Source organism: Xenopus tropicalis, chromosome 6, assembly GCF_000004195.4.
Source record: "Xenopus tropicalis strain Nigerian chromosome 6, UCB_Xtro_10.0, whole genome shotgun sequence".
Taxonomy (NCBI): domain Eukaryota; kingdom Metazoa; phylum Chordata; class Amphibia; order Anura; family Pipidae; genus Xenopus; species Xenopus tropicalis.
In genome coordinates, this window is record NC_030682.2 from 79,993,097 (window position 1) to 80,065,185 (window position 72,089).

A 72,089-nucleotide genomic window follows, 5' to 3' on the forward strand; every position below is an offset into this window, starting at 1 on the left:
AAATTTTCCAGTTTTGGGCACGTGAGCCAGATGTGAGTGAGTGTACCCTCTAATTTGTTGCATCTCCAACAAAGTGGGGAACTATTGGGATAAATTCTATGTAATTTAGCTGGCGTGTAGTGCCATCTAGTTACTAACTTGTAAATTGCTTCATTGGTTCTCATGGCTCTTGATGCTTTGTAGGTTAATTTAAAGATCTTGCCCCATGAGTTTGGTGAAATTTCTATGTTCAGTTCTTTTTCCCATGCTTTGCAGTGGGGTAGCTGGTTTGTTATTGGGATATCGGTTAGAATTTTGTAGGCCCTAGATAGTGGTTTATCTACTCTGGTGTTTAAATTAATAGATTCTAGGATTTTTTCCCAGGGAGTTAGTGCTCTGTTCCAATGTTTGTTTTTATGTGTGTGTATAAATGTGTGTAACTGATTGTAATTCCAGGCATCTCTGGGGTGTGTGCCCCATCTTTTTTGTATTTCTGCTAAAGAAATTACCTTATTTTCTTTTACAAAATCGCTGATTCTAGTGATCCTCTCTCCCCAGTTGCTCCATCTGGAAAAGGATCCTGGTTCCATACTGGGTTTGAAGTCTGCGTTGTACATCAGTGGCTGTAGTACATGAGGGTAAGTTGATAAGTTATAGACTTCTTTACTTTTATGCCAAACCTTCAGTGTTGCCTCAATCATTAGTTATATTTTAATTTGTTTTCCACTTTGTATTTATATTTACAAACAAATTGCCTTGGCTGTTTTGATCATCCCCATCTTTAAAGCACTCTTTTGAAAGCATCATTATATCACATTGTTTGCTATGGCAAGGCAAGGGCTAATTTATGGTTTAAGGAGCCTGATGATATGATCAGGCTCACATATGAAGCAGAGATAGCCATTAACAGGGTGTTTGGGACATAAGCCACTGTTCATAATGATTCGTAAACATTAATTTGGAAGCTAATTAAGTGTTCTCTCTTTTCTTTTTTTATATCAGCCTTTACTGTTGAAACTGTAAAGATTAACTACCAAAATATAAAAAAAACATTTTTTAACTTATCCTAAGAAACTAAATTTCAAAATATTTAAACATATATCCATCTAGGCAAGCATTTTATAAATCATATCTATAGAATCAGCAATTTAGGATGCCTCCCTTCTATGCACCATAACTTACAGTACATTAGTCACTTTGAATGACATAATATAACATAAATTAGAAATGTTTACGGTAAAATATGGTATCTCTAGGTTTTGGAAAACGTAAGGAAAAAAACACAAAAACGTATTTTGTAATTATTCTGATGCTACTCCGATCTTTCATAGGAATGTTTTGGCATTACCTTAATTGACAATACTTATATAAGGGCTGTGTATACCACAAAGTTAGTGCACACAAGCACCCTGTAGATGCAACACTGGTGGAAGACAGAAAAAGACTGCACAGAAGACAGGCACAGGCACTGTTCCAAGAGGTTTTATTATACAACAAATAAGGTCTAAAAATAATTTGCAAAGATCCTCACTAGCGATGAGTGAATTTTTTCTATAGGCATGGATTTGCTATGAAAATCCGCATTTCGTTATTGGCAAATTTATTTCCAGAAGCTGCCAGAAAAATTCGTTGAGACAAAAGAATAAGGAAAAATTTGTCGCCGCGGTAAGAAAAGTCGCGATCACATCATATAACTCACATTCACATAAAAAAAGTTCAGTCAGGTCAGGTCAAAAAAGTTTGTGGATTTTTTGCGAAGCAAAATGGGACAGATTAGCTCATCACTAATCCTCACATTACTACAGTGAGTATAACTGGAATAATTTGGACCAATTAGAATTGTTCTTTGTAGCCCTCGCCTAAAGGTTGAGGTCACCAAATGATATGCTCACTTAATGCACAGGCACTGCTGGACTGAGGACTGACTGGAAAATCAACCGAGATTAATCGAGATCTGACCAATTTTAGGCCAAATGTTGGTCATGTAGGCCTGTTGGGGGTGCCCATATAAGGGCACATAAGCTGTTGAATCAGTTTGAAGAGCCAAACCAGCAGCTGAAATCTGCCTGTGTATGTCCACCTTTACACACAACAGGGTCAGAATTATTTCAAAGAGAAAAACTTATCTTCTACCTCAATTCCAAATTTTCCCACATACTTTTATTGAGTTTTCATGATATAAATCATCTGAAGTTTTTTTCATGGAACTGAATCTGGCCCATAGTTACATAGTTAATTTTAACTTTTAACTAACGAAAAGACAACAGTCCATCATGTTCAATCATTCAAATTTTATCACACATACACACAATTGGGACCGATACGTAATGTTGGCTGTATGTTCCTACTAAATACACATTTGGTTTTTCACTAAAAAATCACGGTGTTGCTGGTCTTTTTGTGGATTCTATATTTTTTTTACCGTGCACCTGGGTACGGTTGAAGCAGAGTGCTACCTTATGGATATATATATAGATAGAAAGATAGAGGGAGATAGAGGCGTATCACTTGATACATAAAATTCTATGAACATATACATATATAAAACTAACTGGAGATCTTAGGATTACTGTTGTCCTGTTTGTCAAAAAAGTCAAACCACCCTTAAAGGTATTAATGGAGTCGGCAATAACAACATTGTCTGGCAGAGTATTCTAAAACCTCGCTTTCCTCACAATGAACCCTTTCCATTGCTTTAGGTATAAATTCAGTTCCTGAAGTCTACAGTGTCCTCTTGTCCTTTGTTATTTTCTTTGTGAAAAAAGTTCCCACCTGGCTATATAGTCTTCTAATATACTGTACACATAAAAGTAATAATGCCTCTCAATCATGCCCCCTATTCCTACAAAATCACTGATTAAAGGAATGCATTCTACTTCAGAATCCTGCATTTAAGCCTGTTTTTTAAAAAGGCAAACAGATATAATCAATTCAATATTTAATTGTGAAATTTCACATGGGGCCATATTCTTCATTTCCCAGGGTACCACAGCCATGGGACATGTGCTCTGATAAACTTCAGTAAAACTTCTGCTGAGCTGCAAGTTGGAATGATATCAACACCACCACCCCCCCCCCCCCCCCAGCAGTCGATCAGCAGAACAATGGGAAGGTAGCAAGATAGCAGCTCCCAGAATAGCACCCAATAGTAAGAAATACAAGACCAGCTTGGGACTCCTCCAGTTACATGGGAGTATGAAAAGCAGTTCCATTGTGCAGCATTGGCTACTTCTGAATGTTCAGACACAAGCACAATGCACTGAGATGGCTGCCCACACACCACTATTAAAACTTAAAAAAATACATTTGTTGGTTTAAGAATAATATTTTAAATGGTAGAGTGAATTATTTGCTATGTAAACAGTGTAATTTAAAAATGAAAGGTACACCATAAAAATCATGACAGAGTCCCTTTACAAAGCCTAGTGGATTTATACTAAACCTACCCCCAAAGTGTTTAAATTAAGTGTTTTTCCCCTATTACAGGCATTTTCCTCACTACTTATAAAGTTTGTAGTTTTCTTTCCTTGAAATCTAACAAACAATAGAGTGCTGAAAATGCTTTAGTATGATATTATGTATTTACTTCTTTACATTTACAACAACATTGAATAATGGCAAGGAACTCAAAAGGACAAAGAAATAGTTTGTCTGCAGTAAAGTACAATACATAAATAGCAACACTAATAAAAGCTATTGCTGTTTTTTCTTCAGCCTTAGTAGTATTGTGTGTCACCATGAACAATACCATGTGTCATGTTTCAGCAGAAAAACTAATTTAGAGCAGCATCTCTTTTTTAGCATATGAAGTATTTACAATAGAATAATTAAGTGGCTCTTACTAATATCAGATCAGAGGCAACGAGTGTTCTTCTGCACAAAAGCTATTGCTCTGGCACTTATCACTGTCCTGAATAGGCTCTAGAATCCATTTAAGGTTAACAGCTCATCTGCTTATGCTTACATATCATCAATAGGAAACAACATCCAGGGTTTCTGAATCAGATTTGCATTAACTATATTTTCACTCTGTATACTGGTAGAGTACAAAATGTTTGTAAGTCTTGCATTCAGTTGAAATGCTTTTATGGCACTGAAAAATAAAACAGGTAATTACATTTTGCTACTTCATAGACTTTCATAGACTTTGTCACTGCATGACAGTATCATTTTTATTTACTCTGCCCTTCAAACATGCTGTATAAAAAAACAATTTACCCACTATAGGGTTGATTCACTAAAGTGCGATAAAACAAGCGCTATTTATAACATGTGTAAAGAATTTTTTCGTTTCTTATTTTTCACGACTTAACACACTTGAGTTAATTTAGGCGCGATGTTGTTTGCGTTATTTAATTCGCGATGAGTGGTTTAGTCACGATAATATCGTATTGGCGATCCAAAAATCACAAAATTTTCGTATTTAGCAATCGTTAACGGCTGGATCCTGGATTCCGACTTTGATCCTTCTGTGCATGATTTTGGAAGCCTCCCATAGGACTAAATGGCACTCTGCAGCTCCAACCTGGCCCAAGGAAAGTCACGATACCAAAACTTGAATGAATCTGAAACATTCGTACTGGGCGCAACAATACGATTTTTTTGAACAAACTTTGTCGCAAAGTACAAAATTTTCACAAAAAGTACGAAAAATCGCAGAAAATACGCTAGGAGCGTTCATATATTAATAATTGTCCCCCATACTTGAAAAAATCTCACTGCCAAGTCCATGTTGTGTTGCCAAAAGCTCACAAACCATAATTTTCTATAATTACCGCCTTCCCCAAGTAGGTGTTAATTTTTGCACAGACTAATGTGATATTTAGCAGGTCTATGTGTTTGTGTTTTTTCCCAGAATTCATGTGTCATTGTGTGCACAATGTGGGCACTGAATCTGACCCAGTTGCGATAGGTCAGACGCATGCATGCTGCGTCGAGCAAACTGTGTCTGATTCATTAAAATATCAGATGCAGTTGCACCAGTCTGCCTGGCATCAGTTCCAATGTATGTTTGCCTCAGTTCCGGGGTTATTTATAAATTTTGGAGTTTGTGAATTCAAGAGTTTTTTCTTATTCAAATAAACTCACATTTTTAAAAATTCAAATTGTTGATTGTTTATAAATATAGAAAACTCAAATTTATATGGAAAGTTCTAATAAATACTCAAAAAGAAGTAAAATCTCAAATTGAAAATATGACTTAAAGAGGACCTGTCACCCAGACATAAAAAGCTGTATAGTAAAAGTCCTTTTCAAATTAATCATGAAACCCAAATTCATTTTTATATTAACACATCCATACCCATTATAAAGACATTTAAAAATCCTAGCTGTCAATCATATATTGCTTGCCCCGCCTTTATGCCTTAGGCATAGAGGCGGGGCAGACAATAACTTAAGCGTTCCATTCAGCACTACCTAGATATCACTGCACATCTCACTTCTCCCTTCCCTCCTGCTCATCTAACTGTGTAGCCAGTGCATGGGCATGGGCATCAGGTCCCCCATTCTGGCACATTCGCAAAAACTTACAAGCTTTAAGATGTCAAAGTTTTACATGTGAGCTTTGCACTTAAAACATATCATTCAAGTTTTAAACCATAATTCAAATTTTGTGTGTTGTAGTGCAAACAAAATTCAAATTCAAACCTTTAAGGGTAAAACGAGTGCCTGGTGATGGCCTTTAATTTCTGATTTTTAAATGTAAGTCAGCTCTCTTTGTCATTCTTCCATTCTCTTCATTAAACTCACCAATTCTTGTTTCCAGTACTCTTCTCTGTACTCCTCTGCTCTCATATTCTGTAGCTTCTTCTTTGTAGCAACCTCACTCACTGATAAATGTCATACATGAAATATGGACCTTTTCAGTTTCTACTGCCCTTTTGTGCCTGAAACCATACAAGTGTGAATTTCTGGTGTGTGAAAACTGCATTAAAATGTCAGCAGTTTCACATGATAACTTATGACTTGAATTAGAAGCTATGGTAAGAAAGTTGTTGTGTCTTGAAGCCACACTTTAACGAGTTAAACATGCAGCCAAAAAACTTGTACTACAATTAGAACCACAATTACGCACATAATTAATACATACAAAAGTATGTACAAAAGTACAGCCCAGACACTTCATATACTCTTTCAACTCTATGCAAATATTATTAATTCTTTCATGTTCCCTCTGTGTACCATGTGTGAGAAGTACAGTCTTCAACATGCAAGATAGCATACTGATCCAGATGAGCTTGGGCGATATTTACTACTAAAAATTCATGCATCAAACTAATTCAACTATAGTATATATGACTTTAGAGAAAATAAAATATGTAAAATACCTGTACAAAACAATTTTTCTCTGTACAAATCATTTTCATTTTTCATTTCATTTTGCTTTCAGCAAAAACAAAGGCAATTTTGCATTATATTGTTTGTGCCAGTGTTCAGATAATTTAATTAAAAAGTCTTACTGAAATTACAGGAATTTTGTGCAAAATTATTAAGCAATAGTGATGGGCGAATCTGTCCCGTTTCGCTTCAGTGAAAAATTAGCGAAACTACAGGAAAATTAGTGAAATGGTGAAAAATCTGTGAAACACATTTGTCGCATGTGTCTTTTTTTTATGCGCCCGCACTTTTTTTGACGTGCAGTGTAAAAGAAAAAACATCATGAGGTATATTATGTTAAAACGGCAAAAAACATTAACAAAAATCATTAACAGAATCCCTGCTAAACAATCCAGCACATATGAAGCCATAAGAGATAAAGTAGAACTAAACCTTGCATTGAAGCTTGGCATGATAACCCTAGGGGATATCTCTGGTGAGCTCATAAACCAGCATTAAGTGGAAAACTAATTAGCTTAGCAGCAAAAATGGGGAGTCTGCACAGCGATCTCAGTCATATAGATCCACAGGAATATTGAAACGCCACATTAGTAACTATTATTAAGAAAATTCAGTAGAAATCATATTGCAACAGCAATACCTAAGAAATATTTAAGCCCAGTAAAATCTAAAAGTGGGTAATAAGGTGTGAACAGTTTTTAATATTTTCTTTCTTTTCTTTTTCTGTATTTTAACATTTCTTTTAAATATACTAATAATAAAGGATATATTTTATGGTTTATAACAGTCTATTATTTCTATACTATTTTCCATACCAAACTTCAAAGTCATAAATGCATTTCATCTCCTGCTTCTTCATTGTCTAGCTTTCACCTCCTTGGCATTTTACTGCCAATAGATTCGCCACATTAGGGCCACCTAGAACGCTATATTTATTCTACAAAAAGCTTTACCATACCTGAATAAACAGCCTTAGAAACTCCCTCTGATAGCAGCTGCTATTTTAGCTTCCTGTAGCTTCCTGCTGCAGTTATAGTTGTTGGAAGCTCAGATCACACATTCCTAAGGGGAGGGAGTGAGTTCTTATGCATTCTTATGGGAGGGGGGAGCAAGAGAAAGGAGGGGGAGAGGAAGAGAGGCGAGAATTAAGCAGACTCAAGCCCCAAACCTGATGGAGCCCTAAAAGAAAGGAAGTCTGATACCGAAGAACATGTTCCCATAAAAGGAGTCAAGAAATTTTGTGGGTTTTTTTGTGAGTTCTTATGGCTGTATTTACATAGACCTTTCTGATAAAGCTTACTTAGTTTTTACCTTTCCTTCTCCTTTAAACTTTTACAGAAAATTTTATAGCCTGGACAATTCTGGTTTTGTTTTTACAAAACATATCAGAATAACTGATATGTTATCTCAAGCTCTGCCAGTATATGTTGAATTTCTTGGCATCTTGCTTCTTGTTTGTTATTAACCACTCACTTATTAACCACTCACTATCAGCTCTAAAGATGGATGTTTATCCAGTAATCAAAACTATTGCATTTACCATATCGTACAGTTGGTTCCATCATTTCACTCCTTTTCTTTAAATAAAATCATCTATATTCTAATTTTACAGAACATTCCAATATTCATTAATTAAAAATGTGATTTTAAAGTTAGGTGTATATGCATTTTCTTTTGAAAGCATCAACTTCATTGCTTGCTTTACTAAACAAATGTAGCAGGAACCAGCTGTCCTTTAGTTAGCAATCAATAATCAACAATGGCTTGCTCACTTCTGTGTTTTTTCTCCTTTTCAGGGGTTATACATATACAATTGATCTAAGGACATTTCACCCTTCACAGTCCACATGACTGACATAGTCTGTGAGTCATAACTGTGAATTGTGTTATATACATACCTATCTATAGTTACTTACTGTATATTGTTTAAAAGAGATATTATGTTATTATTGCTCCCTTTTCTAAATCATAAATTCTGCCCTATGTCTTTAATATCTGTGGATTGAGAATATAAAATATTCCAAACAATATATCATTGAATTATTGGACATACAAATACAAATTATTTAATAAATGTAATCAATAACTATGTAACTAAAGAACTATATTGATCACCATATTGGGTATGCAATGTAAATATTAAATCACCAGAAAACATAGAACAATACTGCCCTAAGTGAAAATGAATAAAAAAATTCTTAACAAGAGAAGGACAAACACACAAAAGCGAAAGAGATATTGTCCAATTAATAAAAGCAAAGATATTTATAAATTATATTATAATCCTACGATGCTTGATATAAAGCAATAAAAGAAACAAAATAGCTGGCATGTGTTTATTTATGTAACAATTACACTGTATTTCTCTGTATATACAATACTCATGAGTCATAAAACATTACTGCTACAACTACAATCAGTTATTTTGTTGAAATTCTTACCACTGGGATATATGTTATTGTGGGATTTCATTCACATTATTTCAGTTTAATGTAGTTTTACTATGATTTGTGATATAATTTTTTTATTATATTCTACATTTCCTCTGTCTAGCTCCAATATCTGTCTGGCATTATTGGGTTGCATGATTACTACTGCTAATATTTCTGTCATTATTATTACTGAGCTATATGTAAGGTTATATAATAATTATTTGTTTTTTAATATTATTCTAGAATAAAGGAATTTGATTTGTTTGTAGGGTTTGGATTTTGTGATTATTGTTATATTTGTCTGGGAATCTTGTTCTACAGTGTTCTTTACTTAATATGTATGGTGCTTTTCAAATAAATTATTTGGTAGGCAGCTGGTAAGATTTAGCTTTGATTGTTTTTAATTTATATGAAATGTAAGCAATAAGCTATTGCCTGCTGTCAGTTAGAGACATAGACATTTTTATTCGCTATAGTATAGTATAGTTAACATCTAAATTTATTTTCAGGTTTCTTGTAAAATCAATTAAACATTGAAACCCTTATGGCACATTATTTTTATAATATAACAATGGATTATTTGGAACAATATTGAGTCATTCATAAATATAATTTTATTGTAACCTAAAATAATTAATTTTATTTTAGCTTATGAATGGTTAAGAAATATCTGTATAGTAATTTCTTATTTTTTATATTTTAATTAGAGCTCTGTTTTATATTTATTAGGAATAAGCAGACTTTTTTGCCTTACCATTTTACTTCAAAATTCACACCATTTTGCCAGCTGCAAAAAAATATTGAGAACATTTTCCAGAATTAATGCTACATTTTTGCCATGTGTTTTGTGTTTGCCATGTGTTTTGCTATACGTTACTGCTACTGGTCAAACTTAGTGCCTTTTATTATATATGGGGGTAAAAATCTTAATAACTTCTGGAACAAAATGTCACCAGCCCTGCTTGGTTTGTCCAAAACATGTAGAGCTTAAATTCCTGCAATAAAACACTATGGTAAAGTTATGAGCTACTTTGTGTGCTGTGATATCTCTCATCTATTTGTTAGTAGTGATGAGCAAATCTATCCCGTTTCGCCTCACTGAAAAATTTGCAAAACTGGAAAAAATTCTCCAAACAATGGAAAATTATTAAAACATGAAAAATGAGGTGTGTAAAAAAAATGAGAATTTTTTTTTTGATGTGCGTCATTTTGTTAATGCACAAATCATTTTTTGAAGCTTGCAATTTTTTTTGCTTGCATGGCAAATTTTTGTGCCCATTCCACCAAAAAATCCACCAATGGCGAAACGTGGAATTTCACAGCGAATCTATGCCTGCCAAAAAATTTCACTCATCACTATTTGTTAGACATTTCAGCCAGCATCACAACAGGGTTTGATGCCTATTCAGAAGCCTGCTCTCAAAGTAAATGGGCCATCTTGTGATCTGCAATAGTTTCTGGCTGCTGAGGTCAGAGACCCCCATTTGAAAGCTGGAAAGAGGCAGAAGAGAAAGGCAAATAATTAAAATACTATAAAAAATAAATAATGAAAACAAAATGCAAAGTTGCTAGGAATAGGTCATTCTATAATATACTAAAAGTTAATTTTAAGGTGAACCACCCCTTTAAAAATATTTTGCTTTGAAGAACCATATGGTGAGTTTTTACATTTGCCTACTAAAAAAATTTGAATAACAGGGGTATTGCAATAATTAAACAAACTTTTTACAAAATAAAAATAGGAAAGGAGAGACCAGCTCAAAAGGTCTTACAATTTAAATCATACATTTGCATGTTCATTCCTTGTACATAAGATGTTTCTAAATGCTGTTTAGTTGTATAGTTAGACCCTAAAATAATTTCATGAAAGAAATCCTCATCCAGTATTCAGAAGACTGACAGGGCCTACCAAGCTTACATATGTCATTAGCTACTGGTAAAGCTATAACTGCAGTAACAAGAGCAACAATTTATAATGTGAGCTTTTATTCATTTACAAGGCAAGGCATCAACAAATATGTTTATAAAATCATAAAATTATACTCTTTTTTGGATCTGTAGGGAACATTTACATCTCTTTTTATGCATTACATACTACTGAAACTAAAAAGATTTACATTAGTTGCTACACCACCTTCCTGCATTAACTTAATAGTAATCAGTCAGTATTTGGGGTTTTTTTGCCAACCCTAATTTTTTCTTTAGAACTTTGCTTAAAGCATCAGTCAGGTCAGTAAGCCTACCTTTTAGAAGTCAAAATATTCACACACAGCCAAATGGTAAAAGTATAACTGGATATGGCAAATTATTAGAAGGAAGGTTAGGTAGTGTTATGATACTACTGCCCTTATACAGTTCTGTGTCTCTGTGTATCAACTGGAGTTATCTTGCTCATTCGTTTACTTCAAACAAATGTGAAAATAATCAAGGTACAAGCTTTATTTGACCGATTGACTAACTTTACACAGGCCAGTAAGTGTGATTGCAAGGAAGTGATGACAACAGGTTTTGTGCAAAACTTAAATGACAAAGTACATGTATTGGAATGACGGAGCATTCCTATGTTGTGTTGATATAGTATACTTTATATTAAAGGGCACTTTATATAAGTGATGTGAGTTGTTTTATTTGTTTAACACAAACAACAAATATATGTATGTATAAAAATACATTAGGGGGCTCCCTAATGCAGTTCTTGATCTACAAAAGTTAATAGCAGGCAGCATCCAAGATGGGCTTTGATTTATGACAATATGCATAAGCGATACAAGCTAGTTAAGGTGTGGACAATGTGGGCAATTATTGTTTCAATCAATTTGCTGGGTACAAATCAATCAGTAACAGATCATACTGTAGTCAGATTGACAATACCAAAAGCACATAGTATAACCTATGATGGTGTTACCAAGCAGTATTTGTTATGCCTGAAATTTTTCATAAACAATCCTAACACTTTAGTTTGGCCAGGGCATAGTATTTTATTTACAGGTTAGACTTATTGATACTTATTATAGTGCCCCTTTATTTATAGCAACACAATTTTAGTCCCAGAGTGCCAGGAGTAAGTACTTTAAAGTCTAGTAGCCCAATGACCCGTAGTGAAATGTAGGGAAGCAGGGGCATGACAGATACGTTGGACAGACTTAGCCACTCCCAGTTGCAGGTGATTCGCTGATTCATAAGGGGTATAAATGCTGGGGAACCGTTCCCGCTTCTCAATCCATTTTAGTCAGCATAGTAAAATGCCCACCCTCCCTCCCTATAGAGATGGAGATAGCGGAGTGTTGTGGGCGGGGTGATTGAGTTGGGGGAAAAACAATGGTTGGGTTAGGAGGGGAGTTTTATAGTTAATTGGGGCTGGCATGCTTGGAACCTCAGGGGTAAGAAAGTGGATTAGGAGGTGAGTTTGTTGGGTAGTTGGTTCCGGGCTAGAAGGGCAGCTGGCAGCGCCAGTTGCGCTGCGCAGTTATTGGATTGTTACAGTGTTTGGTTATTTAAAAGTTGCTTTGTTTGTTATACAAACATTTGTATAAGGGCACCTAAATCATATCACCTAAATGTTATACAAACATTTGTATAAGGGCACCTAAATCAAAGTTGGTTTGTTTGTTATACAAACATTTGTATAAGGGCACCTAAATCATATCACCTAAATGTTATACAAACATTCGTATAAGGGCACCTTAAGTCACAAGGGCACCTAAATCATGAACTGCAAAGCTTGATTTGCATAAGTAATATGTTCTATATTTATAATATATATATATATATATATATATATATATATATTTATTTATTATAACAGGGACTTATGAAACATATTCCCATAGTTACATAGTTAAAAAGGGTTGAAAAAAGACCAGAATCCATCAAATTCCACCCTTCCAAGTAAACCCAGCACACACAAACCTATAATGACCTATATAAACACTCACATACATAAACCATATATACCAACTAACTGTAGATTTTAGTATAGCAATAGCCTAGGATAATATGCTTGTTCATTAAACCATCCAAGCCCCAAAATAGGCATGGTCACGTTAAAAAAAAAAGCCACATATGACACCAGCATTTTGCAAATTTTTCTGTTGTTTTGCTAATTTATACACTAACAATACAATAACACTGCCTGGAATTAGACAACTTATCTTCAAAAATCCTCAGACCCTTTTCAAGTAAGGATACCCCAACACCATTTAGTGTATAACTTGCGCGTATATTATTTCTGCCATGTTCATAACTTTGCACTTGTCAACATTGAACACTATTTTCCCTTTTGCTGCCCAGTTTTCCAATTTTGTTAAATCGCTCTGCACAGTGGCAGCATCCTGCATGGAACTTATAGTTTTTCACAATTTAGTATTGCTAGCAAAAATAGAAACAGAACTTTCTATAATCAACAAATTAAAAAGCAAAGGACCCTGCGGTACTCCACTAACACTGGCCCATTTAAAAAAATGTTCTATGTACCACCACTCTGTAATCTATCCTTCAGCCAGTTTCCAATCGAATTACAAATATTATGTTTTAGCCCAATATTCCTCAAATTTTATCATTAACTTTTTGTAAGGTACTGTATCAAATGCCTCAGCAAAGTCTAATTGGCAATTCGCCAGTCTCTTGGCACCATGACAGAACTCAATGAATCCTAAAAAATTAAGTGAAGAGGTTTGGCGATCACAGCACTAAGGTCATACTCTGGGATGAATAGCATCTGGTCCTGGACCTTTGTTTACCTTTACATGTTCAAGTCTCTTTTGAACTTCCTCCTAAATGACCCAAGCAGCTGTACTTATATTACTAAAATTAGGTCCATTAAAATGGAAGCCTTGATTAGTTGGCTCCTTAGTTATATAGACGGATGAAAAATAAGAGTTCTTCTTTTTCCCTGTTCTCATCAACCAACTGCCCCCCCCTGTGATAATAAGGGTCCAACCCCAAGGGGAATATACTAACCTGAATACTTGCTAAGCAATATTTTAAAGATATTTGATTTTCCTTCTGTGTTCAAGCCTTTCCCAGTTGATACACTGCAGACATGCCCTTATACTGGCAATGTCTGCATGTCTAAAATGTTACTCCCCTATAGAGCTGTCTCTGCAGCATTATCTCAAAGGAGACCATGTTATGATCACTGTTCCCTAAATGCTCACCCACTCAAATGTTAGAAATGAGTTCAGTATTATTAGATATCACCAGGTCCAAAGGAGAATCATTCTTAGTAGGTTCTTGCACTGCCTGAAATAAAAAGTTGTCATTTAGCATATTTACCAACCTACTAGCTTTTTCTAACTTAGCCACCCCATTACTCCAGTCAATATCCAAATAATTAAAGTTCCCCATAATAACAACTTCATCTAGTTGTGAAGCCTTCTCTATTTGCTATAGTAGCTGGACCTTATCCTCCTCACTTATACAAGGTTGTTTATAGCATACACCAATGATAATTTTATTTGTAACCTTTAGCGGTGCTTAAATCTCTGCCCAAAGGGATTCCACACTGTCCCTGGTAATTTCTTTAGCACATGGCTTTAAATCTGACTTTACCTAAATACAAACCCATCCACCCTTTTTAATCCCTCTGTCATAGTAACATAGTAACATAGTAAGTTGGGTTAAAAAAAGACATACGTCCATCACGTTCAAACATAATGCCTATATATAACCTGCCTAACTACTAGTTGATCCAGAGGAAGGCAAAAAACCCCATCTGAAGCTTCTCTAATTTGCTGCAGAGGGGAAAAAATTCCTTCCTGACTCCAAGATGGCAATCGGACCAGTCCCTGGATCAACTTGTACTAAGAGCTATCTCCCATAACCCTGTATTCCCTCACTTGCTAAGAATCCATCCAGCCCCTTCTTAAAGTTATATAATGTATCAGCCAGTATGACTGATTCAGGGAGGGAATTCCACCACTTCACAGCTCTCACAGTAAAAAAAACCTTTCCGAATAATTAAATGGAACCTCCCTTCTTCTAAATGGAGTGGGTGCCCTCGTGTCCATTGGAAGAACCTACTGGTAAATAAAACATTAAAAAGGTTATTATATGATCCACTTATATATTTATACATAGTTATCATGTCACCTCTTAAGCGCCTCTTCAAAAATGTGTAAATAAACCCAACTTAGTTAGTCTTTCTTCATAACTGAGACTTTCCATACCCTTTACCAGATTAGTTGCCCTTCTCTGGACCCTCTCTAACTCAATAATTTCCCATTTGAGCACTGGAGACCAAAACTGAACAGCATATTCTAGATGGGGCCTTACCAGTGCTCTGTAAAGAGGAAGAATAACCCCCTCCTCCTGTGAATCTATACCCCTTTAATACAGCTCAAAACCTTGTTTGCCCTTGCAGCTGCTGCCTGGCATTGCTTGCTACAACCAAGTTTATTATCTACAAGGACTCCAAGGTCCTTCTCCATTATGGATTTTCCTAGTGCAGTTCCATTAAGGGTATAAGTGGCTTGCATATTTTTACATCCCAGGTGCATGACTTTACATTTACCCACATTAAATCTCATCTGCCACTTAACCACCCAGATTGCCAGTTGGTCAAGATCCTTCTGCAAGGATGCCACATCCTGGATAGAATTGACTGGTCTGCAGAGTTTTGTGTCATCTACAAACACTGATACATTGCTTGTAATATCCACCCCTAAGTCATTTATGAACAAGTTAAACAAAAGTGGACCCAGTACAGAACCCTGAAGGACCCCACTGAGAACCTTATTCCAAGTAGAGAATGTACCATTAACAACCACCCTCTGTACCCGATCCTGTAGCCAGTTTTCTATCCATGTGCAAACGACTTCACTAAGACCATTAGACCTTAGTTTAGAAAGTAGTCGTTTGTGGGGAACGGTATCAAATGCTTTGGCAAAATCCAAATAGATTAAATCTACTGCATCCCCACTGTCCAGCTTCTTTTTTATCTCATCATAAAAAGCAATTAAATTGGTCTGACATGTCCTTCATAAAGCCATGCTGATTACTGCTCATAATGCCATTCTCCAGTACATAATTTTGTATGTGATACCTTAACAAGCCTTCAAATAGCTTGCCCACCACCCTGTCCCTCCTAATAAGGGAGCAACCATTTTAATTCACAGCCCAGTCACATGTTTCATCCCACCAGGTCTCAGTGATACCAATTAAAGTCAGCCCAGTGCTCTAGGATTCCAAACCCTTCCCTCTACACCAAGACTTTAGCCACGCATTTAGCTCCCTAAGCTCCTGTCTCCCTAAACTTGCATGTGGCACACACAAAACTTCTGGAAAAATGAAATTGGAGGGCCTTTCCTTAATGAGAACGTTGATAAATAAGCCTCCCTGAGAGGAAAGATTAAAAAGCAATTTCTAATTTTGTTCATAACATTGGGAGGCCAGCTTATCAACATTCTGATTTTACTGGTCTTTTAAAACCACAAAAAAATCATTTTCACTAAAACCACAAATGACAAGTATTTTATTAAAACAGCCTAATACAAAAAGCACAAAAAAATTCAGAATATGCAACAACCTCAAAATCCTAATTTTCATAAGACTTTGTATGCACTTTTAGATGGTGTAATTTTATATTTTTTTGTATTTTTACTCTTAATAAATTACAATTTTGTGTTAGTATAATCCATGATATTTAGCACTAAAAAAATATGATTTGTGAAAAGGAACGTAAACGTTAGTAAATGGGCCCTTGGTTTGTAAATCAGCATAATCAATGTAAATAGCCTACCTTAATATTTTAATATATTACAGTGCTTTACACTTTTAATAAAATATACAGTGATCATTTTAAAAATTCCAGTAACTGACTACAATACTATTTAATCAAAAGATAGTGATAGGCTATAGATTTGCCAAATAATATCTACTACATCCATTGAAAAATGTTTTACAACCTACTGTTGTCTGTAGACATTTCTCGTGTTTTATATGAAAATCAGTTGAACAGCTTTAGCAAGCGCTGATGAAGCCATTCCCTCAGATGGGTGTAAAGCACATGTATCTCAAATTATTTCGATCTTGCATGAAAACCTTAATGGAAAGCTCTTTACCAAAGGTGATGCACTCTTTCTTGTTTTGCTACAAAAAAGCAGATGTTTTCTCTTTTTTGGTATCAGATGCACATAAAGATATAACAAATTGTTCGGTGTAGTTATCTCAACACAGCTGACTCCTTGGAGATATTGATCTCATATTGCCTCGAGGAACATGCCTCTTAATTGACTGCTGCAATAAATGTTTCAGGGAAAGTAATTTTTTTGTAGATCTTGTGAAATCGACACATAAAATAATGATCGGCTAAGAGCCATTACTCATTTCAAAACAAACGGAATAAAAATGTGCTTCTTTAACAGAAGTCGAGTGGTCATAAAATGAATTAGTTTGTTGTGCTGCACAGCCTGAAAGAACTCATTACATTCTTTATTATTTTTCAAAAGTAAAGATTTACAATGTGATTTGAGAGAGAACTACCCCAGCTATAGTTATGCAATGATATGTGATTGTTTTTTAGTGCTCTGGTAACTGGAAACATCATTAACATTTGATTTTTTTGAATATTTTATGTTTTATTTCTAGGGCATATTTATAATGAAAAACAGCACTCAAATACACCAAATAGCATTGTATAAAATCACCCATTCCTGGCTGTGGAATTAATTTTGACATATGTGCAGCAGGGTGTAATAGGGCATTGAGGGCTGCCACATTGTAGAATGCTTTTTATACCACTTATTGTGCCAATTTTTTTCCTTACTAACTTAAATGGACAACTCCAGGTCTGTGGTGTAAACTTGTAACCATTGATTTTTATTTTAACTCAAATCAATTTTTTTTTTTAAAGGTTTTTATTTTATTTTCTTAACAAAACATATATACCAATACAGCAAAGCGTACAGTGCTATGATCACAGGAATAATACATGACAGTGAAATAATTAGGTGGATAACCTGGGTAGTCTTGGATAAGTCGTTATGGTTCTAAGGGTGTCTATTGACTTCTGAGTCTCGAGATTATACAGAGGGGTTCGCCTCAGGTTGAGCCTCTAACCAGGGTTCCCATACATTATGAAATTTGTTAGGGCAGCCCCTGGCAAGGTACGTTAGTTTAATAAGTGGGAGTCTGGTATTGACTAGTTGTATCCATTATTGTATATCAGGTGGGTGGGGACTCATCCATTTCATTGCAACCACTTTTTTGCCAAAAAAATATAATGATCTAAGTAACATTCTAGTTTTGTTCAAGGGCACTAGGTTGTCAATTAGGCCCTGTAGATAGGATTCCCGGTAGGAGAACTTGCTTTTTTTAGATATTTAGTTACATTTGTCCAGTATTTAACAATTGTGGCACAGTCCCATATTAGGTGTAAAAACCCAGCGCCTGCCATTTGGCATTTAGGGCAGGAAGCGTTCTGATTTTTCCCCATAGCCTTAAGTCATAGTGGGGTAATGTAGGTCCTATGTATTGTATTGAACTGGATCATCTTGTCCTTGGTGGAGATCAAGAAACTATATAAGTATGTTATATCTGCCTATTTGTCATCATCAAGCTGCGGAATATTGCCCATCCATTTGTGTTTTGCTGTTTCAAATGGAGTCCCAAGGGCTTGTAGGAACACCTTGTATAAATCGGACACCAGCTTTTTGGGATTTGGGTCCCATAGCCTTTGTTCATAGGCTAGTGTTGTAGTAGTGATTGTTTGTTAGTGATTGATTTTGAGTTAAAGGTACCTTTATAGCACTATATTTGTCTGGTTTAATTTCCCTTTTTGTTAGTCAAGGGTTGGAAAGTTGCCCTCAATCAGGAGGTCTTGTAAGTGACAAACACCAAGTTTAGGCCAGTAATGAAAGTCTGGGAGGTGTCAAATCAAATTTTTAAAAGTCATAGAGAAGAAACTGCAATTTTTTTAAAATTCACTATTCGTCCAAGCGGCTAAAAATTAGAATTTGACAATTCACCTGGTAAACCTTGCTGAGTTCATGTAGAGGTCAATGGCAAAGTTGATTAGCTTGAATGTTATCCAAAATGGTAAAATAAACTAGTGTAGGAATTTGGAAAGTGCCATTTATTTTGAACTGGAGTGGAAACAATCTTTGCAGGGGAAGGGCCAGTCATTAAGGACTTGCAAAATGTGATCTAATGAGAAAGAGTGACTTTGAATTTTAGTGGCATCTTGTGTAAATTTAGTGAAATCTTGTGTCCTCCTCAGGAGAAGACTCGGCAGTCTATCTACACCTCAAGGAAAAAGGACATTCCTTTTGCATGCATATTTTGGACCGAGAGGACAGATGGTTTGAAAGAGGTGTGAATGGGGAACAAAGGAGATGGCCGGCCGCATCAAATATAACCCTAAGGCACCAGGCCTGGTAAGTTAATGGTAATATTTGTCTGGGATGTTATAGGTGTTATAAATGTAATGAACAATTTCATGATTTAAGATCATGGTGTAATATATTTTTGTTGAATATCATTTTGCATACCTGTATAAATATGTATTTAAATGTGTCAGAGTAATATTAAATTATTAGTCGAATATATACCCCTTACTGCTGTGTGCTTGAAATTATTATATTGACTTTTCGTATCAACTATACAAAAAAAACTAATTACATTTATAAATTTAGCATACATTTTTACTTTATGAGTTGGATTTTGGTGCTGCAAGGGTTTTGTCACAGGTGCATTGTGGCTTTATAGTTTTCTCATACAAAAACTGTGAATTTTATTGTTGTTTTATTCTACATTTAAAACATGAAAAGAAAATGACTTTATCATCTTTTCTTACATTGCCAGCATTTACAAAGAAAAGGGAATATGTCCTCAAATAACATATGAATGTCAAGAAAGTGTTGAAAAGGTGCATTAGGTTCTACATTATAACATTCTTGAGAGAGTCAATCAGACACATTTCTTATTCACTTAATACATACTTATTTAAATTTAAAGAATATTTATTGCTAAGTAACTATGCACACTTCACATGGCTTGGCAGGTGTGGGTAATAAAATAATATAAAAAAGTAGGGTCCCAGATCCTAAACCTTGACTCTGAGTTACAGTATGGGGTAGATGTATTCTAGAATTTCTCATTTTTTTATTTTCAAATTTGACTAAACTTGTTTTCCCAAGTGTCTAATTTTTATTTAAAGGAGAAGGAAAGGCAAAAACTAAGTAATCTTTATCAGAAAGGTCTATGTAGATACAGCCATAAACATTCAGAGAAACACTGCACTGAGTTCTCTGTAAAAAAGTTGTGTCTGTTTTCCTGTGCCAGAGACAGGCAGATCTTTCCTGCTCCCCTCTCCCTCAAGAATGCTAAGAACTGACTCCCCCCCTTAGGAATGTGGATCTGGGCCAATCAGCAGGAAGCTGACTCATAGTCTAACTAACTGAGCATGTACACTTGGTCTGGATGTCTGTGCAGGAGTGAGGCATTATGGGAACTTTCTTTACACAACTCAGCGTTTTTTATTCCTGTTTGGCTTCTGATCATCTGAACGGGAGAAATATGGGGAGACTTAAGGGCACTATTGAGACAACTGAAGGTATGCCTGCAGCTTGAGATTAACTCTTTCTTAGCAAAAAGTAGCAAAAGTTGTAAAAAAACACGACTTTTTCTAATTGTTGCTGTGAAAATCCTGATTTTATCTAATTGTCACTGAGACAATTCGAAAAAGTCAGGATTTTTGGACAAAACCAGCAAAATTAGTTTCAAGACAAAAGAAAAAACTTCAAGGAAAGGGACTTTGCCATTGCCGTCTACATGAATTTGCCAAGTTTAATCTGGTGAATTATCAAATTTGGATTTTTAGCCTTTTAGACACATAGTTAATGAATCACAAGCAATTCTTAACCAATGAAGAAGTAACTAAGTAACTATGCACACTTTACAGGACTTGGCAGGTGTGGGTAATAAAATAATGTAAAAAGTAGGGTCCCAGATCCCTAAACCTTGACTCTGAGGTACAGTGTGGGGCAGATATATTCCACAATTTCTCTTTTTTTTTATTTTCAAATTTGACTATTTTATTTAAAGTATTTAAGTAGCACAGAAGAGTCACTGTGAGAAAAGTTGTAAAAAACTTTACTTTTTCTAATTGTTGCTGTGAAAATCATGATTTTATCTAATTGTCACTGTGACAATTCGAAGAAGTCAGGATTTTTGGACAAAACCCAGAGAAATTTGTTTTAAGTCAAAAGAAAAATTTCAAGGAAAGGGAAAGGACTTTGCCATTGGCGTTAACATGAATTTGCCAAGTTTAACCTGGCAAATTGTCAAATTTGGATTTTTTTTTTTTAGTTTTGACATATAGTTAATGATCCCCCATGTGTTGCTACATGTAATGAGCAGGGATTCACAAGCAATTCTTCACCAGTGCAATATTCACCATTAAGAATGCAGCTTACCAGTACTATGTCACATAACTTACTGTTATCTTAGTATCTAGTAGAATTAAGTCTAAAACAACTGGACTTTTCTGAGTTTTTCTTGAAAACGTTTCACCACTCATCCGAGTGGCTTCTTCAGTTCAAATGACTGGTAGGGAATTCCCCAGTATATAAACTCTTGATGGTAGTACAGTCACAGGCATCCAATCACAATGGTTCTATCGAACTTATTCAGTTAGGTGTTAGCTAAAGCTGACAGGTGTAAGAAGGTATGATCCAATCCCAATGGTACTATGATTCTCATTGATGAAGGTATTAGGTGTTCAAAGTAAATGACTGGAAGTGTGAACAGTTGTGAAACCGCCGGGGAAAGGATGTCAAAGCGGCATTGTATGTTGATGACAAGTGGTGTCGCAGGCCCCCTCCTCTGTTCAGGGATGGTTTTTCCAGGCTGGCATAAAAGGCCTCTTTCACACCTCTTTCAAACCATCTGTCCTCGCGGTCCAAAATATGCACGTTACTGTCCTCAAAGGAATGTGACCTTTTTCTATGAGGTGTAGATAGACTGCTGAGTCTGTCCTGAGGAGTTCGCCTGCCTATGTTGGGCCATTCTCTTACAGAGAGGTTGTTTGTCTCCCCAATGTATAAGTCAGAGCACTTTCACCACACTGGACAGCATAGACCACATTACTTTTCATGTGCTTTGGTGTAGGGTCTTTAGGGTGTACCAGCTTTTGTCTCAGAGTGTTGCTGGGTTTGAAAAACACAGGAATGCGGGTTGTTGATGTTCCAGCAACATATGGGATGACTATGTTGCTTCGCCTGCTGTGTTCCTCCATTCTGTTTGTCGGTCTGGTCTTTCTGCTCATCTTTGATTTGGTTTTGATAAAGGCCCAGTCTGGGTACCCACAAGTTTTCAGAGCTCCTTTTAGATGTTCATATTCCTTCTCTTTAGCCTCTGCATTGGATGCCACAGTTTCAGCCCCGCTGCCATCAAGAGTTTAAATACAGGGAATTCCCTACCAGTCATTTGAACTGAAGAAGCCACTCGGATGAGTGGTGAAAGGTTTTCAAGAAAAACTTAGAAAAGTCCAGTTGTTTTAGACTTAATTCTACTAGATACTGTATTTTTTTCCCAGCACGGCAAATTTTTCCGTGGCGAAATGCAGAAATTTGCTGCAAATCCATGCCTGGCGAAAAAATTCGCTCATCACTAATTATTTTGTAATTTTTGTTTCATGATGTTACATTGAAGAGACATCAGAAGAGAAAACATCCTGTTTAATTGAAAATAGAACCAGGCACAGGAACAAATAATAAACAAGTACTTAGAGTAAGCCCCATGATACACATGTGAACACTGCCCTAGACCCTGAATAAACAATAAAGTAATACTAATTGTAGGCAGCATCACAGTGCCCCATCCCTTCTAATGTGTCTTGCACTATTTGCACTATAAAATGCTTAATCAGTGGGGCAGAACCAAATAAAATTTCATGTGTGATACTGCCTTCCATTTTAATTTTAATTACTACAAAGAACACTAAGGGCTTGTACTCACAGGGTTTTGCCATGTGTTTCTCTGTGGTGGAGCACACCTGCATTGTACTGAACAGAAGTGCACAGGTCTAAATGCAATTTATTGTTTGAAATGTGCTCGTACTAACACAGGTGAATGTAAGTATTGAATGCAGGTGGAACGCAACATCCTGGGGAAAACAACTGGGGGCACATTTATTTGTCCCCAGGATGAAATCACTAAGGGTATGTGTGATAATTTGCCCCTGGAGCATTGGCTGTGCTTTGTACCATGTGCTGGATTTTTTAAAGTGGCATAAAATACAAAATGAAATGTGTTCTAAGCTTGGCAGTCCTGGGCAAACTACATAAAGAAAAGATTGCCCGCAAATAGATTAAAGTGTACTTTTATATTAAACAAATACCAATATAGTATCTAATTAGTAATTATGGCAACTATTATTAATTAGACATTAGGTATTTTTTCATGCCAACTGTTTCTGTGCAAAATACACTGTAGTCTAGGGGCGTTTTTTTGCAGTAACTTTTTTTCAGCAAAATACTATGGGGTCTGTGGGTCTGTTTCATGAAAGTATTTGCTGATGGCAAAATGAAGAATTTTTTTATGAATCAATTCCTATGGTCTGCTTGATCTATAGTTACACCACTAATGACAAGAGCTGAAGATTATGTCAACACCCACTGAAATTTCTGACATTCGTTCCCTTCTCTGCTGACTGCTTATCTAATCTTGGTCCCAATGGGAAAACGACTAGCAAATAACCTTTACCACAAAGCAATGGCAAATACTGTACCAATAAAGTCTATTAAAAAGTACTCTTGGGGGCTTACTACAGAAAGACACATCAACTCTCTATTCATTCCTTTGGGATTTTTAGAAACATAGTTATCAGTGGGTGAAAGATCACCATTTAATAAATACACTCCTTAAAATCCCATAGAAAGTAATGGAAAGTGTGTGAGTTTTTCTGTAGTGAGCTCTAATTTCACTCTTTGATAAATTTGCGCTAAATGTCAGCAAACATATGGAAACCTCAAAAAAGTTTATTTATAGATGGTACCCCACAAGGCTAGCAACATCTTGCCTTGGCAGTCTGGCAGACTGTAGAAAGGAAATTTACTACTCCTGACCCAACCATTGCGTTGTTAGGAATTTTCCCTCACAAAATAAACCAACTGAATTTCAACATTATTGTTTGCATTTGGGAACCATAGAGATTCTTTGTCAGGTTCACAAACAAAGCATCACATACCTTTTTTGTAATAGTATTAATCATTTGTCACACTCCCATTGCAAATGAATATGCTACTTGCCATTTGTTACTCTCCAACTGTATGAATTTGTATTTCCTATTTGTTGATGAAAAGGGAAAGCACAAACCTTTTTTTCCTTATCTTTGCTCTTTTCTTTTCACCCCTTCTCTTCTCATTTCTGACTTTTCCTTTTTTTCCTTCCCATTATTCTTATTTTATAAGTTTGAATATAAGCCAAATATGGTTGTTTTTATATATATATATATATATATATATATATATATATATATATATATATATATATATATACTGTATATACAAAATGTATTGTGTTATGGAATTAAATAGTTAAACTGATACAGAAAGAGTTCTGAGCTTACAAGACTTTTGTCCTCCTATTTTAGATGACATGGATTTTAAATCAAAATGGGATATCTTGTTAAACCATTCATCTGAACTTGTTCAGTTTATATGGCAACAGAATGAAATAATGCACGTAATACTAGACAGAGAGATTTAAGAGGTCTAGACCCTTACTAAAAATATGTCAACTTGTCACCAAATATAGAGAATCTGTAAAGACACTGAAGAAAAACTAAGCATAAAGAAAGTATTATGTATTAAAAGGACCATGAATTTAAAATGCACACAAACTCTTGAGAGTGACAGTATTGTTTGCTATTTTAGCTTAAAAATAATAAAAATCAGTTACACGGGTAAACAAATCAAATAACCTAAAATGTGTAATGAAAATAAGCAGCTGGAGTTACACCAAAGCCATAGACTACCAGCAACTCCATGACTAAACTCACCAAATTCCAATAAATACAGACCTGGACATTTCAAAAACTGCCACCCACCTGCACTTCTTTAGCAAGCAGGATGCCCTAACATGGACAGGGCTTTTCTCTATAACATATTGGAAATCCATATCAAGAACGTCCAGAATGTTCAAATGTACCCCATCATTCCTAAGTAATGGTGTATTATCTTTTTCCATCCATGTGTCTTATTGCTATACTACCAATCCTACATCTTTTTGTTGCTTTGGGATCTCTGGCACCCCTCATGTTTTTTTCTTTACCACTTCTGACCAAATAATAATAAGTCCTTGAATCAAGACCATGCAATGTGCTAAATCCTGTTTTATACTGTATGTTGAATGAGCTCTACATTCCCAATGATACCAACATCATTCTCCCTGTGTGGACGAGGAGTATCATAGGCCCCTAGAGATACTCTCTTAAAGATGTCTTTGCCCTAAACTGACCATCATTATAGATGTCCCATACTTCCCATCCTTATACTGTAGATGGTGGTATTCCTGTAGTTACAGGACATACCTCAGCCTGTATAATGTGTACTGTACAAATGCAAGTGCTGTATTACTTAAACAAAAATTATGTTTTAAATTGCCAGCTGAATGGCTCCAGCAGAACCAGCTTGAACATCTCCTCCCCAGGAATAACTGGCTCCTGTAGCACCTTCCCAGCCAGTACCTCCACAGCCAACTCATGGGAATTCTTTTCTGAGCATTTAGTAATTTCAAGTTGTGGGTGGTTTATTTGCTTCTCCAGAATTTCTTAACAACTTAGTTTACCTTCAAATTAGCTTATGAAGTGATATCAGAGATATCAGTAAAATAAAGAGTTTATTATTTAGCTTTGGTTAAGCGGCAAGTCTATTTTATCCAATTTCCCTAGTAACTAGTGGTTTGAAAGAGAAACTGGAGAGGCCTGAATACAATAATAAATAATAATAATACCACTGTCAATTTTATTTAAAACTAAGCATTTTTCACTCAAGCATTAATCATTTTGCTACAAGAAGACAAGAAAAGAAGTGAGAATAATAATAATGCAATAGTATGATCTTGCATTCTTGAAAATCTAGGAAATATTGCACAAAATTGCATATTATTTTTAATCAAGGCAAAAGCAAAGTTAATGTGAATAGTCATTTGTGTCATAGTGCTATTTTCAATGATAAGCAAATGTTTACCATTATTTTTGCAGTTTTAAACTGCAATATAAATGTATTTCATATGCTGAATTTTATATGTATCTGACATCATGTTCAAAAATATTATAATAAATGAGTTTTTTTATTTCATATTATCTTACATTTAAAAAAGAGGTATTGAAACATGTTACACACAAAAAAAGTAAAATTAAAGCAATAGACTAGCCTTCAAAGATTCATATTTAATTATTTTTTTTATCAAATGGCTTCATATATTCACAGTAATACTTACATAATTGAAGAACAGTGCATAGTATTTGCATCAAAATGAATAACTGCGAAAATAAACTGCATTAACAGAAACAAGTGCCTTTCAAATTGGTTGCAAAGATAGAACTGTGCAAAAAATATAAATGTTATATATACTGTAAAAACAGCTGCCCACAGCTAAGAACATTTTAGAGAGGTTACTGTGAAGATAAAATGATAAAATTAGTAGAGTCAATTTACTGTAGCTGTTGATATTCAATGTTCAGATAAAAAAAAATACACTCACAGTCCCTGCATGTGGGCAAGAATACCAGCAATAGATCATCTCATCCACAGGAAGTCAAACTACAAGCTGTTCCGAACTACCAAAGACCATTAGATCTGAGCTATGCAAATAGGTCAACATTCCTGCAAGCCACAAAGTTATTCACAGAAGCTGCATCTCACTAGTGCTCTTAATCATAATAATAGTATACTGTGAGGTTTGAGAAGCATCGTAGTAATAAAGAATACTTATGAAAGCATTTACATTCTGTAGAAAAGGCCTGAAGCTTACTATGCATAATTTAATATCACTACATTCAATGAAATCACTCATGATTGTCTGCAGTTTTCCCCAAGACAAGTCTGAGGCACTCATTTCATCCAAACTAGTGCAAAATAGTCCTTGTCCACTGAGAGCATTAATGAAGGTAAAAATAGGGAACCTGGGACTTAAAAGATAAGTCTCAAATATATTTATAACAGGTTCTGTAGAATATGAAGTGTTGTATCATTTTATTCAGAAGCAAAATATAAGCACCCAATATAAACATTGGCTTGTTTAGAATAGGAAGCAAGTACTACAAAACTTGTTTTTGTGAAAATGTTACCTAGACCGTTAGCTTGAACTTGAAAAAACATGATAAGCAAGAAAAAACATGATAAGCAAGATTTGTTTTGAGATTATCAAGAATCTTCTCACTATTTCAGATATAGATGAGAACGGAAAGCTCTGTTACTGTATCTATGCTCTTAAAAGGGCCAAAACATATATGGGCTATGTAACAAAAGGCACTATGTTTGCCCAGAAACAGTAACCCATAGCAACCAATTAGCAGGTAGCATTTACTGGTCACCTGTTTAAAAGCAAACATCTTATTGGTTGCTATGGGTTACTGCTCCTGGGCAAACTTAGTGCTCTTTATTACATATGGGGGTTAAAGTGCTCAACAGCTAATGCCATTGTTAATTTCTGTGACTGAACAGAAAAGGTACATTTGCTTAAAAATGTCGTGAAGCAATTCTTATTCATGAATTCTAATTCATGCACAGTATCATATTTGTCGGTGTATGTGCTTTTCTGGCAATTTGGCATTCCAGAACTGTGCAATATTAGTACAAAATAGATGCAATGCATAGTGAAGTGGGATTCCTTATAAAGGGACCACTTCTATTCCACAATATGCATTTTTTTTTATTTTTGAAATTTGACATAGGGCTGGCTAGACATATTCTTAGTTTCCCAAGTTGTAAGCTGGAGTGATATTAACCCCCCTACCTTCCCCCCCCCAGCCACCTATTAGCATAACAATGGGCAGGATGACTGCTCTCTGTTATCTGCATTGCTAAAAATGTTCCCATGCCCCACATTGTGGTAGATATGAGTATAACATTCAATAACAAAAATCCAAGTCTAGCTCAAACAAGCCATGACTCCTCCAGATACGCTGAGTAGGAAAAACAGTAGCTTATTCGAAAGCAGTTCCATTGTGCAGTGCTGGCACATGATCAGGCACAATGACCTGAGATGGCGGCATACACACCAATATTACAACTAAAATGTAATATATTTATTGGTTCAAGAATAGCTTTTTTTAAATGGTAGAATTAATGATTTGCAATATATAAAGTTACATAGTTACATATTGTTGTAAAAAGACCAGAGTCCATCAAGTTCAACCCTTCCAAGTAAACCCAGCACACACAAACCCATACTGACCTATCTATACACTCACATACATAAACCATGTATGCCAACATCAATACTAACTGTAGATTTTAGTATCACAATAGTCTTGGATACTATGCTTGTTAAAAAACTCATCCAAGCCCATCTTAGAGGCACTATGAGAATCTGCCATCACTAAGAAGGGCATTTCATAACCTCACTGCTCTCACTTTGGTAAATCACCTACGCTGCTTCAAATGAAAGTTCCGTTCCTCTAATCTAAAGGGGTGGCCTCTGGTGTGCTGAACATCCCCTATCTGCCTTTAATCCCCCTCTAATGTACTTGTACAGAGTAATCATGTCCCCTCGCAAGCACCTCTTTTCCAAAGAAAACAAAACCAACCTTGTCTAACCTCATAGTTTAAATCTTCCATCCCCTTAACCAGTTTAGTTGCATGTCTCTGCACTCTCTCCAGCTCATTAATATCCTTCTTAAGGACTGAAGTCCAAAACTACACTGCATACTCAAGGTGAGGCCTTACCAGAGACCTATAAAGGGGCAAAATTAGTCAATGCCCTTTTTTATACAAGACAGTACTTTATTTGCTTTTGTAGCGACAGAATGACACTGCCTGGAATTAAACAACTTGTTATCTACAAAAATCCCCAGATCCTTTTTAATTAAGGATCCCCCAACACACTACTATTCAGTATATAATTTGCGTTTATATTATTTCTACCAAAGGACATAACTTTACATTTGTCACTATTGAACCTCATTTTCTATTTTGCTGCCCAGTTTTCCAATTTTGTCAAATCTCTCTGCAAAGTGGCAGGATCCTGTATTGAACTTATAGCTTTGGACAATTTAGTATCATCAGCAATAGTACTTTCTATGCCCACCTCCAGGTCATTGATAAAAAAGTTAAAAAAAAAACAAAGGACCAAGGACTGACCCCTACTCCACTAGCAACACTGGCACAATTACAAATATTATGTTCTAGGCCAATGTTACTCAATTTTATCAATAACTTTCTGTAAGGAACTGTATCAAACACTTTAGCAAAGTCTAAGTAGATGACATCCACTGCCATTCCAGCATCAAGGTTCCTGCTCACCTCCTCATAAAATGCAACTAATTTAGTCTGTCAAAATCTGTTGCGCATAAACTTATAGTACTGTGATTTTCAACGTATTCTAGTATCCTATGCCGTTTCACCTGAAAAGCTTTCCTACTACAAATGTCAGACTAACAGGCCTATAGTTTTCAGGCTGAGAACAGGATCCCTCTCTGCACCATGCCAGACCTCATTGAATCTTGAAATTAAGTGAAGAGGTTTGCCAATCATAGCACTAAGCTCATTTAATACCCTGGGATGAATAACAAACAGTCCTGGACCTTTGTTTACCTTTACATGTTCAAGTTTTTTTTTTAATTTCCTCCTGTGTGACCCATGCATCAGTAATTATAAAAATGAAAAATAAGAGTTCAAAATTTCTGCTTTTTCCCTGTTATCATCTACCCACTGACCCCCCTTCTTGCTTCATTTTTTTTAATTTTTACATATTGAAAAAATAATTTTGGATTCCTTTTGCTCCTTGCTGCAATAACCCTTTCTATCTCTATTTCAGCTTGTCTAATAGTTTTTTTTATGCTTTATTTGCTTACTTGTACCTGATGAAAGTTTCTGCTGTCCCAGCTAACTTGAATGTTTTTTCTTACCAACCTGAACACAAACATTTTTATTCAACCATAAAGGTTTGCCCTTATACTGGCACAGCCTGCGTGTCTAAAATTTAGAGTTTTAGTTACTCCCTTATAGAGCTGTCAGTTCAGTATTATTAGATATTACCAGGTCCAAAAGAGAATCGTTCCTAGTAGGTTCTTGCACTGCCTGAAATAAAAAGTTGTCATTTAGCATATTTACAAACCTACTAGTTTTTTCTGGCTTAGCCACCCCATTACGCCAGTCAATGTCAGGATAATAATAACTTAAACTAGTTACGAAGCCTCCTCCATTTGCAATAGTAGTTGGGTCATATCCTCCTCACTTATACATGGTGGTTTATAGCATACACCAATGATAATTTTCTTTTAGCCCTGCTTAAATCTCTACCCAATGGGATTTCACACTGTCCCTAGTAATTTCTTTAGCACATGGCTTTAAATCTGACTTAAAGACAAACCCCTCCACCATTTTTAAACCCTCTGTCTCTCCTAAAAAGGGTGTAACCATTTAAATTCACAGCCCATCAAGTCAGAATTTTCAGTACATGCAATAGACTCCAGCTCTCGAAATTTACTTGACAAGCTCTGTGCTTTTATGCTTATTTTAGTGCTTTTGCTGTTATTATGGTGTTTCACACCATAATTGCTGACAGCAATTACCAATTTGAGAAAAATAGCTACTGTAGCACCTGGAAAAATTTGGCATTTTAACATTTGTAACAATGTATGTCCAATCATTTATTTAATGAAGACAAAGACCATTCTTGTGCAGTTCTAAAGCAAACTAAAGTATTTTAGAAAATACTTCATATCGTTTTGACAGTCTGGAACCTTGAAAGACTTCAAACATCAATACTGACAGCAAGGTATTTCTCTGAGACAGACTCTGTCTCACTTTTTCCATACAATAAATTAATATTAACATAGTGATAGCAAATGTATTTTTAAAAATACATAATCAATACCTAAAATAGCTACTTTGCTACCCCCACTAGTACAACTCTGCCTGCGTTTGTCAGCAATGCAGTCATGAAGGGCAGAAGGTATGTAGATTTATAACTTGTGTGTCATTCAAATGCACAAGTTAGGAGGACATGAGCCACAACAGATTCCTGTTCCTACCACCTACTACCAAGACAGAACTTGCCTATTCCCCATGATGCTTCACATCACAAGGTGCACTTTGCAGACATTCCCCTTGGCCAAAAGTGCTCCATGGATGAGCTCTGAGGGAATAGTAAACAACCCCTTACATTATTTTTATGAATGATTAGCCCTATTACTATTACTTGACTTAATTTAAACATTTATATACACATTACTTAAATTTTAAATGTAATGCATTATTAAGATTATATTAAGATTATTCATACTGTTATAATTTAATGAATGACCTTAACTTTTGTATTCATATTCCTTAATAATTGAAATTATCAATACTTTTTTCTGAAAATTGGCATCCTATGAGATAAAACTACATGGTGAATTTTGTAGGATGTTGATAGACAGACCACGTCCTAAAGGTCGAATGTATTTTCATGGGTCAAAATATAATGGGACGGATTTGCCATCTGACACAATACGCCTGTCCGAAAGGGAAAGCTGCATGCTATGGCTGTATCAAACAAAATAAAATCTGATGGCGTCTGAAAGACTTTCTTCTCTCATTTTTTTACACTGACTGTCCAATGTACAAAACAAAACACATTATCCAACTTACATTATAGCAGCGGGGATCATATTCTGTAGCATCTTACACAATTGTGGCTGTTACATGACAAGATTTTCTGGGTAAGATAAAGTCACCCACAAAATCTGATCAAAATTCCCCATGCAGTTTAGCTCTAAAACATATGCAAATGAGAAAGCTTTTATACAAATGAAAATTGGTAATGCTCACAAATTGGTAATGCTCAAACAACCATTTGTTGTAGCGTTGGGTGCTGTCAGCTGAGCCCACTGCTAAGGACCAAATGTAACTTTGTAATGTTGTAGCACTCCAAATCAAGTGAAAAAGGTGTTTATTGTGCCAACAGAACAGGCAACATTTCAGACTCCAGGCTGGAGCCTGAAACATTGTGAGAAAGCTTTTATAGTTCTTAATTGTTTTGACTATTGACAAACAGTTACAGGCTGACTGAGAAAAGCTGTTTTTCAGCAATCTATTATTGGGTGTTTGGCGGCCCTTTGCTGACTGGTCAACACAGGGCCGCTATGTGATCCAATAATTGGTCCAGGGGCAGTTTTGATGAGCTCCTCATTTGAGAACCTTACTAAACAAGTGTATCTGTGTGCATATGACCAGCTTGATAGTATGTCTACAATATCTATGTTTGAAAACAAGCACTGCCCATAAAAATAACACTGAGGCAATGGTTTTGACAAATCGTATTTGCAACAATTACATATCAATAACAGCAGCTAAGTCATGCTTTGAGAAAAACTATACAAAGTTACTGGCACACAGGGAGATTTGTTGTCTGCAGTAAATCTGCACTACTGTGGGTTAGAAACTCCTGAAAATGCTTTCCTCTTTACTTATCTTCAGATCAAGTAATACACATTACTCTCAGCAAACTGGCTTAATTGCAGGAAAATGCAATAAAAGCCAAAGCTAGAAAAAGCTTAATGCACATAGGTTCCTATAAGTAACTTTAACAGTGCAAATGTTTGCCTATTGTAATAATGCCACATTTAAAATGACAATGCACAGCTGATCTTTATAAACTAAAAGAGCAAATTCAATCATAAATAATAAAAAAATAAAAGGTAAAATTAAGAATGCAGATATATATTTCTAATCCTTTTTAATGAAAGAAACACTTTTCCTATATTAAGATGTCAAATCACATATTGGGTTTGTTAATTAAAACAGATTAATCTGCAAGATATACATAATACAATGCCTACTATCCTTGAGCATCATTCAGACTGAAATCATTAATACATTTTTAACTGGAAAATACATTTTGCTTGAAGCAAATATTAAATATGATTCATTTATAGAAGCAATACATGAAAGAGAAAAATGGTTGCAGAATATATTGGCAGACCAAAATTACAGGGTTTTTGTTAAGAGGTATGACCGAAATCTCAACTGTAAAATGCAAATGAAAACATTTTGATAATAATTGTGAAATTTTCTCTGGTGTATTAATTTGCCCTTTATCTTGATAAAATGTCACCATTAATATTTTGCCTCTTCTAAATAGTTGCATTAAGCAGCTTAACATAATTAGCTTTGAGATAACACTCCCATTTTAGGGAATGCAGAGACTGAAAAAATATTAGATTATATAGTGTTGATCTATACAGTAGTTCAACAGCCCTTTTAGAAAAAGGTAAGAATTCTCCCATTCTGAGAAAAGTTAGAGAAGGCTTCAGACTGGGTTTTTTCCAGTTTCCTCTGGATTAACTTGAAATTAGTTATATTAACTTAGAAAAATTTACAACAGGTTGATGAAAACACACTCACACAAAAAAATGGACTTTGTCCAGACAGCAGCAATATTAATGTTTCAGAAGCATCCACTCACTTCATCCATCCTTAAATGCCTGATTAGTCCACTAAGCTTTAAAGAAAAAAGCTTAAAAGTACATCTCTTCATCGGTAATTTGAAATGTAAATTTTTAAGTGGGTATTAAGTGGGTATTATTTTATGTACAAGTGACTAGGGGCTGCTAATATTATTATTGGAAGTTTCCACTTGAGCTCAGCTCATTGTTACTGAGTTTATGATTGGCCAATCCCAACCCATATAACTATAACCTACTTATATAATCAAAATCACACCTGAGTTCTGCATAGCTTGTGTAGCTGAAGAAAGCGTGCACACTGCCAATGTTCTGGAGCTGCTGAAGCTAAGATTAATTATAATCTAATTGTGCTGAAGTACTGTATATGCTGTTATATTTTGTTAATGTTGGTAGCATACTGCTATGCGTTCCATATTATTAAGCAAAACATTGTATCTGGGTAAGGACAAAAAACTTGTCGGGGTGCCCAATGCAAAACAAAGTATACAGTATATTCATGCATTCATCTCCCAACAATGACATGATCACAACAAACATGTGAAATGATTTTAAAATGTATTTAAAAATTCATAAATATTTTTAAGCAACAAACACATAAAGACCATATACTTGTAAGGTAGTCTCTACAATTACTACCCAAAAGACAGTACAACCCCTTTTATGCCGCTTGAAAAACAAACTAGTGTTAATCACTAATGAATCTTAATAACAATGAAAAAAACTTCTTACCGTATATATTAAAAAAAGACAGATAGGCATAGCTAGAATATAAATTAGATTGCATAAAATTATGAATTCAAAGCCCCCTAACTAATATTTTGTACAATATTCCCACATAAAATGTTAATGAGCAAATCTGTCCCACTTTGCTTCTTTTTAATTTGCTCTTTTGATGCAACCTCAACTTTTCTTAATGCAACCACTGACTTATTTGACGCGTCTGCGACTTTTTCCTCACTCAGTAAATATTTTTTGTTCACTCAGAACCATAGATGAACTTTGAGCCATTTTGTGTAGTGATGAGTGAATCTGTCCCGTTTCGCTTCGGCAAAACATTTTGCAAAACTTTTAAAAGATTTGGAAAATGACACGAGTCAAAAAAAATGTTGATGCTTACTTTTTTTTGCACACAACAATTTTTTTTGTGCATGCAACTTTTTTATGTCACGCGGCAGATTTTTCCGCTCCAAATTTTTCCTCCCGTCTTGTGAACCAATTCACCAATTGCAACACAAAAATTTGCCGCGAATCCATGCCTGGTGAAGAATTCTGCTCATCATTACTAACTTTGTGTATTAACTGTTTATAGGTCCATAAACGCCCTTTAATGTCTACGACTATCTTAGCCCCAGGATTTGAAGGCATCTTTAGAATACCTTACTTATTGTAATTGCCTTTGTGTCATCCTGTCTCTGTCTTTAATGACAACAAACAGACGGAAAGTGAACTCCTCACTTAAACACCCTGGCATACTAAAATGAATGAGCAATGTCAAGCAAATTTCCATTGTTTCAATGTATTCCACTGTCTGAAGTATTACTTGTGTCAGTAGTTTTATGCCAGTGTGACAAACACAAAAATACAACTATTTTTAAAGGGTTATTTGTTCATGCTCTGAGATTTGCACAACAACTGCATATGAATAACTTGAACCAGTATGTAAATGTAGTTATCCGTTGGATTAAAGTAATTGTAATACATTGAACTCAACTGTTGTGTTTCATTTCATTTTCCCCATAACATATATCTATTTGTCTATCTGTCTATCTACCTACATATCTATTGATCTATCTAAAGGAAAACATTTACATAGAATAAATATTATGTGTGAAACATGAAATAAATATCAAAATAATAAAGTAAATCTAAAATATAATAATTATGAATTTGAACTTTATCCTTGAAAACAAATAAAAATGCTAGTTTAAAGGATACTGTTCTTTGCAATATAACATAACAGCATAAAATATAATGCACCAAATAAAGAAGGTTGTAAAAATTTTATGCGATGTTACATCAAATTACTTTGATGTAAGAGAGAAGAATACCCTGTATTTTGCTTTATGAAATACTGATAAATACAATTTTGTCTTGCAAGCCTACACATTATGATATTGCTTGGCAGAACTTGCATCATAAATCAGTTATTAAGCTCTGCATTAAAAGAAATGTCTACATTTTACTTATTATATTATTCATCTTTTCTAATTATAGTTTGTATGGTAATGAAAACAACTAAAGATAAAATTCTCTTTTGCACCTATTAAATATATAACTGAATATCAAATTGCAAAATACATTGTACAGGTATAGGATCTGTTATCTGGAAACCCATTATTCAGAAAGCTCCAAATTACAGAAAGGCCATCTGCCATAGACTCTATTATAAGGAAATAATTCAAATATTTTTATCTTTTTCTCTGTACTAATAAAACAGTACCTTGTACTTGATCCCAACTAAGATATAATTAATCATTACAGGTGGTAGAACAATCCTATTGGGTTTATTTAATGTTTAGTTTTAAGCAGACTAAAGGTGTGAAGATCTAAATTACAGAAAAATCCCTTAATCAGAAAATCCCAGGTCCTTAGCATTCTGAATAATAGATCCCATACCTGTACAACCCTAAAGAGGTTATTTGTAAAAAATTGAGATTGTGTTTTTTTCTTGAAAAAACACAGTTAAAAAATGTGGATACTCTATACAAAAATATTTTCTAAAACCTTGAATAGAACACATTGTCCAGCACTTCAAATTTTATTTAGCGATTTATGGAAATGAAAATTTTTTGATGCTATCATCATCAATATACACATTATAATATATGCCTTTATATCTTGCCACCACTTTTAAATATATATATGTATGCATTCTATATTGAAGCATTATGACAGCATGGGCTTTTTGTGTGTGCTTGATTTTTTTTGTAACTCTCCTTTTCAAGTAGGATGTATATTTCTAAAAATAAAAATGATAATTTAATAACATAGAGCAGTGCTGTCCAACTGGCAGCCCGCACCTCCCCCCTCCTTCATGTGCCCCCCCCCCCCCCCATCTGTCTGGCTGCTGTGACTGCTTACCTCTGTGTAAACTTTAAATGGTATCAATTCTGAGATTAACTGGCCCCTACATTGTTTACACCTCAGATTAAGGCTGTAAGGCATTGTATTTATTTATCCCTGTATTGTTCACACCTATAAGCCCCTCAATTATTCACACCTGTAAACCCCTCCATTGTTAGCACCTCGGATGCCTGTGTGTGCCAATCTTACAATGCCTGTGTGTGCCAGCCTTACAATGCCTGTGTGTGCCATAGTCTGGCAAAATTTAAGATGGTAAATATTTGAACTACAAAAGAACAAACTGCAAATCTTTATTAAAGTTAACAAGTGTTAAGAAATGTTTATAAATCAACTCAAAACTTGCAGATTACAGAATATCTTCTTACAATTTTGGGGACAAAGACAAAATAAAAATATAAATGTACTCGCGTAAAAAAATGAATGTTTTCAGATTTAAGGATGAACTACAATGTTTGAAACTTTTACACAGTTTTAGGACCAAATGTGATTGCTTGCCTTTGAATAACCACTAAGACTATTTTGTAGACCATAACTAACCTGCTTGAGTGGACAAATATTTATGAGCAAATCTGTCCGGTTTTGTAAAAAAAATTGTGAATCTATAAAAAGATTCATGGAATAGCGTAAAAGTCACAAAAAGGTGTAATTTTTTTTGACACGGGTGACAATTTTTTGAGGTTTGCATCAAAAACACGCAACATTTTTTTCGGACACACATCATTATTTTTACGCATGCATTTTTGAAACGCAACAAATTTTTCCGATGCAAATTTTTGCAAAAAAATCCGCCAATGACAAAATGTTGAAATTCGCCATGAATCCATGCCCAGTGAAAAATTTCGCTCTTCACTAGTGACAAAGTGTCATTTCTTTTAGGCATGATTGGATAAATTCTATTGTTGTGGCTATAGTGTATTATTGAAATAATCATTTTTTGGGGCAGCGTAAGAAAAGGCTTAACTATACACAAAGAAAAAACAATTTGTCTAGAGAAAAAATAGTTTGCAATAGTATAATTATTTTTTATTGCTAACACCATTTACTACACAGGAAAGTTCATTTTTCACTGATTTGCTTTTTTTCACAATGTTGCACTTGATGATAACTAAGCTGGAATAACAACCATGAAGTTTATTAAAAGAACTGTTCTCTCTAGAAATCCCCATGTTCAGGCATTCTGAATATTAGTTCCCATATCTGTATTTCAGAAAATGTTTATGACATTTATATAGAAAAATATTCTATTTTTACACATTTTTGTTATAGGGAAAAAAAATTGTACTGATTTTGCAGTTGACACGTTTGCTTATGTTGAATAATTGTTGTTAAGATATACCACAACAGGATTAATGGATAATGTGATTGTGACTTATTATGATTTGACACTGAACGTTTAACTGGATCTATGAACTGTTTGCAGGTATTGAAAGAGAGACTAATGTTGGCTGAAGTAACCTGCAGGTTGTTGGCAATTTATTTTAGGCTCTGGACACATCAGTTACAGAAGATTTATTGCCAGTTAACTTGTGCTGCTTATATAGATAGGCACATTCTGTATATGCAGTGTTTCACTCCAATCTCTACTGTAACTTCTACAGAGATTATCAAGATTCTAAATGAAAGGCAGCTGACATTCAAGAGACAAACACAAACTATAACATTTGATCTATGAAACTGTAAAAAGAAAATGTATTCAATGTTGCCTTTAAGTGCCAAAAATTACCTTTTTTTCAAGGTCTCTTCACAGGACACAGGACATGTCTATTGCATTAAATTCTATGTTTAGTAAAAAAAGTATTCTGTGTCTGGTATACAACATTTCACATTCTTATTTAGAAATATATATGCCATAGTTAAAATATAATAGAATATACATATTTATTCATGAAACATACCAAATAAAATTTAATTCAGGATGAGATACACACATACAAAATACATTTTATGCTATTTAAAGGCCACCTTATCCAAAATTTTGATGGCCTATAAATATGATGTGGTCGTAATGATGGTTTGTAAATTACAGTGATGTTGATTGAACATTTGGGCTGGATCATATGCATATCATATTTACTGGAACACTCACAAGTCACTTGATTTATTTTAACAAAGAATAAAAAAAATTCTATAAGAATTAAAAAAACTGTTGCTGGTGGAAAACAAAATTGTTTAAAAAAAAAAAATAAGCTGCACATTTTACTTATGGTTTGGCTGCAAAAGACAAGTAATTGCAACAATAAAAAAAAGTATATGTGAGTTGAAAGGCCTCTAAACTTCAAATGTGGAGGCAGATTTACTAAAACTCTTTTTCTCTTAAAATTCAAATAAACAAAACTAGACTGAAAAAGTCCAACCATTAGTAAATGGCCCCATAATTTTAGATAAAAAAGCCAGCAGATAATGCTTTAAATGCTGCCACTCAACATTAGGTAGTGCTGAGGTTGGAGGACAGCTGCAGGATGATGACGCAGTAAGTTGAATAACAGTAAGAAATCCTTGTGTGACGAAGAGGAAAAGGGATAATAATTCTGAGTTTGTGTATCCCAACACATTTGATAGCTTGTGTCTAGAAGATGGAAGTGTAAACTTGGCAATGGTAATTCTAGATCGGGTTCATCTTTCTAACAGCCAGGAGGCCAATCTAGGGATTTAATTATTAGGAAAGCTAAGGTAATTTTTCATCCAGATCTGTTTGTTGTCTCTTTGGTTTCAGGGTTTGACATGTGATTAATTGCATAGACAAATGATTTGGTGAGGCAGGGCGTTACCCAGCTGTTATGGTACATTTTGGTACTAATGGTATAATTAATGCTAAAGTTTAAGGATGATCTAAGCTTAAGGAGAGGTCTTTCAATGTATTTTTTTCTGTAAACAGAGAGTGGAGGAATGTTTAAACCAGACAAAAGAAGAGGGGAGAGAAATCTGTTTAATAATAACTATAGTCTTAACTCTCCAATAATTAATACAAATATTAGACCAAAAAGTAGTACTTTTTATTGTTTTCTTTCAAATGAGCTTGTCTGGCAAAATTATGAAAATTATTTTATTACAATCTCTTTATTTAACAAATTTTACACATAAAATGTTTACATCATTGGTGACATAGGGCTCTAAATAGATAAAGATGTTTCAATAAAATAATTATACAGACAGTTATTATTTGCCCCAGTAAAAAGATCTGTAATCTGGTCCAGTCTGCAAGTATCCCATAGAAGGTGTTACAAATGGGGGAATAGTTTGCTTTACAGAGGTGACTGTTTTTTGTCTCTATTGAACAGAGAAGTTGAGTTTCAGTAGCTTTACTTGAGTTGAAGGGATGTTTTTTTGGTAGTTCTCTGTCTTAGATATATCAACCTTTAGGCCCGAGATGTGATTTAATTGATCCAGAACTTGAAATTGATTGAGACTCAGAGAGATTCATCAGGGGGTTATTAATTGTCATGCATAAATCATGAGCGTACAAGCTAATTGTATATTCTTTTGTGGCTTTTAGTGTCATATAATTGTTTAATTGGATCATCTGTGCTAGAGGTTCCATTGCTAACACAACATAAATGGTGATAAAGGGCACCCCTGACGAGTCCCTCTTGAATTTTGCATATAGGCTGATTTATGAAACAAGTTAATGTTTGCAGTTGGGCCATCACAGAAAAGTCTGAGGCATTGTAAGAAGACCCCCGATATATTAAATCAAAGGCCTTATAAATATTGATCATCAGGAGTAGAACCAGAGACCGAGAGGCATTAGCATATTCTATAATATTAATAAGGTGTCTAATTGTATTTGTAGTTTGGCGTCCTAAGATGAAACCAGATTAATCAGGGTGTATTAGTTTGGGCATTAGCATTTTTTAAACTAATTTAACAGAGAGATAGATTTGCTTGAAGCATTTCAGAGGGAATAGAATGGTCTAACACCATATCGTTGAATAAGGTAGTTAGATGTGGGATTGGGAATTCCTTGAATTTCTTATAATAATTTGCAGAAAGGCCACCTGGTCCAGGGCTGGAATTGGAGCTTAAATTTTTGATTGCATTTGCACCCTCCTCCTCCCTGATTGGTTTATTAAGTGTAGCTTTTTCTGATTGAGTTTATTTTGGGAGAGGAACTGTATCTTTTTGCAGCAGGATCCAGGAGGTGGTCAGGCATTAAGGGAGGAGTAAAAGTTATGGAATTCCTGTATTATATCATCTGGGTTGGTCAATTTTGTACAATTGGATGTGTTGATAGAGGTAATTTGCCTAAATCCATGATTTTTTTTGTGTAAATATTTTTATTGATTTTTAAACATGAAAAAATGCTGTTACATACATTTTTCAGACTTTTATCTTTCGAGAATGATACAAGATAAGTTGCAGATAAAACAAGTCTATGTGAGTCTTGATTTTTAAGAAGCATTGAACAATAGGATCAGTTTACATATAAACAAAATAGTAAACTAATAACCGGTGTTGGGATCACATTAACAACACTTTTCCCTTCATCTTGGTTTAATTATCTGTTTTGGTATATGATATCAAGCTGTCATGTTTAGATTCATATTTTGGTGAAAGCACTTCCATATTTGTTTAACCATACTTGCCAGTGTTTATAAAAAAATTCAGGGTTACCCATATATTTTTGATAAAGACCTTCCATTCTTGCTTGGGATTTGACTCTTTATATTACTTCTTTGGTAGAAGGGCCTTCCAGTACCTAGCGATAGAGTATCTAGCTGCTGTCAGAATATGCAATATAATCGCTTGTGATAAGGAATCTATCCCTATATTCAACAGTACTAATTCTGGAGATAACTTCAATTTGTAAGAGACTATTGTCTGAATTAGGTTAGACACTTCCGACCAGAACTCCACCAGTTGTGGGCATAGCCACCACATATGATAAGAATCTGCTTTTTACATGCAGCCTCTTCAGCATATTTCTGTTGAGGTTGTAGATATTTTAAAAGATCTGGCGGGTGTTAAGTGCCATCTTAGTAAGATTTTCCTACTCAATTCAGTGTGGTTAATACATTTAGAAGCCTTTTTAGGCCATTTAATAGCAGACACCCATTGTTCCCAGGGAAACTCCTTTGACAGGTCTTTCAAATGCTGGTTTATCATAGCCAGTTGAGTTATTCAATAGTTTATAGCATAGAGAAATACCTTTTTGCTTTATGTTATTTGAGCTAAGGTACTGTTGGAAAGAAGATGCTATATTTGTAGATACTGTCATTAATGGGTATATTATATGTCTAATTTGTAGATATAAAAAGAAATTTTGTTTGGGAACTTGATATTTATTTACAATTTGTTGAAAGGACCATACTGAGGTATTGTCTACTATATTGTTTACTTGGTTGATTCCTTTGCTATCCAACCCATAAGTTCGGGGGCTTGAAGGATTACTTTGATAGCAGGCATATGAATCTTGGATATTCTATGTTTCCACCACCTTTCTTGGGGAACAACTTCCCTCCATACTTAAAACATATAGGTCATTGTGGATAATGCTTTTATTTTAAGATCTGGTTGGATAGTTAATTCCCATAGTATATCTTTAGTTGTGTTACCTTGTAAAGATGCATTTAAATCCATGATTTTTTTAATCTTTTGGTTAGTAGGTTGTAAAGTTTGTCTTTAAGAGGAAACAGTTAAACTATAAAAGTTATTTTGAAAATATTATGAAAATTACGAATTATTATGAAAATTGTTACTGTTGTTACTGAGACTGGGAGCATGTGACTGAGCTAGGAATTCAGATGGTTATAACCTTTTTAGCAGGGACAGAGTGATTAAAAGAGGAAGGGAGTATATTTAAAGTTAAAGTCTGAATTTAAGTCATGTACTAAATAAATTACTAAGGATGAAGCAGCATGTGGGTAGATATATTAACTGGGCTAAAGATTACTAAGAAAATTATAATTGGAATTGGAGTATGTTACACATCTCCCAGTATAAGTGAGGTGGATGAAGCCCAGCTACTTTTACAAATAAAGAGGATTTACAACCCTGGTCAAGTTTTAATTATGGGTGACTTCAGTTGTGAACAGCATTGGTGGGGTGGCCAAGTCAGAAAAAAATAAAATTGTGACTATGAATAAGGACAGCTTTGAGGTAGTTCACATCCCTACTAGAAAATAATCTCTTTAGGATATCCAAAATCAGTGTGTGTGTGTGTGAGGGAGAGTTTTTATGGAACAGTGATCCCAACATGGTATGTTGAGTGTATTTAATAACTATATTAAAGTGTGAATATAACGTTAAATTTTAGACAATCAGACTTTGGTGGTGTAAGGGTTCCTGACCGCAAATCCTAAAACAAGTCAGCCGTGGGAGCTCTCCTGCCGGGACAAAGGCGTGCACGGGAACAAGGACGACACGACCAGGATGGAAGTTCAAACTTGTTCAGTTTATTCTTACGTGATTATAGCTTATATACCCTTTTTGAGCACATGCAGATACAAAGGAATCATTTCCAAAAAATAGAGTAGAACCTCATTATCCACAAGGACGTTCTTCAAGGACGGCCAAGACAGGACATAAATTTTACATAGAGTACACAGATAAGAAAAAGTTACTTTTTGAAGGTTCACATCCTGTAAAATGCAAGCTATGCAAAAGTACTAATTGGGAAAAACAATTATTATGGGATGTTCAAGCCTTGCTGTCTGCTATTACAAAATGGAGGTACATTTCTAAAATGGAGTATGATATGCTAAGCATCAAAGTGTATCAAAGTATCAAAATACATGCATATATGAATATATGATTATATGAATATGAGAACATAGGATATGATATCAAACCTTACAATCCCTCCTTTTATCACGAAGTGATAACATATTGAAGATGAAATCTATGGAGGGAGAATTTTAGGTACCCTCCCTTTTATCACGAAGTGATAACAATTAAAGTTAATCATTACAACGTGAACAACACATGCGGATTAATGAAGGCACACATTGGATGATAATTAGACAGATGATAATAATAATGACAACCTCGATAACAGTCTTGACCCAACCGCTAATGTCTGGGAGCCAGCTAGTGAGCCAGTCCCACCAACCTTGGTCTTTATGTTGGGTACTGTTGTTAACCAAACCGTGAAGTATGTCAAGCTTTTGGTTAATGGCTTGAAAAGCAAATAATTAATCGCGATTTTGTAATACTGCTTTTCTAATGTCTCCTAAGTCAGTCAATAGATTTGCAATTGCAGTGCTGGTAGCGTTAATGCTCTTAACTATGATGCAAGCAATTTTATTAATTTGTTTATCCTGATATACAGTCAATCCTGGTATTCCTACCAATGAGAATCCTAGCGCTATTAGTTCAGACTTAGCCATTAAGTGTAAGTCTGACTCGCAATCTTCAGGTAGTTGTTCATAATCTGTGCCTCTCTTAGGGCGTTGGGCCTGGGTGGTCTGTCTAGGGTGGGTTGTGATTACATGACATAGTTGTTGTGAAGTTGGTGCATTCAGAGGTCAGCCTACTGCACACTGGGTGCGGGTCACTACTCTTAGTCAAACGTGCCTAAATGCACGCAGGGATTTCATTAATGTTACAAGTCATGTTATAGCGTATGTCACTTGCAGTTACATTGTAGGTAATTATGGAAGCAAAATTTTGATGTGCAATATAAACATATATGAGGACATGTGTTTCAGTATCAGAACCTTGCACTTCAGAGTCATTATTTGTAGCATGAAGAATGTCAGTAAGCATAGTAGTGGGAGTAGCAACAGCTACAAAACAAGTCTCAATCAGTTCAGTTGTACTAGTGACATCCTTTAGGCACATGTAACTAGTGTTAAGAACAACCCGTGCCATGTATTCCCACAAATTGTCATCACGTATGTTTACGTATGTTACGTATGTTTATCTACTGTTATGTTCCTGTTGGGCGGTCCAGAGACTGTCCACACAATCAAGGTAGCTCCTCAGGGTGATATGCACCCATGGTGCTGAGGAAAATGATAAAGTAGACAAATCCTGCTAAAGCAAGAATTTTGCTGAGGACAATGATGAGGTAGATTTCTCAGACTCGACCGCTGTTTCCTGGGGTGAGGGTTGGGTAGGTCACAAGGGGGGTTGCCGTCGTCATCTGAGGATGGGGTATCCTGTGGAGTAATCCTCCAGGGGACCCTCTTGCGTGTATCCATTGATTGCTGTCAGATGTCAGGATTGCGGTTCTGGTGATTGACTATCACGGTCGTGGGATCTACGTATGGGGTGGTTCCACCTTCCTTTGAATGGAGTCTCCGCATGAATATGATGTCTCCTGGTCGATATGAATGTGTAGCTTCCTGTCAATGAATAGGAAAAGAGAAAGAAACATCACCATAGTGACCATTCAAAACTTTATCAACTCAGTTACATATTGTTCCCGTATCTGATCCAAATTGCCTGGTATAATGACCAAGGGAGTCCTTGTCCACGGAGTGGGAAAAGGCTTACCCATTAAAATTTCTCACTTACTATGACTTTCCTTTTTACATGACACATTTCAGTGATTTACTTGCTGTGACTTTCCTTTTTATATGACACCATGAACTACATAATGAACAGTGGTGCTGCATGGTTCTGGAGACCTATAATCCCTCCTTTTGACCAGAGACCATTGTCGTCGATGGTCAACATATTATCCTGCCAGTATATTATATCTGCAGGTGTGGCATATAATTGTAGCTCATATAAGAGCAAATCATGTGGCAGAGATGGCAGCACTCATAAGGCAGTAATATCAGGCGGGGGCTTATCGGGCGGGGGGTCGGTAGGATGGGCAGCCACTGGCGGTAGAGTGCCCACGGCACTTAACTACCATTAAGGTGTGTGGAAGCATAAGGGTTTGTAACAACTCTTCTATATAAGTAGCATGCGCAATAGGCTTACCATCAGCACTTGTGAAATATAGAAAGTTGTAGGATAGAATAAGGTATTAGAAATAGAAGACTCAACAGCTACCGTGTAAGCTGCTAGCACCCTCAGGCAGGCAGGCATGCCTTGCACAGTGGACAGTAGCACCTCAGAGAAGTATGCTATGGGTCTTTAACTGTTTCCGTAAATCTGGGCTAAGCCTGCAACCATGGTCTTACAATTTCCTGCAGTACAACACAAAGGCAGATTATAGTTAGGCAGACTGAGTATGGGTGCAGATGCCAATACCCCCAGTAAAGCTTTAAATGCATTTGTGCCAGTTTCAGTCCATTGCAAATTGTCAGATTCAGAGTCTGTAAGTATGCTCCTTAAGACGCTTTCAAAATATGAACAGTCTGGAATCCATTGTCTGCAAAAACCAACCGTGCCCAAGAATGTGAGCAATTGTTCCTTAGTTTGTGGCTTTCTATGGCTGAGATTGCCTGAATTCTCTGTTGGTTTATTAGTCTATGCCCCTGTGATAGCAAGAAACCCAAGTACTGTACAGATGGTTTGCAATACTGCACCTTTTTAATTATACCTTGTGCCCCTCCTCACACAGGTAATTCAGCAGTGAAATAGTGTCTCTTTCACAACTTTCTCGGTCTGCACTACACAACAATAAATCATCAACATATTGCAGGGGAGTTGACCCTGACTGATATCCCCAGCCCTTTAGAGATTCGCGGAGTACATACCCATAAATCACGCTGCTGGCGGCGTACTTCATTGCTAATTGCGCAAAGGTGATTGACGCCGATCGCACGTGAAGGCAAACAAGGGCCTTGTCTTCTCACTTACTGATATAGAATGGTATGCATTCCCTAAATTTATGACACTGTAGTATGTTGAGTCTGAAGGTGTAGAGGTAAGTAAGGGGTTAATGTCTGTTACAACGTGTACCATTGGGTGCATGAGTCTGTTGATACCAGGGATACTGTTTTTGATAAGCAGGTGTGTGGGTCTTTAAGAATGCTTTGTAGGGGGTACAAGACACACATCCTACATTTTTTTGGAAAATAGCCCACACGGCAGGTTAATTTGACCTAATGGACAAATGTCCGTACACTAATATAATTGTGCCATATGACCTCTAATATTCTCTGAAACCTTCTTGTTTACAGGCTAATACAACTGCCATAGACTGTCTATTAAACCATAATCCTTCCATTTCTACATGCATTAACCCTGACACATATGTCTAAGATAAATAAGGCATGAGGCTATGTATTAGAGGAATTGTATCAGAACTGTGTAATACAGAAAAGGATATAAGTTATTATTGCACGGATGCAAGTGTTCCTTCCAGAACTGGGATCTTTTGTAGTGGGAGGTGTGGTTCCAAACGAATTTCTTTAGTATCATTTAGTCCTCGAGCTGCAGTTCCCTCAGTGAAGGTTGGATCTGGAACAAAAGAGAACACCTAACCATGCACTTTAGTTAGTTCACAAATTAATTGAGATACAAAATTAGTTAAAACATCAGAGTGTAATTGCAGCTGTTGGGGAAAGTAACACCTTAATCTGGGAGCTGATTGAAACAAAATTTTGAAGGCGACAGTTTACAGCCCCTTCTTAGTCGATATCTAACACTGAACAGAGCTACAGGCAATTTGCCAATAAATTTCTGACTCGGTTTTGTTCGTCTTGCTCACACTCTAACATCCCTTCCTTAGGGTGGCAAGCACACTCCATGGGTGAGTATCCGCTGGAAATAGCATTTTCCAAAATCTTTATTATACTTTTCCCTAAATTTTCTTGTCCCATAGGGAAATGGACATTAAGCCGGTAACACAGAATGTCCGGAACACTGGGCATTACACATTTCCTACCCAGGTAAACTTCAGGATACCCCCCTTCCGTGATACTAGCTAGTCGCCACCCCCCTTCTGTAATACCAAACAGAAGTCCACATACGCAATTATTACACGACATATCTTCCCTGTACACTGTACTAGGTTAACCCACCAAAGCTAAGATATTCCACACACAATCCAGTGTAATTACCCCCACTCCAGCATGCACAGCGCTCAGCTGGAACGTAGCTATTAACCCCTCTAATGCCTGCACATAAGAATCCTGTTACTGACCTTCACAGGCACAACTTCAGACGGACGGTTAACAGAGACCAATTACAGGGAGACACAAGAATACATAGAAACAAGAAACATAAATCAGGCCATAAATACCAATGTGCAGGTTCAGATAAAATGGGCTGCAGGCCAGAGGAACCTGTCTTTGCTGGCTGCCAGGAAGCCACTTTCGACTACGGACTAATTCACAATAGGATATGGGGATGACACGGTAAAGAAACTAAAATCTAAGTTCCCACCGTGTCCCGGAGGTGATCAGTCTCCGTCCCATCCCGTGTCAACTGTCCGGAACCCTTATATTTGGCTTAAAGACAGACAAAACCTGCAGTCTCACATTGAGCTTAAATTTTTTTAAAGACATAATCAGTCCTCACGGTATTTATTCCTGTTCAAATTAGTTCAGCAAAGCGTGTGGGTGCGCACCGAAAGAATCATACTGATACCAGGTTCAGTATTCCTTGCAAGTTTATCATGAATGTGTAGTGATAATTTCTTAGAAATTTTATTTCATTTATTTTCAACTCCTTATAATGAAACTTAATTGCAACAATTCCGTAAAAGCAAAAACCTTATTAGCTCAGTCAGAGGTATTCCTTAATGTTGCAATAAATTTTACATGACCGGTTTAAAAATATAACATTTACTTCTAAAGACAATAACAAAGACACAACACAGACAAACAGTAATTCATCCAAGAGTATCGCAACAAGAAACTCATGCCTACCTAATGCCCCTCCTTTAGAGGCTTTGAGCTTACCAAAAACTCCTTATTACCTTTGGCTACTTCCCCCGATTAACTCTTACCGTTAATGTCCAAAAATCAAAAGTATAAGCACGCTTGGCAAAGCAAAGTCGTTAGGGCTGAACTGAGATCAAGGTCCCAACAATACCCACAACGACATGCGATCACTCTTAATGCCCTGGGTGTTTATATGAACATTTATATATTTTACAGTACAATATTGGCAGATAGAGAAAAATAAGAAAATCCCTTAAGGAGGCTCCCAGTGAAATATAAACAAACCAACTTGAGCGGCCAAACTCCTGCTACCGCAGCAGGCAATAAATCTCATAAATCTTGCGTTACCAAAACGCAAATAAAACCTTGCACTACCAAAGTGCAACTAAAACCTTGCGTTACCAAAACGCAACTAAAACCTTGCACTACCAAAGTGCAACTAAAACCTTGCACTACCAAAGTGCAACTAAAACCTTGCGTTACCAAAACGCAACTAAAACCTTGCACTACCAAAGTGCAACTAAAACCTTGCGTTACCAAAACGCAAACAGAACCCTGTGCTACCGCAGCACAACTAAATTAACCTTTTATATGCAGACTTCAATGGAATGCTGCAAAAACAAGGACATGGCGGTGCCGCAGCCGGACAGAGTAAGACTCAAAATTAATAGAGTTATACTCACTTGTCCAGCTGGCGACACCCCACTCCTGGTACCATAACTGTAAGGGTTCCTGACCGCAAATCCTAAAACAAGTCAGCCGTGGGAGCTCTCCTGCCGGGACAAAGGCGTGCACGGGAACAAGGACGACACGACCAGGATGGAAGTTCAAACTTGTTCAGTTTATTCTTACGTGATTATAGCTTATATACCCTTTTTGAGCACATGCAGATACAAAGGAATCATTTCCAAAAAATAGAGTAGAACCTCATTATCCACAAGGACGTTCTTCAAGGACGGCCAAGACAGGACATAAATTTTACATAGAGTACACAGATAAGAAAAAGTTACTTTTTGAAGGTTCACATCCTGTAAAATGCAAGCTATGCAAAAGTACTAATTGGGAAAAACAATTATTATGGGATGTTCAAGCCTTGCTGTCTGCTATTACAAAATGGAGGTACATTTCTAAAATGGAGTATGATATGCTAAGCATCAAAGTGTATCAAAGTATCAAAATACATGCATATATGAATATATGATTATATGAATATGAGAACATAGGATATGATATCAAACCTTACAGGTGGTACAATGGGAATCTTTGCAATGTAACTACGAAAGACTTTTCATAGAGTTAAACACAAAAGGAAAGTGGAATGTCTTTAAAATGCTACTTAACAAATATAGAATCTAAGCAAGGAAATACATTGCAAATCAAAACCATTTTGGTTCAATACACATATCTGTTACTACATACCCACTGCAGAAGCAATTTAAATTCTCTTGCATCCACTGTGAATTTGTGCTAGCATGGCATTACACAGAATAGATCTTGTCAAACAAATGTATTCTATTCTATGAAGAGTGCAGAGATTTGCAACTAAACTAGTAGAGGTAACAGAACAATTAACTTTAAAAAAAGTTGGGGTTGTTTTCTCTGGAGAAACGCTTCATGTGAGGTGACATACACTTTATAATTGCATTAGAAGAGAATATACAGCATTTTTTTCACACAGCAAAGAACAAGAGAGCACACTTTAGATTTTAGTAAGAGAAATTCCATATGAAGCAATGCAATGCAATTGATTTTGGAAGCCTCCCGTTGGACTCAATGGCACTCTGCAGCTCCAACCTGGCCCAAGGAAAGTCACAATACCGAAGCTTGAATGAATCTGAAACTTTTGTACTCAGGGTGACAATAAGATTTTGTTACACAAATTTTGTCGCAAAGTATGAAAAAGTTGCGCAAATGTACGAAAAAGTCGCAGAAAATACTCACAGTGCGATCAAATACAATTTTTTTTTATTTCTTACCTGTCGTACTTTGATATATGTGCCCCTTAGAGACCCCAAAATATACCTTGTGCCCACTAATTTCATGGCTTACCTTTACCTAATTCATAAACACATGGCAGTTTTATGTGGGATAGAAGCTTCAGAAATGTAGGTGACCCCTGAAAACCATATATTTTTGGAAAGTATACATTCTGACAAATCCAACATGGGTAAAGTCCTTTCTACACCAAATTACCAATCTGCAAAGCTTTCCTAAAGTTAGAGGTATCTATGACATTTCAGAAAATCGCCTAAAAATGTTGCAATTTGCCACATTTATCTCACACAATTACTTGCATACAAAAGGCAAATCACCCCAAATAGGAACACCAGGTCTACTGAACAGTTTGATGCCCAATATGCATAGATATACCAAAGTCTGTGGTGTGTACTGACCCAAAATGAAAATAGCGCATATGGATTACTTGCCTGCCAACTTAACTTTTGCATACAGAGCCCCCTGACAGCATATTATGTGCTGTAAGACCCCCTAACTATACAGACCCCCCCATATATTTTTGGAAAGTACACATTCTGACAAATCCAACATGGGTAAAGAGTCCTTTCAACACCAAAGTACCAATCAGCAAAGCTTTCCTAAAGTTAGTGGTTTCTATGACATTTCAGAAAATCGCATAAAATCGGCTAGATACATCTTTCTGCTGCAAACTACCAAACTACAAAGCTATGCTAACCATAATGATTTTTATGACATTTCTAAAAATCATCACAAAGCTTGCATTTTACCCCATTATGTACCCCCACATTTTGTAAAGTATCAACATAAAACACTCTAAATATGAACACCAGGGGTCTACTGAACAGTTTGATGCCCTATATGCATAGATTTACCAAACTATGTAGCGTACAGGGGCACCCAAATAAAAATAATGCATTTGAATAAGACCCCCTAACAGTATGGAGACCCTAGAAAACCATAAATTAGTTTTACAGTCAAGTGAACAACAACTATGGATAACTAAAAATATAATAAAATGACTAAAAATGCACCAAAAAAAATAATACACAAATGCAGTGCAGTTACTGAATATGCTATCTGCAATGGTACATTTTTTTCAGGCAAGAAAAAAAAACGATGCAATAAAAAAAAAATCACAAAATTGCATAAGTGTTTAAGTGTGTGTGTACACTTGGCAAAATGCGCATTGTGTGCATGTGCAAGTAAGTGTGAGTGCTGTTAGTGCTGTGAATGTGTGAAACCTCTAACACCAACCCCAAATGTATCTGTGTGTATTAGTCTTATAAGTGTGTGATTGTGTGTTTCTGTGTGTATGTGGCACTAACCTGGCTGAAGATCGCAGGAGGGATGCAGGATGGACCCAGGAGCCATCCCCAGTGAAGGATCCGGTGAGTGGGCATGCAGGAGGGGAGGGGGGAGAGTAGGAAAAGGCAGACACGTAGAATCTATGTGTCTGGCTTTTTCTATAGGGCCCCTGGGCGATTGCGCCCCAGCGGCCACTAGTTACCAGCCTGTGCTCATTCTTTAGGGGATTCTTTACCTTGCGCTCATTCTCTGCACTTGGATTAAGCGGTGAGTGCAGAGAATGAGCGTAAGATAAAGAAAACGTAGCTCCTACGTGCTTGGTGCCTAACGACTTTTTATCCCATCACGTAGGAGCTATGTTGTTGGCAGGGAAAGGGTTAAAGTGCTTAAAATGTTATGTAATGTTACCCTGCACTGGTGCAACTGTTGTGTTTGCTTCAGATAATCTACTATAGTTTATATAAACAAGCTGCTGTATATCCATGGGGGCAGCCATTCAAGATGGAAGAATGGAGAAAAGGCACAGGTTACATAGCAGATAACACATAAGCTCTATAGACTATGTGGGATGTCATGCTATAGACCTGGGGTCCCCTCCTTTCTTACTTTTGAGCCACAGTCAAATGTAAATAGACTTAGAGAGAGACACAAGCATCATACAAGTTCATGTAGGTGCCAGATAAGGGCTAAGATTGGCTATTAGGTAGCCTCTATGTACACTATCAGCTTACAGGGGGCTCTATTTAGTGGCAAGTTTTGGTTGAATAAAAACAAGATTTACTACCAAGTCAGGAATTCAAAAATAACTAGCTGGGTTGGGGGCACTGAGAGCAATATCCATGGGGTTGGTGATCACTGTTACAGACCCTGGTTTGTTTGCCTGTTGCAACTCCTTCTCACTCTGGACAAGTCATTTAATCTCCTATTATCCCAGCATGCACAGTGTGCCTGTAATGACTGACTTGATTGTTGTAAAGCGCTACAAGAGAAAAGAACTATATCAATAATTCCTCTTACTATATATATGTTCACATGATATTTTGGGATGATTACATTTGGTGTCTTTTTTCAGCCTAAATTAACTATTTGACTATTAACCTTTGTTTAAATACACACTTAAATAGAATACATTACTCAACATTGAAAAAGTGAACATAACATCACAACATCATATATCAATTGTTCATTTAAGGGTCCTGGTCACACAATCTACCTATTGAATATTATATTTTGAAAAGTTTAACAAACAAACCACAATTTTAATACTACAATGAATATACTGTAATGTATGTATTTATAAGTTTACTACTTATACATGATTTTTTAAGAAATATCTTCCCTAAAAGCATGTGCAGTACACTGTTGGGACCAGCAGTTAAGCATTCCCATACATTCAGACTAGAACAGGCATAGGGTAATGTCATGTGGGGCTCATAAAGTACTCTCTATGAATTGAGACATTTTATTTAATTAGGATGTACCGGGCACTACACCTCCTTTAATGCACAATGCATGTGCCTGGATGAATGCACTATGCAGGCACATCCTAATTGAATCAAATTTCTCAGTTGTGAATTATTCATAGAGAGTTCTCTTAACATACTTTTATCAGATAAAACTAAATGAGTATGGTAAATAACAGGCTTTTTATCTGTATCATTTCTCCTCTGGCACTATTTTATGCCTGGGGTATTGGTACATGACCTCTTATTTGCCATAGCAGCCTTTGCAAATAAAAGTAGATACTTGTCAAATTTGTATCAACTGGGACATTTAATTTATAGTTCTAGATGTCCACCACTGGTTTCCTTAGTGGAGTGCTCTAGACCTGTACTTGCTGCCTGATCAAAGGCAGAACAAAATAATAGTGTTGAGAGAATCTGTCCCATTTTGCTTCGCCAGAAAATTCCTGAAACTACAAAAAAATTTGGAAAACAGCGAAAAATTAGCAAAATGTGGGTATCTCAAGTGGCAAACTTTTTTTTTTGCCACGATCACTTCTATCTTGCTGCGACCACAAATTTTTTTTTTGTGGCGCAGTTTTGCAAAACAAATTTGCTGCAAATCCATGCCTGGATTTGCTCATCACTACAAAATATGTCTATAGACAAAGGGTCACTGTTCTGGTAACATGGGTGCAGTGTTGGACTGGGACCCCAGGGGCCCACCAGACCCCCTTAGACCCTAGGCCCACTCTCCCAACTATTTTTCCTCCTTTCCGCACCCAACCTAGTCTCCTAGTCTCTTTTATTTACATGCTAGCATCTATTCTTCCATCTATTTCTCCTTTTTTGCCATTCAGAAATAGGGAATGAGCATGAAGCAGGCCAAAAGGTCAGGAGCAGAAGGGCCCACTGACACCTGGGCCCACTGGGAGTTTTCCTGGTATCCTGGTGGGCCAGTCTGACACTGCATGGGTGCAAGTATTTTTTGCCTGTACCCACCTATAAAACAAGAAAAGGATGTATTGTTACATCATAGTCAGTGGTAGTCTGTTGTTTTATTTACAGCCTTTAAACATTCAAATATTTTTTAAATACAACAAAGGATAATGAGTTTATGTTTTATGGTCCATAGTGCTGTAATAAGAAAAGAGCTAGCGGGTTCAATGAGATAGTTTATGAAATTATATTGCAGTTCTTTACTACACAATAATCATGTGTTAAATTTTAATGATGTCTTTAAATGAAAATGACTTCTCTTTTAATAATGAAAATTTGCAATTGTTATTTGTCAGCACATATAACAAAAGAATAATGTGTTTTGAGGTCAGAAAAATAATATGGTATCTGTTTTAAAGAAGGCCATAACATAGAAAAAATGTGTTTATATATACATTGCTGGGTCATCTAACTTACAAGAGCAGATTATCAAGCATTAAGTTAAGGCACAGTAGATCTAAATAGTAGATGGTTGTTTTAGTTCATTCAGTTATTTTGGTGTTGTCTGATTCTATTTAATGCTATCCCTATCTATCTCCTCATCAGAGATTCTTTTCTTACAAAGTATAAGGATGATCCCCGTACTACAAATATTCAACAATATATTTAGGGGGAGATTTATCAATGTTTGTCACAATTCAAGTTTTTTTGCAATAGAAAAACTTTAATTTGAATTATGTTTCAAAAACTTAAATGTCTGGTATTTATTAAGAGCAAAAAACCCCAAAGCTCAAATGTAAAAATTTGCCATCCTAAAGCTTGCGAATGTCTATAGAAGTCAACGGGAGTTGTCTTAGGCAAAGTCAAGCCATATTTTCAAACTTTTTTTTTTTTGGTGCTTTTCTTTTATCGGTGTACCAGGTGTCATCATTTTTTAGATAGTCTCCATTAAAGGGGCGGTTCACCTTTAAATTAACTTTTAATATGTTATAGATTGCCCAAATTTAAGAAACTTTTCAATTAGTCTTTATTTGTTATCTTTTATAGTTTTTAAATTATTTGCCTTCTTCTTCCTGCTTTTTAATGGGAGTCACTGACCCCGGCAGCCAAAATCTATTGCTCTGTGAGGCTACAGTTTTATTGCTACTTTGTATAGCCTATTTCTCTATTCAGGCCTCTCCTATTCATAAACCAGTCTCTCATTCAAACCTCTTCCTGGTTACTAAGGTACTTTGGACCCTAGCAACCAGATAGCTGCTGAAACTCCAAACTGTAGCTGAATAAAAAGTGAAACCATTAAAAAACTAAAAATAATAAAAAATGCAGACCAATTGCAAATTGTCTCAGAATATTACTCTCTAGATCATACTAAAAGATAATTCAAAGGTGAAAAACCCCTTTAAGAAAGGCATATATTTAATTATATTTGATCTCTTCAGATGAAGTATTTGAATTAAGATCTACTAAATTATTTATTATAAAGCCATATCTTTTTAAATATATATTTACTGTTTATGGCAAACATAAAAATAAAAAAAATGTAAATATATTTGATCTCTTCAGATGATAATGTATTAATGATAAAGTAATATCTCCAGATGTTCCATATGGTCATTAAGTGTGGAAGTTGCAATTTATATAGTAATTGTTAGGTTCTCCTGTTCCTATTATACCAAAAGACATAGGTCAAATTATTTACTTAAATACAAAAATGATGGTATTTTTTAAATGGTTAAAAAACAATAAGTAATCTGATCCTGGGCACTGATAAATTATTCCTTACTTTTAACAGACAATTGACTAATGTTGCAAGCTACATATGAAATAATCATAGCAAAATAATAAATGCAAATATAATGCCCTTACTTTTTCTCAACACCTGTTGAAGTATTCTAAAAGAAGCATCTGTCCCGTCTGACTTGTAGTTTTGAAATACTTTCCTTTTCATTGCTGTTAACTTCTTAGTTAAACCAATGCTTTTTTAATTTCTTACCTGAGAGAATGAACTGCAAACAGTAATGACTGCATTTATAGGATTATATGAAACCCATTTCTGTATTTTTGGCTGAAAACAGAATGTCCTAGTGCTTGCTTTCGATACCCCAGCATTTATTTTTCCATAACCAACGTGACAGTATTAATCTGGCAGCCTGTCTACCACCTTAAACATTAGCTTCTTTTATATAACACCATCCCCTGCCCCTCTAACCCCACTGGGGAGACAATAAGGATATCCAGGCTGGGATGAAACTGGCTACAGATTTAATTTACAAGCACAAAATAAAATCTGTATATATTTACAAACAATTAATAATAATAATGAGAACATAAATAATATATTTTTAGTATGCTTGCCAAACAACAATGGGCTTCCCACTACGTTGCCACCTTCCACAAGTAAAAAGGGCAACCATAATAGCTTCCTCCTGGGACCCGTTGCCCAAGAAGACCACACACCACCATTATCACAGTTACATATCAATCTTGCATATACAATAGGCCACCCAACACATGGAAAGCATTCATCAAAAAAAACCCAAAACAAACCTCTGCTCACCACCCTAAGCCAATTTGTAGGGTGGGTGTGCAAGATGCTGTTCAGTTTGCTGAAATTACATACCAGGGCCTCAACCTGCTTCATAGCCTGCTCACTAGAAAGTGCCTAATTAACCCCTTCCTTGCCGGCTTCCCCATACCAACCAATTTTAGCTGAAATGTTCATAGCCTAGTTAAGGCTATTTTCTCCCACATTGTGCTTCCAGTTGGAGCCCCATTAATTAAGAAAATGTTATGATCAGTAGGTGTTCTAGTACTTGCACATTTGCTATATGTTATATTGTTTGAGATCACTTAATCCAGAATAGCATAATTTCTGCTTGGGTCCACACTTTTTATGAACTATATACAGGATCTCAGCATCTTTCCCTTCACATAAATGGTCTGTAGCACACTTCTGCTATTAACTTGTCACTTTACAATCTGTAAAATGTTCAACTCGTATGGCTTTGGACTCATTTTCCAATACAACTTCTTAAATACTCGATTTCAAATCATGCTTAGCATACAAACATAACCCTTTTCATCTTGCTCAAAATGTAAATTTTGCAATATATTTTATCATCTTGTGTTCCTTACTGTTCTGGAACTATAAAGATAATTTTATAATTTAAATTATCAAACATAATACTTAACTGACATAATAGTTAGTAATACTAGTTTTTCCCATAAGAAAAAAGCCCTGCTGTCATGAATTTTAACCTGTTTCTTTCATTTAAATTTATGTGTAAAATGTAAGAAATAAAACTCAGCTTCATTTATCTTTTAAAGCATATGACAGGAAAAAACGAAGTCTGTTTTTCTGCAATTGTTCCCTTGATGCACTTGCATTCTTCAGTGTACCAACTGAGGTAGATTTCTACTTTGTACTTACAGCAATCACAATTTATCTGACATTATTCTGCGATTAACTGACATTCAATTAACTGCTATCTCACAGAATTACAGTGTGTCTAACATTTTTTTTCTGTAAAGTTAACATTTCTCTGATCCTTGTTATACAGCTTTACAAACTCTACCAGAGTTTTTGGCTGTTATTCTGCAGTACTGATGTCAGTTATTTTTGCTGTTTTCACACAGAATTCATGTCAGTTATCTGTACAATACTCCATTCCCCTTTACTTTTTCCCAATCTCTTTCACTTCCTCTGTGGATTTTCTTCCTTTTCCCTTCATGTTCTACCTTTATCTCTTGCTTGTCATCACCACATGAATACTGCTAGGGGATGCAGAGCCATTGAAGCTTAATAAATGCTGTAGGGACACATATTGAAGACCCTTTTTTGCAGAAAAGACAAAAGTTTGCCCGAAGGTGTAAGCAAAAGAGACTTGGTTCTGCATTAAATTTAGGTGAACGAGCATTAGATTTAGTAGCTAGTTGTCAGGCTTTGTTCTACCCCTCTGGGCACTAAAGCTACATTCAGCTTTCCCTTTCTCTGCCAAAGGTATAACACAAAGTTACTCAAAATAAGCAAAATCTTTTACCTGCAAAAGTGCCTCAAGGCATATTTGTGTGTTTTCATAACTGTGTTTTCACGTGTTTTACTTAAAAACTATATATGTAAAAATCTGTTTTTCATTTGCCCCTCCGTTCAGTGCTGTGTACTCTTTTGTTTTCTAATCTATTTTTGTTGTTGTACGTCAGCTTTTCACTTACTTTCATTTGCTCCTCAAGCTGATCTTTTCTGTTATGCTGCAATAAATCATGGATGGTTGTGTAACTGATGCCAGGCATGGATTCGCAACGAATTTCCGCATTTCACCATTGGCGGATTGTTTTATGAAACTTTCGTGAAATTCGCTGCGGGCAGATTTGTTGCGCAGAATTTTTTTATTTCGCGTCTAATTGGTAGCGATCACGTCAAATTAGGCGTGCCCGTGTCCAAAAAAAAGGCGTGGTCGCGTCAAATCAGGTGTTGTTGCGTAAAAAAGGCGCGGTCACACAAAAAAGGCACAGTTATATCAGGAAAGTGTGTACAACAAAAAAATAGGCGTCAAAAAAAAAGTTGCCCGACAAATGTGTTTTCCCAAATGCGTTTTCACACATTTTTCACATTTTTCACTTAGGCAAAAGCATATTATTAGTCTAAATAAAAAATGAGAGAATCATGGGAAAACTTAAAATTAAGATAGAGAATTCCGTGGGTGATTTCTCATACCATATGACACTAAACCCTGTATTAAAACAATACAGTATGCCAAATATTGTTTTATGTATCCTATGACTAAAAATGTTTCCTTTGTATAGTACAGTAAATTGATTATACCTATATTGAATGCTTCACACAATCACAATCTAATAAATACATTTCAGAGCTTGCATCGTCCTATGTGTATTGGTATGGGCCTTCCAACTGACTGGGAGTAGGGATGTGGGAATAGGTAAATCGCTATCCAGCAGGAATATGTCTGATGGATAGATCAAAATGAAGTGGTAAGAATGCAATGCTTGTTAAGAGCATACAGTTTAAATAGAGGATGAGGTAAGATACTCAAATTGTCTAATTTGGCAACATAACCAGGAAAATAAATCAGGAAAGTGACTAGAAGTGAGGCTGAATGAGGGCAAACTTCCAAAATAATGTGTTCTTTAAAAAAGAGAGACAGAGAGAGATTTTATATATATTTTTTTTACTATGTGTTGTATCCAAAAGGTAATAACGGTTGTTTATGGTTTTAAGAATGTGTTTAACCCTCAAGATTTGTTTTAAACCTATTATTCTGTGATATCTTTCAACTTTGAACACCATATCAAATTTTATTAAGAAAACAAGCACTATAACAGTAAGACCTGCTGCAGTACCATAAATGTTATGTAGCAAAGTACATTGTATCAGTTTCTAGTTCTTTTTCAATATAAAAGCAAACAAAGAAATTGTAAATAAAAGTTATAATACTTTAGTATAGTCTAGTTACGCATTTACAAAACTCCACTATTTCTATAAAACAGATCTGACTCTCTGATATGATACCATTGTATATTGCATCGGCATAAAACTGAGTTTCTTGCATAAAACAAATTATGGCCTTTTTCAACATATTTCTGTGGATTGTCTAATGATAATGAGACTTATGGGCTTATTTATCAATTTTCGAGTTTGTGAATTCGGGTTTTCCTAATTTAAATAAATTCGCATTTGGAATGCTTGCTTATTTATTAATAAGGAAAACTAATTTGAATAAAAACCTTGAATATCTTGAATTTGTGAGTTTACAAACTTGAAAAACAACTCAAAACCTCCAATTGAAAATATGACTTCACTTTGCCTAGGACAACTCCTATTGCCTTGTACATGAACTCTTTTAGATGACAAAGTTTTGCAGAAGAAATTTCTAATTCTTTCCCTTAATAAATACCAGACATTCGAGTTTCTGAACCATAATTCAAAACGTGCGAGTGTCAAGGCTAAAAAACTCAAATCGTGAAAAAAATCAAACTCAAACATTGATAAATCACCCCTATAATCTAAATTTAACAAAAATGAAAATGCTGGTAATGATAAATATTTCAGCATTTTCCCCAGAATTTAGCTATTGCTTTTCCAAGAGTGGATTCACATTAAAATTACTACAGTATATCACCACATCAAGGAGTGAAAAGAAAGGCATACGGAACATTTAGCAGAGAAATAGGGAAAAAATAAAGGATGAATTAAAAAAATATTCAAAGTAGAACATATGGTTAATGCTCAGATAAGTTTTTTTCTGCTTCACAAAAGATACTTGACACAAATGTGCTGTGTAAACAGATTATGAGGCAAAACAAACAAGACCTGCTCAAGCATCACCTAATGAACAAATAAGAGGTCATAAACAACAGCTGGCAAATCTGCCAAGGACAGATTTTTTGCACAGTGATACATCTGACGATTCTAATAAAGGAAAGGAAAACCTATGGAAACATCTATAGTAATGAAAACTGCAACTTTTTCGTATTGTTGTGCAAAAGCCGGTGTCAAAATCCCCCGAAGAACCTCTAAAACCGTGAAGCAAAAAAAGGACATCTGCCATTGACATCTACATGATCTTGATAGGTTTAAGTACAGAATTTTGTACTAGTCCACCCTCTTTTGCTTTCTAAGCACTCCTTCTCGCTCTGACTATGAAGACCTTATAGGACAGGGCTGTCCAACTGGCGGCGCGCTGGCCCGCAACCCCCCTCTATGTGGCCTCTGTGTGTGCTTTGATGGTTTACCTTTGTGGAAGCTTTAAATGGTATCAGTACTGAGATTAACTGCCCCCCCTGCATGGTTCTCACCTCATATTCATCCTGTAATCCCCCTGTATTGTTTAAATATGTAATCTCCTGTACTGTTCACACCTTTTAATCCCTGCATTGTTCACCCCCTGCATTGTTCACACCTCAGACTCACCCCCTAATCACCCACATTGTTCCCCTGTTCACACCTCAGACTGTAGGAGCAGTGCCAGCATTGTGTCAGTGTATTCTGTCTGTGTGTGCCATACACACAGGCATCATAGGGCAGTGAGTGTATGGCACACATAGGCAGGGTAGGGCAGGCAGAGTATGGCACACACAGGCAGGGTAGGGCAGGCAGAGAATGACACACACAGGCAGCATAGGGCAGACAGAGTATGACACACACAGGCAGCATAGGACAGGCAGAGTATGACACACACAGGCAGTGTAGGGCAGGAAGAGTATGGCACACACAGGCAGCGTAGGGCAGGCAGAGTATGACACATAAAGGCAGGGTAGGACAGGCAGAGTATGGCACACACAGGCAGCATAGGGCAAGCAGAGTATGACACACACAGGCAGGGTAGGACAGGCAGAGTATGGTACCTGTGTGTGTGCCATACTCTGCCTGTCCTACCCTGCCTGTGTGTGTCATACTCTGCTTGCCATATGCTGCCTGTGTGTGCCATACTCTGCCTGCCCTACCCTGCCTGTGTGTGCCATACTCTGCCTGCCCTATGCTGCCTGTGTGTGCCATACTCTCCCTGCTCTATGCTGCCTGTGAGAGGTGAACCTGGCAGGGGTTTGCTCTGGGAGTTTGTTAGCATTTGAAAATAGTCATTATATGGTCCCTAAGATGTGTAATTATGTGCTGGGGGTTGCTGTGCTATCCACAGGGGAAGAGGAGGCATATGGATTTAAGGGTGTGTCTTAATATGACATAATATAATTCTTTCACATATGAATGAAGGGTGATATCCCTACAGTGAGCACTAACCATTTGGGGTTTTTCTGCGCTACTACCATTAATGTAGGTATAGTCTTAAAAGCTCTTGTGAGAACATGGGTGTGGTTTTAAGTGGGTGTTGTTTAAAAAGGGGGAGTGGTCAAACTGGCTTCCATTATCGGCCCTCTACCACGTTGGCCAGAAAAATTCCGGCCCTCGGTACCACAGAAGTTGGACAGCGCTGATCTATAACATTCCTCAGGGGTACCAAATTTTTACATTACCACTGCTATGTTTGACCTGAAACTTCCTTGAAATCTTCTGCAAAGCACTAACCTTAGTTACTTTAACAGGAAACTCAAATCCTACTTTTTGTAGCATTACATTTTATTTATGGGTTGATACCCCAACCACTGACATTGCACTATTATCACCCTTCTATTTGTGTCTGCTCAAAGCAGTTAAGTAAATGCTGATTAAAAGATCCATTGATTTAAACAGATACAAGATAGGTAAGGTTTTTATTTTAAAATCCCCTAAAATGACTCTGTACAGCTCCCAGAACAACATACCCTTCTCCCTGGATCCAGATTAATTTTGTTTCTCTGTTGCAACCAGTGCAACTACAACTCTTTGCTGATTTCCTTGTCTAGCGTGAAAGGCCACCCAATTTTGCTTTCTGAGCACTCCTTTTCTCTCTCTGACTATAAAAACCTCAAAAAAGTGCCTAATGGGCATACTTACTGCCTCTTCTTCAATGGGGCATGCACAAGTAGGCACCTCTTTGAGGTCATCATAGTCAGAGAGAGGAGGAGTGCTCAGAAAGCAAAAGGGGGCTGAGCTTCATGCTAGACAAGGAAGTCAGTAAAGAGCTGTAGTTGCTGATTCACTGCACAATCTCTGTGTTGCTGAAAATTACTGAGCTTAGGGATTGATTACTTAGGGACTTAGGGAAGTCACAAACTTTAACTGATTAGTAAATAATTCAGATTATTAGCGCATATCATTCACATTATTAGTACACAGCAGCTCTGAAACCAGTGAAGTAGTAATGTGCGGGTTGAGAAAGAACCCAACTTTAACCTGCTTGCTCCCAGCCCGAACCCTACCTGACCCAGCTTCTGCCTTGTATTTATAGACCAGGGCTACAATTATGTGACAAAAGGGGCAGGACATGGCGGGCACATGGCTATAAATTTAGAAACCGGAAGATGCAGGCTGGCAATGTTAGGTTTGGCAAGTGATGTGCCAAGGACGGCTCGAACCCACCAAACATGCAGGTATCACTATAGTGCAGTTAGCATCAGAATTTAATAATTAGCCCTGTAGCATCTGCTTATATGCAGGCCAACCTCATTTTCTGCTTAATAATAAGCAACAACCCTCAAGCTTAGCTTCTCAACAGCTGCTCAGAGTGCATGTGACAACTTTGAAGGCCTAATTCATTAATACAGGTATGGGATCCCTTATCCGGAAACCCGTTATCCAGAAAGCTCCGAATTACGGAATGCCCGTCTCCCATAGACTCCATTTTAATGAAATAATTTAGAATTTTAAACCAATTTCCTTTTTCTCTGTTGTAATAAAACAGTACCTTGTAATTGATCCCAACTAAGATATAAATAATCTTTATTGGATGCAAAACAATCTCATAGGGTTTAATTAATGTTTTATTGATTCTTTAGTAGACTTAAGGTATGGAGATCCAAATTACGGAAAGACCCCTTATCCGGAATACCCTTGGTCCCGAGCACTCTGGATAATGGGTCCTATACCTGTACTATAAAGATGCTAAACTTTAGGCTGGTGCAATAAGTTCACTATATTCATTTTTAGGGTTTGGTTCTTAAGGAAAAAGACAAATTTGTGACTTACGTTTTAAACAATGATATCTCAGCTGAGACACCTTTTAAAGTATAACATTTTATCTTGAAAATACAATCTTTCTAGGGTTCTATTATGTTATGTTTTGCTCTGTGGCACTTCTCATATTATTCTGCTTCTGATACAGCATGCTTTATCACAGGAGTACTACTTGACAAAGTTTTCTGACTTTGGGCCTGATTCAATTCAATCTGATGTGGCATCTGTAACAAGAAGTTACCATACTACAAGTAAAACTATTATTGATTCCAACCTGTACAATTCTGTGTGCTGCCTGCACCATGGTCACGGTTGCTTCCCAATGTAAATGCAATTCAAGCAGCTGGCTGCACCCTGAGTGCTTTGTATCTGTGTTTGTGTGGGAGTATGGGTGGGAGTTTTTACCCTTATAGCATCAATAAACAGTGCTGTGATTTTTATGCTTAAAATTCTGTTATTATGCTTGATGTAGCAATTTAAATATTATTCTGTGACAAAAACTATACTTTGACATTCACTATCCCATATTAGCAGCATGATTACATGTTAGTAAAATACCTAGCAATTATTATATTTAAAGCTATTTGTACAAATTGTTTCAATTAAAGTTAGCATACTTGTATGCATGGTTTTTCTTCATCAATGAGTCTGTAAATATTGATAAGTGTTGTTTTTGTGCAGTAATTGTCATAATTGCACCCCAGTAGCATTTCAGTTTGGAGCACACAACCCATTACTAACATTATTAGCTTGATATGGTTCTAATATAATTTAAATTGATTGGGCCAAATTGTTTATAGATTTCTGTAAGCAAAAACAAAAAACAAAAAAAAGGTAACAATACACATTATTCAACAAAATTGTGTTTAGTTCAAATTAATGTTTATTATTATTAATGTATAGTTTTTCTATGTTGGACCAAGTACTAAATTATCTCAAATAGTTCTCAAGTGATATATTCTTTCTATTCTTTTTATCCATTGATCCTGAGATGCTTTTTCAACATAAAGGCTTGCCATTTAGTATTGTTAAAATATTCTCTGTACAGCATTATAATTGCACTAAAGGGAAGCTGCACTGTAGGCATTATAAAGCAATAATATTTGATGATTCTCTTTTAATCTTAAATAGGGTATGTTCAAAGCAAGCAAACATAATAGAAACATAACCCCTGAGGTGATGCCATATCATTGTAAAATATATATGTGATTTTCCCTACTCTGCCTTATGGATGCCCTTGTATTTCTATCCACAACAACAGAATCACATCCCTCCAGTCCCACCCCTTTCCTATAATAATTTTTCTCAACAGAATTAGCCACCCTGTGGTTTTCACTGACTTACTTTTATTACTAGCAGCAGGATGAACCCCTCCAATTCCTCATTGTCCCATTAAATACATTACATTCCAGTCTCTGAACTCTCTCTTCATCATGAACATTCAGGGGCCTATTTATTATGCTGTGTAAAAAAACGGTGATAAAATTCGCCACACATCACCAGGCTTCCCTGTGTAAAAAACAGCGTCATTTTTACATGTTTTTCTTCCACTGGAACTTATTTTAGTTGTTTAGTTTTTCCCTTGAAAAATTTGAGAATTTTTAAAAAACCCACAAAAATTCAGTATTTATAAAACTTTATGTGACCTTTTTAAAGTGCCAAAAAGCACACCAGGTTTATGCTGCCAATAACCATTGAGTCCTGTGGAGGCTTAGAATAGATAAATAGACTAGTCAGTGACAGCCTGTCCTTGACACATTTTCAAGGGGAAGTTCAATGCATTATTGTTTTCTATTTCACACAGTGTCAAGGTGAAGTTAATCAGACACTTTAGAGGGGAAGGTTATCCCATCATTATTTTCAATTTTACACAGTTTTAAGGGGAAGTTAATCCCATAATTGTTTTCTTCTTCAAACTGTTTAAGGGAAAGTTAATCCCATCATTGTTTTCTAGTTCAAACAGTTTCAAGGAAAAGTTAATCACATTGTTGTGTTCTATTTCAAACAGTTTCAAGGGGAAATTAATCCCATCATTGTTTTCTATTTCAAACAGTTTCAAGGAAAAATGTATCCCATCATTGTTTTCAATTTCACACAATTTCAAATTAATCCCACAATTGATTTCTATTTCAAACAGTTTCAAGGGGAAGTTAATCACACAATTTCAAGGGGAAGTTAACCCCATCATTGTTGTCTATTTCAAACAGTTTCAAGAGGAAGCTAACCCCATCATTGCTTTCTATTTCACACACTTTCAAGGGGAAGTTATTTCCATCATTGTTTTTTATTCCCAACAGTTTCAAGGAGAAATTAATCCCATCATTGTTTTCAATTTCACACAGTTTCAAGGGGAAGTTAACCCCACAATTGATTTCTATTTCAAACAGTTTCAAGAGGAAGCTAACCCCATCATTGCTTTCTATTTCACACACTTTCAAGGGGAAGTTATTTCCATCATTGTTTTTTATTCCCAACAGTTTCAAGGAGAAATTAATCCCATCATTGTTTTCAATTTCACACAGTTTCAAGGGGAAGTTAACCCCACAATTGATTTCTATTTCAAACAGTTTCAAGGGGAATTTAACCACACAATTTCAAGGGGAAGTTAATCCCATTAGGGTAGCTAAACCAAATAATTGGCTAAAAAAAGAGAATGTAATGGACCATTAGCTGTATCTAACTTGAGTCTGCCATTTGGTATTATTGGTATTATTTACCCATCCAAGCCCATTTTACTGAATAATTAATAGCTCCTCTGCCAACTGATATCTATTTTTCTGGGTTGATTAAAATGACACACAAAGGGGCACATTTACTAAGCAATTTTGAGATAGTCAGATTTTTACTTACTTTGAGATAATTTCGAGATTTATGAATAGGTTTTGTTCCCTGAACAATCCAAGTTTTTCGAAAATAACTCCCATAATTCATGATTTATTAATGTTAACTTACATTTTTTTGTAAAAAAAAAAAAATTGACAGGTTTGATCTGAGTATCATTGAGTCCTTTGGAGGCTTAGAATAGTAGAGGAATAGAATAGTCAGTGACAGCCTTTACTTTCAAGGACAAGTTCATCCCCTCAGTTTTCAGTTTCCCCTAGCTTCAACAATGCTTTCAACAATTCTGGATTTTCGAATGTAAACTCAAAATTTTTGTACGAACGATTCAAGCATTATCATGACATTTCATAAATACAGCAATGATCAAGTTTATACAACTTTTAAGGTCAGAAAAAATGAATTTTAGTAAATGTGCCCCATAAAGTCATATTTGTATTCTTTTTTGTACCCATTTGTATTCTTTTTTGTACCACATTTGAACACTGTTTTCAAAACTGAAGTATTTAGTGATGACCGAATCTGACCCGTTTCGCCAAAAAAATTGCAGACAATTGGAGACAACTTTTTTGAGGCTGATTTTCGTGGAATCCATGTGGAGATTTGTTGTGAATCCATGCCTGGCAAAAAAAATCACTCATCACTAATGGCAGCACACGCAGGCTTTGCACTAAATAAAATAGATTGGACTAACTTACATTATCCTATTTAACCTTTTCATGTAAATAACTATTGTTTTGTGAGTTGAGACTGTGGCTGCCTCTTTAAAAATAAGTAATGTCATACATTGCAGATAGGATGCAAGGTGTCACTAAAGGCACTTAACATTCTATATGATCCTATTCTATGATATTGCTTTACTGCAAAGCACAGTTCTACTAGCAGGGGGAAGAAACCATAAAACTATAAAATGCTACCATAGTTTAAAAAATATTATGAAAATGAACCATTCTCACAGCTTGACTGCCTATTAATGCAATTTTAAGCGATCACAACAAGTAATGCTGTTTGGAAAAACAATGGAAAAATAACATTACAGAGTAAGAATGTTAATATCAGTAAATTTCCTGCTGTGGTATAGACTGCCCATCTACTATTTCTAGATAAAAAATACACATTCATTTTTGTACCAAGGGAAATATGTCAAACTTAAAATATAGGATATAATTGGATTGCAGAAAATCCTAGTACATTTCAGTTTTCAGAACTATTTCAGGGCAAGCATATTTATTTGTAAGATTTGTCAACCTTCAATGAAAAAGAGATGTGTCATTGCTTTTGAACAAACATTAATTGATAATTCAGTGTAAATCATTGTTTGTACTGTAAGTAAATGATAGAGTTGTTGGGTTAAAAATAATGCATTTTTTATACTTTGGTAGGCTATGGGACATCAGTAAAATGTTTGACTGCATTTTGATCAGTGCTTGTAACCCTGAGTAGCACACAACATAAAATATATGCTGTGGCTTCAATGTACACATATGCACACAACATAACTTGTGCATAACCCATAGGTAATGAATCAAAAGCAGGACAAATTAAATGCACTCAAACCATATATTGATGTTCATAAACCTACCTAACTTTGAACAAAGCCAAGGCACTGATTTACACTGAATTTTTAATTAACATTTTTTTTCATTTGAGGTAGATGCTAGACCAATCTTAAAGCTGCTTGCCCTGATATAATTCTTTTGTTTAAGGCAGATCTTCATGGGGACCCTTTTGCTTTCTTGTACAGGTAAGAGATCCTTTATCTAGAAACCCGATAAAGGGAAAAAACATTTGTCATGGGACAGATTTATCAAGATATGTGTTTAGAGTTTAAAGAAAGCACGGGCGACAAAAAAAAATAGCCGCGCCGCCAAAAATAGATGCAGGCTACAAAAAAAAATAGATGCGGGCGTTTCGTGAATTTTTCGCCGTTTTGCGAATTTTCTTGCTGTTTCGCGAATTTTATGGCGAAGCGAAACTGGACAGATTCACTCATCACTACTTACCATACCTTAAAAAACTGCCTTACACTTGCTTTAGTAAATGAATGACTGTCTGTTTGATTGCATGAAGGCCCCCTTCAAAAATGTTGTAACGTCATTTGGCATCATTCAGGATATAGTGATGTCTTTTGTCTATATAAAAGAAAATAATTTTGTTTAAATTTTTTTTTTTTTTAAATATCTCTGTTTAAATATGAATATTTCCATAGATAGGTTTGCAATGAATAAAACACAAATCAGTGTGGCATTCATATTTATGCTATTTTATGTTACACAAATTTATACATACTGTATATATTTTAGTTCTCTTGGGTATGCATTTTCAAGTATATAATGTATTCATAGGTTAAAAATAAAAAGCTGCCTGGCCCAAGGCCTAGTCTAATGTAGCCCTATATGTAGGCACATTTATTGTTTTATTATTTATTACCTGCTGTTTATATGATGCTGACATATTCAGAAGTGCTTTACAGAGATTGTACTTTAATCACATCAGTCCCTGACCCAGAGAAGCATATAAGGTCATAATATTAGATGCACTGGTAAAATTTTCATTCAAAATGATTTTTTTCACATCAAAAGTGAAGTCACCAATAAATTTACATTTGTACAATGTATTTAAACAAGACAAGACAATAAATAATCTTTGCGTTGTAATGCGTTTTTCAAAGATACAGTGATCTAGACTTGAGAAATGGATGGGGTAGAGAAAAGTGGGGCAAGGGTAGGGGACTTTACTTGCCTAGAGCTTTACCGTCAGACAAAAACACACAATGAGGAGAAGAATGAGGTAAAGAGACGGGTGTTAGGGTTTTTTCTCAGGGCTGCCAGGAATGGAGTAGCCCCTTAGCAGGCTGTGAATTAGCCTGCAACAGTCCTAAATGGACATCTGTTCCCTCATCAGAATGAAATGATTCCTGGAGAACCACAAAATGTCCTTAACAGAGGATTGCCCCTTCCACATGGGTGCCCAGAAACATAAAGCATAAAGCACCACATGGTGCATAAGAAAAGTTCCTGGGCACAATATGAAACGAGGCATTACATGTGTGAAGCAACAAGAAAACATTTATAAAATAGTCATGTTTTGGTACCATATGCCAGTCAAACTCCATGCACTATTCCCGGAAACAACACAAAATTGCTGGAGGGAATGCGGGCAACCCGGAGACTTACCTCACATCTTCTGGCGTTGTCCCTTGATACAACCATACTGGGACAAAGTCCTGGCACTACTACGCCAGATCACGCTTGCACCTCTAGAAAAAGACATTACCACCCTACTCCTAGGTAAGCCATACAAACAACTATCAAAACATACACAGAAACTGGTCAACCAGATACTCTCGGTGGCCCGCATTTCCATTGCAGCCAAATGGAAGACAACCGCCATCCCCTCACTCTCAGAAGTAAAACAAAAAATCAATTACATCAAACAATTTGAATACAATCTAGCCTGGCTACAAAATAAAACCCCACTGTGTGTCACACAGCCAACACAAACTTAAACTTGAGTACCTCCCCCCTTTTTCACCCATATATTTCCCATTCAGTGTCCTCTTCCCCTTTTTCTCCTTTCCCTTTCACTTCAATACATGACTGTAACAGACGGCAACTGTATAATCAAGGATACAACATGTTTTACTATGCTCTATCCACCTGTGGAAGTGAAATTGCTAACCCCCTCCCCTCTTCCTTTTTGTACCCCCCAAATTTCTTAATAAAATTGTAAGTTACAAAAAAAGAATAGTTCCTGGGCATACACTTTAAGCAGGGTTTGCCCAAATGGGCAATCCCAAAATGTATGCAAAGCTGTTTCTTCATGACTGATGCACTCTGGTTAATGTTGTAACCTGCACAGGTTATGGGCATGCATGAAGGTTCTAATGGGAAGTTCACCTTGGATAGACATCCATGCAATGTGCTTGTTAGTCAGCGTGTCTAAAGAAACATTTTTCTAGACAGTCTTTGCAGTGATAGCTGGAAGCCCACTGATTTTAAAATTTACCTAATAAATTTTACCTTTCTTAGTAATTAATATTTTTAATTCAATTTTAATTAATTTATGAGTGAGAAAAAAATTGTGTGTGCCAATATAAGTTCTGCATATTTTTCAGCAGTTTTGCAAATTTTTCGACAGATTTGCTAATCATTAATTAAAACTTTTAAATCTTCAACACAAAAACAATGTTAACAAATAAGGAACTGGTTGCTGAGGACTACAAGAAATATCCTAAAATACATACACTATGAAAATAATAACAGGCAATTAAAATATTACGCAGGTACAAAAAATAAAATAATATATTATGCAATGACATGATGAGTGTATTCCCTTATGCTTACAAAGATACAACAAATGTATTGATATCATATGTGTAGCTCATACTCATTTACACAGCTGGAGTTGTCCCAGATGGCTGCCATCCACTATTGATAAAGAGTTTTATTCATGAAATACAGAAGACTATTTCTAATGTTATTGAATTCAATGTTATCAGGGTCAGAGCCACAAGCAGAAATGAACCTTTTCAAGGCATGTTAACTGATGCTTAGGAATTAATTATAGAAAATAAATTGATTATAGGAGTCAGAGGATTTTTATGGAGGACCAGTGAGGCAAAACTAATTTGATTAACTTCTATAAAAAGACAAGTAATAAATTTTGCCACAGAAGGCAAGTGAAAGATTGCAGAAGGTTGTTAAAAGTTGGTCTGAAATTTTAAGGGAAGTACCACAGGTTATTTAATAAGACCTGGGCATAGAAATAACAAATACGCTTTACCGTTAATAGGAGTAGATTTATGCCAATCAGTCAATGTAACAGGCAGATTATTCATTTATAACAATTCTCAAATAATGAAAAAAAAAAAAAAACAAATTCAAAAGTATTGTAGAAATACCTATATTGGCTAACAAGCTTTCGGAGCTCTAAGGCCCCTTCATCAGGCAAAATACAAAAGAAAGCTGAAATGTCACAACAAATATACAGAGAGGAGTGTTCACAAGCAATAAATTGGGAAGTTACAGATAGATTACTTGTGAGCATAATAAAAGTAATTAATGTTTATTAGGATGGGTTGTAAATAGACCAGGGGTCTGGATTCAGTCAGGTCACATAGTGTGACATGAAACCTGACCCCAAATAAAGACCCTGTCTTAATGTGTTAAATTACTCTATGCATTAGAATTTGTAGATCTTTCTTTCTCATTGAGTTTTGAAGTTCCCTTTTAGAAATTACACCTTCATGTCCTGAAGCCTGTGGTCCTGATTGCAGAAGTGTTGTCCCACGCTTTGGTCTTGATCTTATGTCAGTGATGGTTCATCCTTGTGCGTAGTTTTTGCCCTATTTCTCCAATGTACATTACTCCTTTAGAGCAGGGAGGAATTTAATCTTTACACAGGATGTACTTGCAAGTTTTACTGTTTTTTTTGCTGTTACAAAGAAATGTACCTGCTTTAGTTGTTCGGGGAAGAGACATAAGAGGTAGTTCAGGGAATATTTTCTTTAGTCTGGTATTTGATGACTAAGCATGGGCTGCAGGTCTTTGGCTATTTTTCTCATAATGTTCAGATGTGGGTTGTAGGTGACTACAATAGGTACCCTGTTGACTTTGAAAACCAACAAAGACGTAAAAATGAAACTAGCTGATAAAGGGGGTGCTGTGGTAATAATGGACACCACCGATTACATAAAAGAAGCCTATAGACAAATATCTACCACCACATATTATAAGAGGCTGGAAGAGAATCCAACTCAGAAATATACAAGAAAACTTAAACAAGTCATCAGCGACCTCTCCCCCCTGCCCCCACTGACACTCTTAATGGATTTGATGCCAGTGA

The 72,089-nt window shown here is 35.8% G+C and overlaps 1 long non-coding RNA gene across 1 annotated transcript in view; it reads left to right on the forward strand.

Annotated features, from left to right (window-relative positions):
• Window positions 1-643, forward strand: part of LOC116411714 — a 1,067-nt gene extending 424 nt beyond the window's left edge. The window contains exon 3 of the long non-coding RNA XR_004223309.1: window positions 538-643. This is a non-coding gene — a long non-coding RNA (uncharacterized LOC116411714). The remainder of the gene's footprint in view (window positions 1-537) is intronic.
• Window positions 644-72,089: the final 71,446 nt, after the last annotated feature.